We start from the raw sequence: 72,089 nt of genomic DNA, 5'->3' as shown, positions 1-72,089 counted from the left end.
CTCTGGCAAAATCTTGAACTTTGATGCAATAAAATAGGCTGATTGTTAGCATTATTTTTGTTGACCTAATAGACCCAGATTACCTTTTCTTTTTTCCATGCTGATATAATTGGTTGTTTCTGCAAATGGCTATAATTGGAACAAACTATGGCATTTTGGAAAATGCTAGATTTGTTGAAGGAAAATTATTGGTTTTTCGAATTGAATTTGAAATTAAAGGAATATACTTGACTTGAGTGGTTTGCATTTTGCTCTTAAGAAAATTTTGAAGAGCAATTTTTGAGGTAATTTTGGCAAAGAAAGAGAATGTAAAAGAAAAGGACCGTTTTAATGGAGAGGAAATGACAAAAATGGTTCCATATATTTTTAGCGTAGGTTCAAACTAGTCTTTTAAGTAAGCATTTGACAATTTTGGTCCTTTAAATCTCAGTCAAATATTTACAGTGCGATTTGTTAGATTTGATGAAAACAGGCGAAAAAAAAGAAGGTTTAACTAGTAAATTCTCACTAATTTTTTTTTCCGTGCTCGCTTGTTTGATGTAACGGACAAAGTTCAATAAATATTTGACTGGACTAAAAATGTTAGCTTTTGGCAAATGTAAGGGACCAAAACTGTCAAGTGCATACTTAAAGGACTATTTTGAACCTACCTTCAAACATAAATGACTAATTTTATCATTTTCTCGATTACAAAACGGGAGTGTCAATGAGTCTTTAAAAATTGATTAAACTAACTAGATCCGGCTACAAATGTAATGAGTGCTTAATTTGATATTCTCGTAAATTTCTTGAAGGAAAATCATTGGTTTTTCGAATTGAATTTGAAGTTAAGGAATATACTTGACTTGAGAGCTTTGCATTTCGCTCTTAAAAGAAAAGGGCCATTGATAGGTTAATAGAAGTAAAGAGAAAATGGTCCTTTGACTTATAAAGATGATGAAAATGGTCCTTAATATATAAGATTTGGCTCTATTTGGTCCTTTGACTTATAAAGATGATGAAAATGGTCCTTAATATATTTCAAAAAGGGTTCAACCGGTCTTAAGTCATTCAAGAATTTACTTGGTACTTTTCGGCTTTCAGATTCAAACTTTTTAATTTTGACTGTGTGTTGAAACGTAGAATCTTTAATTTTTCTGAAATAAAATTTTCATATTTGGAAACTACTTAAAAAGTACTACAAGTCACCATAATTAATAATTTCAAATACATAAAAGACATGTGAAAAAATTACGATCAAAGAAAAACATGTTTGACTCTCAAAAAATGAAAAAGTATCACATAAATTGAGATAGAAAGAGTATTAACAGCAAAATAAAGGTGCCTTCTTGTAATCATTTTATGCGACAGAGTTTGCTTTAAGGCATAACTAAAGTCTACCTTATACGGCAGAAGTTGCCTTCAAGCATAACTAAAAGTCTGTCTTATAAGGCAAAGTCTGCATTTAGCTATGCCTTAAGGCAAAGTTTGTCACATAAGGTAGACTTTTCCTTAAGGCATAACTAAAAGTCTGCCTTATGCCTTGCGATTTTTTTATTTTTTATTTTTTAATTGAGAGGGTTCGAACCCAGGACCTCGTAATATTTTCGGCCACCTTTTTAAGTGAAGCACAATAATTAAAGACCAGCAATTTGAGGGGCAAAAATTAAAGACCACCCCCCAAACAAAGGCAATTTTAGGGGGGGGGGGTGATTATATTGAGCACTCGACAAGCTGAAGAGGGGCATAGACATTTTTGAAAATTCTTATTAATGCTACTAATAATTTTTGTAAAATGACCTACTTATAACCAGTGTTTTAAAAGCCAGTTGCAAGACTCACCTAAGGGTGAGGCACTGGCAAAACGGCCCGAGACTCACGTGGGGGGCTTAGTTCCTGTGAGGCTTACGCCCTAAGGGCCCGACTGTGCACCCTAAACACGCCCAACGCTCGGGGCTCGCCTAACAGTTTTTTACAAAAATTATATGTTAAATTCTTTAATTAAAATCGTTGACCCTCGGAATTCTTTAACAAATGAATGATACCTAATAGTTTTTCATCTATAGAAATAAGAAGAAGTGTAACTTAAATAACAAGTCGTAGTATTGCATATTTACCATTTGGGAACATCGTGAGGGTGAATATCACTTAATAATTCTTTTAAAAATATATATCCGATTTGTACATTTTTACTTGTCATTGATATTTTGTCCTATATATCAAAATTATCATATTTTATTATTTCGCTATTTGAAAGTAATTTTCATTCTACTCATGAAGGAATTACGTTTTGATTATAATACTGATAAAGTTTATTGATATAAAATGAATAGTATGATAATAATATTATTTTAAGAAATTGTGATTTTTTCATTGTTTGAAAAGTTAAGATGTTAGAGTTGATTTGTATTCCATAATAGCTTTTATTTCATTGTATTGTTTAGACTTATAAAATTACGTTATATATAATTACAAGTTGTAAGCAGGGGTGGCTCAAGGGTGAGGCTAGGAAAGCTTTTGTTTTAGACCTTCAAACTTTTGAGGCCCCAAAATTTTTTACCGATGAATTTTATGGTTTAAGTTTCTCTTAAATAATATTGAAGATTGTAAAAAGAAGTACAAAATATATATAACAAAAGAAAGAAAAAACACTATCTACATTTTAAAACTTTGAACTAAACTACTCAAATCTTCAAATTATTAAATAAAGTTTTTATGATAACATCCTAGGTAATGTCTTTAAAACACATGGCTAATATCTTATTGACTTGAATTGATCCTCATTAATATAAATACTAATGTTACTATTATCATTTATTTACATTTTTTTTTTTTTTTTTATGTAATTTTACCTATTTAAAAATATTTATTGTAATTATAATATTTTACGAATACTAAAAATATATATCCGTGGGGCTTACGCCTCACCGGGCAAAAAATGTAAAATGCCCCGCCTACGTCCCGCCTTTTAAAACACTGCTTATAACATAAATTTTTGAAACAAGATCTAAATTCTAAACAGTTCAAAGTGATAAACTCAGCCCACTAAGCTACTTTATGAAAACCCTACCTACTCCCCAATTCAGTTTGCAGTGAATTTTTGCAGTTTCAACAGAAAAAATTGAACTTTGTAGAACTCATGCAATTTGAGTTTTGTGTTAGCTGCAAGTAAGTTATGAACAAATATTTTGATTTTTTATGATACAAAAACAGAGACAGAAGAACAAAAAGGGGAAAGGGAAGGCAGCCAAAAAGGGAGAGGCCAAAAAGGCAGGAGAGGAGAAGAAACAAATGACTTAGACGTTTCGATTTTTTAATAAATTTCTGTTTTGAAGACTATCTAATTTTGATATTGACTCTGTATTTGAGAAATTGACTATGTCGGGTTAAAAAATTGACTCTGTTTTGGAACAATTGACTATGTTTGTTTGAGAATTTAACTTTGTTTTTGAGAAATTGTTGTAACTTTGTATATGTATATGTGTGTGCCCAAAATTTAACATGTTCAACAAATGAAATACTATGAAAACTTAATCAAAGTAAAGTAACTAGGATTGACAAATAAAAAATCAAAACTTTATCGTTTTAAAACTTTAGCATTAATAAGAATTTTCAAAAATAATACTACACTATAATATACTTCATCTGTAAATAATAAGTGTCAACTTCATCGGAAGAATTTGTAAGTGTGGTCTTAGGAAATCGAGGCAAAAATTGACTAGTTTTTTGCAACTCTACCCTTAGTTAAAAACTGATAAGTTTCTGTATTCAAGACAAAATAGAAACTTGGTATTGTGGATTCTCAATGTCAAAAGGATTACTACTCATGCATGTTTTGCTCAATATGAAAAAGTAATTTATTTTATTAAACAAAGGTAGTTTAGTATACTTCACAATGCATTATTGATTTCTCAATATGTGTGTTTTTACTAAAGTGACACTTATTATGGAGTCCGCGACTTAAGTAGCACAAAAAATAAAAAGTTGAACCAAACTAGTGCAAAAAAAAAAAAAAAATTACATTACTAGTATTCACGCACGAATTTTGTGCGTGAATGGTGTCAACTGTTTTTTTTTTTTTTTTTTTTTTTGCGTTACCTTTCCAATCACATTTTTTTCCATACTTTGGGCAAATATTAGTCATGTTTAAAAAACCCAAAATATCAATATTTTATATAAAAATTAATATCTTTTTTTTTTTTGCGTACAATAATGTTGGCTCATTACATCAAGTCCACCTAAACGTTTAGATCGTCGTTTTAGAGGTTCTAAAGTGCCACAAAGCAAGTTTTGAAACTTGTAATATTTATAGTGGTTTTGATTTAAGTGTTTTAATAATAATTCATCCAATACGAGAGGTTTATACTAATTAAAAAATAATTCATTCCATTTAATTACAATACTAATTCAAAGCAATACAATAATAAATTACAATAACAATAAAATCTTCAAGTTCTAGAGGCTCTATTACTTCGAGACGTGCTTGTACTACCACGGCCTTGTTTCCCACACGAACGCTTGTCATGGCTATATTGCTTACATATAGAGCACTTGCGAGAGTAAGTTCTTTCACTAACATCCATTTGATTGGGTCTACGACTCCGTGAGTTAATGCCCAATTTTCTAATGTAATTCTTGTTAGCAACCATCGAAAACGGCTCGTTTGGCCAATAAGCCTTCATTACCAAGTGGGTGGAATTGGCCGGAATATGCTCTAAGGTAATCGTGGACCTTGTATTCCCCATACATAATTTGTTACCGTTTTTCTCATTCTCTCGAAGACACTTACGAGAACACGCATGTGATACGTTTGCCACTTACCACAAGCGCATGTTCTTGTTGCCTCATAAACAAGATATGCGCGTTTCCACCTCATCACAATAACCCGTCCTAACTTCATACACATGTTGAATTGGGTCATACTCGGCCATTTGGCGACGCCACATTTTTGTCTATAATGCTCCATAGTTTTGAAGGGCTTTGGCATCCATGTCCTTGAGTCGGCTATTATCGCTCCGGCTCGGCTTGTCCTAACAACAAATCGCTCTACCACCTCGCTTGAAAGTCATTTTCACCATATAAGGACAAGTAGTCTCAGCGGCATTTCGCGCAGCCATTGAAAGACTCTGAGCCGTTTGTTGTGAGCATGCCCCATCTTTTTCCTCCATCACATTTAAGCGTCCATTTTTCAACATCGAGCTTCATCAACCAAACGTATGCGGGTTCACTCACCGACTCGACGAGATCCATTTTTGCAAAACTTCATTTTCGTTGTTGATACTCCATCGCAATTTGACCCCACATCAATTTGTTTAGAGTGCCATTGTGAAACGTTGATTGCAAATTTGCCTTCAAGTGCCTTAAACAATAGCGATGGTAAACAAAGGGAGGCTCGCCACCCCGTAAATTATCCATATTGTGCAATATGCCTTTATGATGATCAAAAGACGCATACGCCAAGATGATCCTTAATAACATGAGTTTTCAAATGGGTCAAAAAGATCCCCCATGTGTCGTTGCTCGTTAGCGATAATTGCAAAGCAAAGAGGAAATATTGACCCATTGGCATCCATTCCTATTGCAATTAGGAGCTTGATGTCGTAGGCACCATATACATGCACCATCTATCTATGGATATCATCGTCACGATGAGCAAAACCATCAATGCATGGTTTGAATGTCCAAAATACGAAGTTGAAGATTTTACCTCTATAAGTCGCCACTCTACAACAAGACCATGATTAAAATGTTGTAGAGTTGCCATATACCTTAGCAAAATCGAAAAGAAGTATGCCAATTTCCAAAGACCATCTCAAAAGCGCGTCTACGCCGAGAAATCCCTTTCTCGTTGCTTATAGTTTTACTAAATACGGCTTGAACGTTTCGAATACAATCTTTAATGGGGAACTGCGCACAAGTTTAAACAAACAACATTTAGTAATGATCTTTCAATTGATATAAGACATATAATGTACTGTAGGATAAGTTACCTTGGCGTTTCGGCAATGTCTTTAAGTAACACTTGAGCAATCATGTTTGTATCTAAATTATAATGATCTGCTCGATTTTCTTCCATATCACAAGTGTGTCTTTCGCGGAATTTTGTGATAGCCCACATACCATCAGGCTTAACAATTCCCCGAAGCAACCACTCACAACCTTGATACCGTCGTCTACAAACTAGCCTCCATATCTTTGAGGTTGGTGATCAACCTTAAACTCTCTCATGTCCTTAAAACAATAAATTTTGACAGCCCGTTGCAAAGATTTTTTGGATGCGAACAACATTCCCTTTGCAAGGTAGCATCGATCTTTGTTGAGATCCTTAGGTTCAATCCAGGTTTTTAAGAGACTATTATAATCTTCTCTTGTGAAGACAAATGCATCATCACGACCGTGCAGGCTATCAAAATAACGGATATTGTTAGAATGCCACTGAATTGGGCTTTCAGAAGTTGCGTTTTCAGCCATCGATGGTGGTATGTGGTGGTGTATTGGTTCTTATTGGTTTTGGCTTTGAGGAATATTGTTGGTCATACCAACTTGAACATCATCATCGTCTTCTTCATCGGTTACCTCTGCATTATTAGCTATTTCATCGGCATCACTTGATGATGACTCATAATAATTAGGAAAATCTTCATTATTAAGTGCGTTCATCCTCCTACATGAAAAGTAACATATTTTAAATACCAACATCATACATATATATAGATAATTTAATATCAAGGTGATGAACTTACCGTTGTTCATAAGCACTGCATGGTGTGGAGAATGATCAACTCCACCGAACCGAGAGGATTGACCAACATCCATATTTGGTACCACCTTGGTGAGTTTTGAGAATAGTTCCTATAAAGATTTGAAAACTGTTATTTACCAATTCATACAACAAACACATGCTACTACACATAATAATAATATAAAAAATTCATATTTACCAATTTTCATTGTAAGCTTGATTAAATTGCTGGCTTAGATTTTCCAGCGGCACTTGACCACTCAAAATGTCTCCATAAGAACTAAAGTCCCCATATGTGTTACCATGAATAGGCTGGACGTGAGGGATTTCTTCCCGAGGTATCTTTTCAACATACATCTCAAGAACATTAATGAATACTAAATCACGATATTCTTCCTAGATCCCAAATAATCACTCAAAGATTCATCATCGTTGATATTGTGTGCATGCCATAATGCACTACACCGTTTGATATTGTTTGTGGATATACCGCCGCTTATTGAGATTCCAAACTCAAAAGGGTGTAGTTTTCATTCTTTCGTGCATGTAACTGACTAGTGTTTCATAATCTAAAGTTGTTGGAAATTTAACATGGGCTTTTGGTTTGATACTATAACGAATGGAGTAATTGTCCTCGACGATATCTCCATCCCAAAATAGTGAAACCTTAACACGCGAAGCATTTTGAGACATTTTTTCAATGAAGTTTGATTTTTTTTTATGACTTGTAAGACTTAGACTTATGCAATTGATGAGTTTTTCACTCGTCAAGCCTTCAAGTTAAATAGATTCCTGAAATCGTCATGCGTGGTGTGTTGTCAACTCAATGCTTATAGTGCGCATTAAATGGTGCGCGAATACAAAACGCGCAAATAATGCGGAAGAACGTATTGTCAAATCAAGCCTTTATGTGTTATAGATTCCTGAAATTGTCATGCGTGGTGTGTTGTCAAATCAATACTTATAGTGCGCATTAAAATGGTGCGCAATACAAAACGGTCAAATAATACAGCAATGTATTGTCAAATCAAGCCTTTATGTGTCATAGATTCCTGAAATTGTCATGCGTGGTGTGTTGTCAAATCAATACTTATAGTGCGCAATACAAAACGGTCAAATAATGCAGCAACGTATTGTCAAATCAAGCCTTTATGTGTCATAGATTCCTGAAATTGTCATGCGTGGTGTGTTGTCAAATCAATACTTATAGTGCGCATTAAAATGATGCCAATACAAAACGCGCAAATAATGCGAGCATGCTTTTAGGGTTTAGTTGTAAGTTGTTGCACTTTCACGCACAGATTTTGTGCGTGAAAGTGGAAAATCATATTTTACCCTTTCACGCACAGAATTTGTGCGTGAAAGGGTAAAAAATATTTTTCCACTTTCACGCACAAATTCTGTGCGTGAAAGGGTTAATATGTTTTTTCCACTTTCATGCACAAATTCTGTGCGTGAAAGTGGAAAAACTTACACCTAAACCGTAAAATCTGTGCGTGAAAGTGGAAAAATCGTATTTTACCTTTCACGCACAAATTCTGTGCGTGAAAGGGGCCACTTTCTTATTATCAATTTACGATGTGAAACAATAATAAAGACTAATTATGCAAAAAACATATATTATTTACGATAAATTTTATAAGACTAATGTATATACACTATCGAGGATGGGTCCCACATGTAGTATGCCGGAGACTATCCCTAGGCCTAAGGCTCATACCATCCCCACCACCCTCGTCATCGTCTCCATCGCCCTTTTTCCTCTTAATAACCGGGCGCTCCAAGTCATGATCATCATCTCTTCGCCTGGCCCGTGCTCCCTTGACTAGAACGTGCTTCTTCTTGGGATCTGATCCCGCTGGCACACTCAGAACCTCGGCCGAGTTAGGTCCGGTGTCTCGACCTCTACCTCGTCGGGAGTCACTACCTCGTGCCCCGAAGGATGAACTCGAAAAGTATATAATAATTAGTACCATTTATTATTTATATTGAATACATTAACGTTATTTATTTAATAGAACATGTGTGTCAACGGGCGCCCGAGTAGGCTCACGAGATGGGTGTGGTGGTGAATATGAGGTAGTCTCCGGATGGGTCGCTCCGTGGACCCACAGGCGTAGAACAATGAACCTAAAATAATATATAAATAATTTAGATTTGATTTATTCTAAAATGAACCTGAAATAAACAAATAATTAATAAATTATTTTACTTTATTGTAAAAGTCAAACCTGTGTGTCGACGGCCTCCTGAGATGCCTGGTGAGAGGGCTCCTGAGCGGCCCCTGGAGCAGGAGATGCAGATGGTGCCATATCAAACACGAAGTCCTCGAACATGGAGTCGTCGAACTGCAAATGTAGGCCACCCTGTAGATCACGAACCGGCCGCTCACCCTGTGGATCACGAACTGGTGGATGTGAAAGTGAAGGCCAGGGCACATAACCTGAAAAAAGGTCCGGCGTATACAGAGGTGTCTGTGAAGTCGACCGCCGAGAATGAGAAGTCGATGGGATATCTGTAGTCGACGGAGCCTCATCACCTCTCGCCTGCCCCTACCACCGCGACGGCCACCGCCTCCTACGACCACGGCCACCGTCGCCCCGGCGTGGGGCACCGGAACACGCTCACGGAGATGCTCAAAGTTACGTGCCCGTCTCATACCAGCCTCGGCAAGCTCAATCATCCGTGCCGCATACTCCGCCGTCTCGGGACTCGTACGGCAAGGCTCTCATAGCGCATCGTCCGAACGGTCCGTACCGCATATGTTTGCAAATATTAACAATTTAATAAATTTGTAAAGTAGTACATAAGACGATGGTTTAAGTTTAAGACTAATAAAACTTACCAGCGCCTCGTACGCTCCTGCGAGAGCTACATATCCCAAGCCATCTGGACGACGCCTAGAGGGTTACTAACAATGATGCGAGTGATCCGCATGTACCACTCCATGTACACACGTGGACGGGAGTGTCATGTCCGACCACCGCTAGGCTCGCCATCCTCACATCCCAACTCGGACCCGCCGCATATGGAGTCGCCACGCATCATCGACGCCCGCACGCTCGTCCCTCGCATAGGGTCATGCTCCCAAACCGTAGCCGTGGGTATATTCCCCGTACATACCCAAACCGCCGTAACACGCGGTCGGGCGCGTGATACTCAACGATATCCATATGTATCAATGGACACCGCGACATCCACATGTACCGACTCCGCCTACAAAACGCCGGCGACCATCCAAAATATGATCATACGCGTCCATATAAAAAGCTCGTAAAAAGAATTGAACTAGTTAACAACATAAGACTAAAATAGTAGTTATGTGGTCAGCGTGTGAATCCAAAATATGAACATACCGTCGCGCGCCGTCACGTGCGGTCTAGCCGATCCCTAAACGGGAAAAGGCCGTGGCGCGCGTCTCCACACGTCGGCGTACGCCTCGCGACCATCTCCGCGCGTGGCATCGGCCGAAGATAGTCGGCGGGAGGGTCACCGGTATGGGGGCCGAAAAGGTCTCAACCTAGTCCACACCCATATCTGATATAGTCAATTAAAAAAAAAATTATCAGTCGTCGTTTTAAAAAAATATATTTTGTGTATAATTACACACACTTAAATATATAACCTGAAGGAGCGAGCAAAATGCAGGGACCTCTACCCTCGTGCCCATAGAACATCGGCAGAATCCTCGATACATGTAGCCCAGCGACAAAATGCCGCCCAACTATAACATCCTATCTCGGCGAGATCGTCGATATACCGAAGATACCTCAAGCTCATATGCGATCCGAAGTGTTCGGGAATAGGATGACCCCGAATATGATGAGTAGGTATAGACGCGCACGTCGATCAACATCAGCCTGAGGCGTGTCCTCTCCAATCGGATGCTGCATGTCTGTAAGGCGCAAGTGAGCGTAAAGGGCCGACAACAAAAGCCGACTCGGCGAAATATGACCATCCGTAGCCGCGAAACCGGTGAGCCTAATTAACTCATCCCGTAAGGCGGCGGCAGAGGCTCCTCAATATACAATGGGCGTCCATCAACCCGTAGCCCATAAATGACCCTCCACATCCCGAAGGGTAATGGTAGCCTCACCCGTGCGGAGATGAAATGTGTGCGTCTCCTGGCGCCACCTCTCAATCAATGCCGTCACTAGCGACCTATCGTGCCGTGCACCCGACCAACTTCGACGCACCTAGATATCGCCCCGACGTAGTATATCCGGGACACGAGGATGTGGGGGGCAAGCAGCTAAGATCTCCCGTGCCGAGTCCCCTACCGGCACGGACTCCGAGACTCGGTCACAGTCGATGTCCATATATGTTGCGACCTATGCTCGGGGCCGAAGATACAAGAATCTCGGTCGAAGGGCCCCGATCAAGAGGATGGTGATCCATCTATTTTACGCATTTTAAATAAATCATTAACAAGTAGTATTAGTAATGTAATCTTTTATCGAAAATTTTATTAAAGATTGTGGTGACCCATCTGTTTTACGTATTTTAAATAAATCATTAACAAGTAATATTAGTTATGTAATCTTTTATAGAAAATTATATTAAGGGTTTTCAATCCTAAGCTACGGGTTATGAATCCTAAACTAAGGGTTTTCATTCCTAAAATATAAAGATAACTCAAATAATTAATAATTAGTTAGCATACAATTAGTATAAATAATTAATAAATAAACAAATAACTAATTAATCAAATAATTAACAAGTTATTATCATATATTTAATAAATAAACAATTAAGTAACTAATAAAAAAATTAATAAATTATTATCGTATATTTAACAAATAAACAATTAATTAACTAATGAAACAATTAAGAAATTATTAAGAAATAAACAATTGGCTTAACAAAAACAAAATAAATAATTAGCCAGTCTAACAATTGAAATAGCTAGTCTAACAATTAATAAATACTTAAGTCGCTAATCCAACAATTAACAAATACTAAATAAACAAGCAATAAATAATTAACTAATTAACAATAGATAAAAAAAAAAAAAAAAAAAAAATGGCAGTCCCAACGAAGCAGACGGACGCCAAAAACGCAAAAAAAAAAAAAAAAAGAAGCAAAACGAGTAATCCACCACGCTTATACAATGACCATGCTTAGGGTAATAATATATTTAACAATGTAATAGAAAATTCGTAGCGAAATACCTAGATTGAAGTTTTTTTGAGTTTTTGAAATGTGTTATACGCCGTTCTATTCCGAAATCCAACCTTAGAAACTTGTTCCTACACTTCAATATACCAAGAATATTGAGTTTTGGATTGAAAAATAACACGAAATTAGTGTTTTAAGGGGGTTGGGACCACTGAAAATGGGGTTTAATGGCGGGTGGGGGAGGGGGACGTCGCGATCTGTGGTGGGGAAGATGGAGGGACCGATTTATGGTCCTCCATTTCGTGCGTGAATACTACTTATGTATTTTTTTTTTTTTTGCACTAGTTTGGTTCAACTTGCTACTTAAGTCGCGGATTCCTTATTATGGGAAGGAGAAAGTACATAACAATAAAGCCTAACATTTAAACGTGTTTAATAATGTCCCCAATATTAGGGATTGATTTCTTTTTATTATTAATAATTATATATGCCCATATCGAAATTTCTAACCTTAACTTGACAGAGTGATGAACAGGCTTTGGATATAGAGTATTCGAAGAAAAAACAATTTTGTAGTGAACATATTCAACGAATTATGGAAGGAAGCATAAAATGTTTTCAATTGAATTTAGTAAGCTGAGTGTGGAGGAAAATGCCGAGGATTTTAGTTGATTTTGACAGTAAAAGTAGCAATTGTCTTTACTTATATGGCTAGGGTCAAATTAATCACATTTTAAAATACATTAAAGACTATCACCATCATATTTATACGTTGAGATTGAAACCAAAATTCATACATTAAAGGCCATTTTAGTAAATTTGCTCCTGGAAGTAACAATAGCCATAAATGTAACGTGTGCTCTGAAATTCTCGTAATTATTTGCTTCTTTTTCTGGCTCATAAATTTCCTTTTTCTTCTTTCTATAAACCAAAAAATATTACTTGAAAATTACGGCAACTAAACAAAGTTCGCCTAATAAATAAGCCTATGCCACAATTTGAGTTGGTAATATTATGATTATTCAATTTCAATTGTCTCGCTGTCATTATGGGACTGTTTGAATCTAAGATTGTTTCAACTTAATATTTCTTTTTAAATTTAAAATATTGTTTGTAGATTAATGTTTATTTTATAATTTGGTTCGTTATCTCACCTTAAATTGAAAATATAAAATTTGATGTTGAAATTTTATTTGAAGAATATTTCAAATGAAATAATGATCTGTACTCAATAAGCTCCAATTATTTTCTAAGAGAATTTTATGTCCAAACACAACAAGTACTTTCTTGAGTGCCTCTGGATACGGAGTTGTCGTTATTAAGGAGCGATACCCTTCAATATTAGACTTTCTGCGCGAATCCGATTTAGTCGGATCCCAATATAGATATAAGATACCGGTGAAAAATCATTAAAAAACGAAGAAGAAGAAGTACTTCAATATTCTTTTTCAATTTCAAATACTTTTTTCGTTGTTTCATGTTGAACCAAATATTATCCGAGCGCCCACTAGCTTGTGCGCATGATTTAGCATCATGACGTAAACTTGTTGCATGAATTTTGGATTTGTTCAAGAATATTTTAGTAACGGGAACAATTTATTTATGACATTTAGTTGATATTCATTCAAAAAAAAACTCCATTATGGTTTAATCCATACACAAAATATTGAGACAGAGTTGTTCTTATCTAAGGAGCAAGGTATTATACATTGGGAAATTCGTCCTTTTCATTATACCATAATATTCACCCTTTCGACTATCTATATATAATATAAAGCTAGAAATAGAAAAGATGATGTGACACCTTTTTTTTTGCCAATGATTCTATTTATCCTTTTTCTCCTTGAGCTTTTTCTTCCTAATTAGTCTATATAAAAATGTCTAAATATTAATTTCCCGTAAATTTTCAGTTACAATTCCTTCGTTATAAGCTTCAAATAACATTAAAATCTACCCAATAGTGTTTTGAGTCTCTTGAGTTTCCCATCTTTACTTTAGGAAGAGAATAAACATTTAATGACATAAGTAACCGAAACCTAAGTCGACTTAATATCCAAATCAAGTTTTAGTGCTTGGACATGGGAAAAGAGAATTGCTACTTCTGTTGGTTGCTACTACTCTCTCCATTCCATAATAAGTGGTGTTTTTAGCTTATGCACACCCCTTAAGAAATTACTCACTCCTAGAAAATTATGAGTATTTTTACTAACATACCCCTAATTAATGCCTAGAAAAAAGAAAGTTACTTAATGATTCTTGATTATAAATAAGGATATGTTTAGAAGAACAAGATCAATTTCTTTTTGAAATTCTAAAACACCACTTATTTTGAAACAAAATGAAAAGTCTAAAACACCACTTATTATGCAACGGAGGAAGTAATTTTTATTGTGTTCTCCGAGTTGCCTTTTGCCACGGTGACTCCCAATGAACAATGGGCTAATGCCGTTGATAGGTTAATAGAAGTAAGAGAAAATGATCAAAATGGTCCTTGATATATGAGCTTTGGTTCTATGTGGTCCTTATGGTATAAAGATTTTGCAAATGGTCCTTAATTTATTTCAAAAAATTATCAGTTTGGTCTTAAATCATACTCCTTCCGTTCATTTTCACTTCTTTGTTGACTTGACATATCCCTTAAGAAGTAATTGATAAAATGATAAGTTTAATATATCACCCGTTGAATATAATAAAGTTAATGTTTTGAGAAATGCATTGGAAAATGATTGTAGTTAATAATAAGGGTGAATTAGGAACTAAGTGATAAATTTTGTCTAGTTTTTTTCTCAAATTGGACAAGTAAAGCGGACATCTATTTTTGATATAGTAAAGTAAACAAGTAAAAATAGATGGAAGGAGTATAAATAAGGACAATCGCTTTTTTTGCTTTCAACATGTGCCATATGAACTATCAAAATAAAGGTGTTTTATTGTATCGTTCAATCCGATTTCACAACCACATTAAAAAAAATTATCTTTAACTTGAAAGAGCCCTGAGTAAACTTTCGATATAGGATAGTGTTTAAAGAAAATGCAATTTTATATTGAGTATATCCATTGAATTATGAAAGAAGCCTAGAATGTTTTCAATTGGACTAAGTAGGCTGACTGTCGAGGAAGATGCCGAGAGTTTTAGTTGATTTTGTCAGTAAATACTAAATATAGCAGTTGTCTTTATTTATATGGTTAGCATCAAATTACTCACATTTTGAAATACAAGACTATCACCAACATTTTTATACGTTGAGATTGAAACCAAAATTGATGCATTAAAGACCTTTTTAATTATTTTCTCGTGGAAGTAACAATCAGGGGCGGATCTAGTCATTGTCCAGGGGGTTCACCCGAACACCCTGAGCAAAAAATTACAGTATATATTTAGGTAAATTTTTTGTGTTCATGTACATATATTAACTTTTGAACACCCCGAACAAATGCAAAAAGCTAGCTCAAGTGGTTCAATTATTTTTCCGAACACCCTGAGTGAAAATCCTGGATCCGCCCCTGGTAACAATGGCCACAAATGTAACGAGTGCTCTGAAATTCTCGTAAATTCTTCTTCTTCTTTTTTCCTTTTCTGGCTCATAAATTTCCTTTTTCTTCTTTCTATAAACCAAAAAAAAAAGACTAGAAATTTGCGGCAACTATCGAAAGTTCGCCGAATGAATAAGCCTGTGCCACAATTTGAGTTGGTGATATTACGATTATTCAATTTCAATTGTCTGGTTGTCATTATGGGATTGTTTTAATCTAAGATTGTCTCAACTTAATATTTCTTTTTAAATTTAAAATATTGTTTGTAGATCAATGTTTATTTTATAATTTGGTATCGTTATCTCACCTTAATACAAAATTTGATGTTGAAAATTTATTTGAAGAATATTTCAAATGAAACAATGATCTGTCCTCAATAAACTCCAATTGTTTTCTAAGAGAATTTTATGTCCAAACACAACAAGTACTTTCTCGAGTGCCTCTGGCTATGGAGTTGCCGTTGTTAAGGAACGATACTCTTCAATATTAGATTTTCTGCGCAAATCCGATTTAATCGGATCCCAATACAGATATAAGACATTGGGTGAAAAATCATTAAAAAAAAAAAAGTACTTTAATATTCTTTTTCAATTTCAAATAATTTTTTTGTTGTTTCATTTTGAACCAAATATTATCCGAGCGCCCACTAGCTTGTGCGCATGATTTAGCATCATGAGGTAAACTTGTTACATGAATTTTGGATTTGTTCAAGAATATTTTAGTAACGGGAACAATTTATTTATGCTATTTAGTTGATATTCATTAAAAAAAAAAAAAAAAACTCCATTGTGGTTTAATCCATACACAAAATATTGAGACAAAGTTGTTCTTGTATAAGGAGCAAGCCATTATACATTTTGAAATTCGTCCTTTCCACTATAACATAATATTCACCCTTTCGACTATCTATAAATAATATAAAACTCGGCATATACAAGATGACGTGACACCTCTTTATGGTCAAGGATTCTATTTATCTTTTTTTCTCTTTTTTTGAGCCTTTTCTTCCATATTAGTCTATATAAAAAAGTCTAACTATTAATTTCCCATGAATTTTCAGTTATAATTCCTTCATTATAAGCTTCAAATAACATTAAAATCTACCCAATAGTGTTTTGAGTCTCTTGAGTTTCCCATCTTTACTTTAGAAAGAGAATGAAACATTTAATGACATAATTAACCGAAACATAAGTCTACTTAATATCCAAATCAAGTTTTAGTGCTTGGACATGGGAAAAGAGAATTGCTACTTCTGTTGGTTGCTACTACTCCCTCCATTCCATAATAAGTGGTGTTTTTAACTTATGCACACCCCTTAAGAAATTGCTCACTTCTAGAAAATTATGAATATTTTTACTAACATACCCCTAATTAATGCCTAGAAAAAGAAAAGTTGCTTAATGATTCTTGATTATAAATAAGGGTAAGTTTGGAAGAACAGATCAATTTCTTCTTGAAATTCTAAAACACCACTTATTTTGAAATAAAATGAAAAGCTTAAAATACCGCTTATTATGAAACAGAGGGAGTAGTTTTTATTGTGTTCTCCGGTGTTGCCTTTTGCCACAGTGACTTCCAATGAACAATGGGCTAATACCATTCTGTAAATATCACCTCAATTTTTTTTTCTTTCCTCTCATCCTACATATATGTTTATTTACACGGATAAGTGCTTGAAGTTTAATTTGCTTTTGTTTGGTGCATGTTTATATTGTTGATTAATTGCAGGTGATCGACTTTTCGTCTTGATATGATTGGAAAACATTGCCCCATTTTCGCGATTAATGAGAGGTAATTTTCATTTTCTTTGTTAGATTTAGGATCTTGATCTTTTCATTTTATTTTAGACAACTACTATACGGGGGAGGTTCTAGGCTAACAATCGTGTGTGTTTTTATTTTCCTTTTGTTTTTCTCTTTTTCACTATTTTTTTCCCTTTAGCATAATCTACAATTTTATGCATTTACATAAGAAATGACATGTCATAAACATTTATTTTATTTATGTACTATAAATTGTATACTCCTTTTTTTTTTTTTTTTCTCTGGCTACTCTATGGATTTTTATACTTATTACCATGTCATATCACTATAAAAGAATCCATTTAAATGGATGAGAAAAATACTGCTTATCGATCATTACTACTCTGGCATAAAAGAATACGTATTAGATGGTGCTAATTTAAGGAATCTTTTTCCTTTTTGGATAAATCTTACCCCAGGAACCGAGTAAAATATACAGTTTTAAGTGTTTAAATGAGCTGGAATTTAGAATCTCATTTATTTGGATTTGAAGATCGAAAAGAATCTTTAAAATATTTTGAATAGTATAAAAATATTTAATGAATCTAATAACTTTTTTCACATCGCGCAAAGCGCGGCCAAATTTACTAGTTCCATAATAATCTATTCTATTGCTCCTCTTTTTCTGTAAAGTAGTTTCCTTATATCTAAAACTCAATTGAATGCAATTATCTCCAAGAATAAAAAGCTAGTTATGCTTAATATCTTTTAGTTTGGTCGGTATTTGTCTTAATTCGACCCTTTATTCAATTAGTTTTTTCTACCTTTTATCCGAGTAATTTTTTCTTCGACAAGTTATTCGAGGCTTGAATCCAATAATAGATGACCCGCTAGTATGATGGTCCTAATGATGATTTTATATGTATTTCGTGCGTATCTCACCGAGGAATTTTAACAAAAAGAAAGAGAATAAAAGATAAGTTTTCGGAATAAACAATAATACCACTTCCAGATTTAAGGAATCACTGAGTTCAGTATCAGATTCTTTTGTTACTCAATGTTACATCAGTGTGAAATCAGAAATGAATAAGATACTCCTTTTAACTCCCAAATCCAATTCCTACAACAGTATGATTCCAACTTAACTGAGGAAATTAAGGGCACACACATCCATTCCCTTTTGTTATTTTATACTAAAAAGGGTCAAATATACCCTTGTTTATCAGAAATAGTTTAAATATATCCTCAGTTACATTATTGGTTCAAAAATAACATTATATAAATAGGCGTTTGGATATGCGATTTCATGTCATGAGATGAAATTAACGTTTGGACATGCGATTTCATCTCATGAGATGAAATCCCAAATCATTCAAAAATGCGTGGTTTGGGATTTCAAATAATGATTTCAAAATTTTTAAATGTAAAACTTGACCGATAAGTTTATATTTTGTAAAAAAAGACCCATAAGTTGGTAGATATTTTTAACAATTACTCGCACCAACCTTTTATCAATCTCATTAACTTCTACCAACCTTTATTTATGTGTATTCATGTTAAATTTTCCTTTTTATTGAATTAAAATTTGATCAATTGATGTTATATTTTCTAAAAAGGTCTTCTAGTAGCGTATTAATTTTGTTATGAACTATGACTTGCTCATTTGGTAAGATTGTATAAGAATTGAGAAATTTTTGATAGTATTTCACAAATTGTGAGGTTTTTATGTCTATAAGAAAAAATACAACTTAAGAAATCCAATTGCATGTCCAAACATAATTTCATCTCATGATTTCAAATCATGTCCAAACGGCTCCTAAGTGGTTCAAATATACCCTTCTATGTTAAGTTGGTAGACATCTACTCATACGTGACACTGACATTTTAGTGAAGTGGATGCCAAAAAGTGAAACGATGGGGAATTCTTGAGCTAAAAACAAAGGTTAAGAGTATATTTAGATCAAAAAGTGAAAGAAGGGTATTCCTTTTTCATTAAAATTATAATGACGAGGATATGAATAAGCTAATTCTTTTAATAGATAATAAATGTAGACCCGAAAACTATCAAGAAAATGAGATTTATTGCCCTTTTACGAAAATTATCGATCTTTTCCCTTCTATCAAATTCCAAACATATACTTCTAGCACTTTGTCAATTTCTCCCAACCAATAGTCACCTGCTACTCACATGACAGTTTCTAAGTAAATTTCCTTAATTCCAGGCCCTAAATTATCTCCTTCATTGCTCTTTATTTTCCACACTTTTAGCTATCTTGTTTCTTTTAGAACATGTATGAATGGGTTTATGACTTTTGGCTAATGTTTGTTATTTTTAAGCATTTATTATAGCCTGTTTGGTCAAGCTTCTAAAAATAGCGTATTTAAAAAAGTACTTTTCTCAAAAATACTTTTGGCTAAAAGCAGTTTGTGTTTGGCCAATTAATTTAAAAAGTACTTTTGAGCAAAGAATTAGTATTTGGCCAAGCTTTTAAAAAGTATTTTTATGTGTATTTTTTTCAAAAGTACTTTTCAAAAAAGTGTTTTTGGCCAAAAGCTATTTTTTTAGCTTCTGAAAAACTGCTTCTGCTACTCACCCAAAACACTTATTTTCTCTCAAAAGCTTGGCCAAACACCTCACTTTATTTAAAATAAGCACTTATTGAAAAAATAAGTACTTTTGGAGGAAAAATAAGCTTGGCCAAACAGGCTATTAGGCTTACTCAAACACTCCAAAAATGCTTAAAAGTTATTTTAGCTTAAAAGCACCTAAAATAAGCCAATTCACTCAGATCAATCCATTTCTCAAAACATTATCAATTAATCCATTCTGTACAACTCTCAATTCTTTGATTCCTCTCAACCCAATCTTCAAAATCCCAATTTTCTTCCAATAATCACCAAATTACCCCTCAAACTCTCTATTTCTACACAATCTCATGCTTTTTCTCTCTTGATCCAAGTAATTTTCGCTCAATCTTGTAACAATTCGATCAATGTGTTAATGTATTAGTTATACACCTTCTATCTAGCATAAGATAATAGATAAAAAAATTCATAACTGATACATATATTAGATGCGGGTTTTAGAATGCAAATCAAACACCGTATTAATTTTATACATGAACAACCTACCTTCTAACCATTTACAAACATGGTATTACTTATGCAAAATTTAATACATGCATAACTCACCTCCAAACCAACTACCAAACGATCTGTGTCATATAAATTTTTATGGCTTATTATAGATCACAAGTTCAAAAGTCTTTATTTTTTTTCCACACCATGTTCATTCAAACACAACAACAATAACATACCCAGTGTAATCCCACAAGTGGGTTCAAGAGAGGTAAAATACCTTGGGAGGTAGAGAGGCTGTTCTGAAAGATCCCTGGCTCAAGAAAAAACACGACAAAAAGGGTCAGATAAGAATTGAAAAAAGTAAAGAAGCTATGTCACAAAATACTATAGATAAGCATTATGAAGAAAAGTAACAGTAACTACAACAAACTAATATGATAAATGAAGTACAAGAGATCACAGATAGTAACAGATAACGAAAGGGCGGAAAATTACAAAAGATAATACTAAGCCTACTAGTACAAAAGGTTGTTAGTCAAACGCCTTCACGTGAATGGGAAGGAAGGGTGTACTTTTGTCAATTTCTTTGACCCAGAAGTCACGTGCGTTGACAATTCCTAGCTTGAACATTTCTGTAAATATCCATAACTCCAGGCCTTAATTATCCCCTTTGATTGCTCTTATTTTTCCACACTTTTGATCCATTTTCTCAAAACACTATCAATTGGTTCCTCTCAATTCAATCTTCAAAAATTCCCCAAATTTCTTCCAATAATCAACAAATTACCCCTCAAACTTTCCATTTCTACACAACCTCCTGTTTTTTTGTCTACCAATCGATGTAATTTTCACCCAAAATTGTTAACAATTTCAGTTCCCCAAAAGTTTTCATTTTTATCAGTTTTAGGGTTTAATTCTTTAGCTGTGATCAGTTCAGTCCTTTCCACTAAACTATAGTATTCACCCTTTCAACTATTCGATAATAATCTATTCTATTGCTTCTCCTTTCCTATAAAATAGTTTGTTTATATCTTTAATTCAATCAAATGCAATTATCTCCGAGAATAAAAAGTTTCTTATGCTTAATGTATTTAGTTTGGTCGATATCTGTCTTAATTCGATCTTTTATCTGTGTAGTTTTTTCTTTGACAATTTGTTCGAGGGCTATCCTTTTTTGAATCCAATCGTACATTATCAGCTAGTTTGATGGTCCTAATAATGATTTTACATGTATTTTGTACGTATCTTACTAACGATTTTTATTTTTTTATTTTTTAAAAAGGAAAGAACAAGAGATAAGTTTTCGGAACAAACATTAGTACCACTTCTAGATTTTTTAAGGAATCATTGAGTTTAGTATCAGACTAGTTAATTTGACCGCGCTTCGCGCGGACGATAAAGCAAATCAAAGACAGAATAGATAATGATATTTATTAATCTTTGTAACTTAAAAATTTAATCTTTACTTTTGTCAGGTACTCCCACCATAATACTATCAATTGTTCTAATAATATTCTCAAAACTAATATCAAATGGAAAAAGAAAATTCAGCCTAACACACTCAACACCGTTGCTTTTATCTACACTCGCCATTACCGATTGTTTTCATTTCATATATTCCATTGTGTATTATATTAGACATCTTAATACATAAACTAACATGAATTTGGAGTTAATTCATACATTAATACATATGTTTGGGATATAAAACCAATATTTTAATGTAAAGTATAATTATGTAGGTACTTTTACGTAGAATGTGTTATTATACACTACCGATAAAACTTATAAAGAATAAAAAGGATAAACTAAAATTAGATGTGAAACTGTTACACTACTAATTGCATACAAATAAGAAAATTAATTTTTTTATTAGCTGTGCTTTGAAAAAGAAAAAAAAAAGAAGATAAATTTTTATCATTTTCAGCCAATTCCAATACCACCTCTCACCATTTATCACAAATTAAGTTCAATAAAAACATTACGAAAATTATAATATTCAGATAGGAGTTTGCAAATACAAAATCTAATTAATATAACCTCTGATTAATCCAATAAGAGCCAACACCACATGTAATATGAAAAAAGAAATATTAAAGAAAATGTAGGATGGATAATTGGAGTCTGGTGCCAATAAGAAAATAATTCTCCAAGGCAAAAAGGAAAAATGTTTACTTTGGCAAAATGTCATGTCCACCACTTTGTTAAACATCTACGTTCCACAAACAATGCCATCTTGCTAATTTCATGCTTTAGCAGAGGGTAAGTTAAAAAATAAAGCCACCTCCCCCCAGGCCATGTTTCTATCACGCTGGGAAATACAATTCATTGAGAACGGCCAAAAAAAAAAAAAAAAAAAAAAAAAAAAAAAAAAGGAAAGATGCAATTTATAACACATAAACAATTGGGGGTTATGGATTTTAAAAGTCATAACCCCCCAATAAAGAGGTGTGTAACGAATGTAATTTTTTTTTACAAATAGGATAAATGAGAAAATGAAATGAAAAGTAAAAAAAAAAAATGGATAAATAGGATTTCTATCTTATGGGAGATGCCACGTCACTTTTTTTTTATTTTTATATTGCCAAGTAAAATACAAATTTAACACATAATATAATGAGTTTATTCGAATTAAAAAACAGCTATTTAAACTAAATTTCAATCAACTTTGGCTAGAAGAAAGTATAATAATATCAACATTATTTTCAAAAACTTAAATCAAGCCTTCTGCTATTTAAATGCTTTGAGAAATAATGTCAATGAATGCAATACTTTCAACTAATTCTACACGGTAAGAGAATTTTCTTTCCAACGTTACTATTCATGGACAATTTATATTCCCATGATCACCAAGGAAAAACAAACAAAGAGAAAAAAAATTCTTACATTATATAATGAAAAAAAGAATTTAAAAATAAAAAAATCAAAAAGAGCACATATGACACGTATTAAGTAAAATTAAGACTTGTAAATACCTAAATAATGATAACTACAAGCGTAACCAAAGAGATATATTTGACATACTCATAATGAGTGGTTTGATAATATATTCGGTTGGCAATTGCCTTTGAGATCAAGAAATCGGTTTTCTCATTTTGAATAGCTGAGATTGAGATGGATGAAGCTCAACTGGATGATGTCTTAACAATTAGCCTCAAAAATACACCATATATAACAAAACCAAAGATTTTTGTTGCTGAAGTATGCCTTCTCTGTTTAGTCCTTCATGAAGTATATTATAGAAAGAGTTTGCCTAGAAAAAGATATGGTACCAGAATGAATATAATATACAAAATCACACAACTGAATGCTAATACCTACCACTTGGAAAATCACCAAAATTTATAATCGGATTAAATGTGCCCATGCACCATGTCCATTCCATTATGTTTTTATTGTTTTCTATATAATGGTTGGAAAACAAAGAGGTATATAACCGAAAGATTAAATTAGAGTAATGATACTAAATGAAACATTCCATGCACTGATTAGCTCAGGATAAAAAAAGTAGATAACTGATGACTAAGCTAATTAACATAGCACATTTAACATAATTAAGAGAGTTTAATGAGTGACTTTTGAGTTTTTTTTAACATAGCACATAAATAAGATAAAAATTGAGAAAAGCCTCAAAAAATTGAGAAAAAAGATAAATAAGAATGCTAGTCGTAGAGAGGTGTCACATCACCTTATCTATGTCTAGCTTTATATTAGGCTTAATGCATATGCAGCCTCTTAAACTTGTCCCTATTTTTCATTTTAACACCTCAATTAAGTGTTGTTCCTATTGAACTCCTGAACTCGTCCTCAAGTGTGTCTATCAAACACAATTCGACTTACATAGTATTCCATTTTCAATGTAGCAACATGCTAATATATATTCTAATTTAATTATCCATATTTTAGCTAAGATTAACAGCAATTGAGAGGAGAAAAAAGAATAATTTTTAATTAAGCATAGCAAGAAAGAAGAAGCCAGTAAACCAATACATCTATGACCTAAAGAATAGCTTACCACATGTCTAAAATATTACTCCACCTTCATTTTCCCAATTTAATTTTTTCTTCTAATAAAAATCAGATTTAGGGGATTTGATAGACACACTTGAGGACGAGTTCTGGGGTTCAATAGGAACAACACTTAGTTGAGGTGCCAAAATTAAAAAAAATAAGTTTAGGGGGTCGCATATCCATTAAGCATTTATATTATATATAAATATAGATTCTTTGTTAATCAATGTTACATCAGTATCAAATCAGAAATGAATAAGATAAACTCCTTTTAACTCCCAAATCTAATACCTATATCCGTATGATTCCAAAGTCAATTAAGAGAATAACTGGACATACATAAACTGACAAAAAAAAATAAAAAAAAATTGATATGTTAGTGATTAAAGACTAGTGCGAATTAAAATTGTAACGACATGATACGAATGAGAGGGTGTTTGGATTGATTTTTTAAATTAGACTCGAAAATTACCGGTGTAAATCTGGACCGTTTCTCTTTTTTCAAATATCACATATTTATTTTTATCAAATACCAAACATATACTTCTTCAATCCAAATTAACGTGACACTTTTTTTTTATATGTTTTAAAGAGAATGATATCATTCATATATATATATATATATATACTAATAATTTGTTCAAATTCTCATCTTGCTCTTAATAAAATAATCTATAGGCATAAAAAAAAATTATAACTTATTTTGAATTATAAATTTCAAACGTATTTTTTTTTTAAGTTTTGTGCTCAGTCAAACAAACTTCACGTAAATTGGAGGAGGAATACTTTTCTCCGCGTACACAATAAACCCTTCTGATCCGGTTTCTCCGGACCCTGCACATAACAGGAGTTTAGTATACAGGTTGTTTTTAAAAAAAAAAAAAAAAAAAAAAATTCTTCCAACAAGCAATCACCTGCAACTCACGTGACATTTCCCAACTCTGACATTTCTATAAATATACTTAGCAGGCGTTTGGCCATAGAAACAAAAAAAAAATCACTTTTTTTGGAATTTTGAAGTTGAAGTTGTGTTTGACCATAATTTCTGAAATTATATTTTTTGTTGAAATGTAATTGTTTTGATTGTGAAAAAAGTGAAATTTTTTGTAATAAAGTTTTTTTTATTTTTAAAATTTCGGAATATAACTTTAAATCGTATTTGAAATTTTTATGACCAAATGCTAATTTCGAAAAAAAAAAGACAAAAAATTTCGGAATAAAGTGAATAATTCTTATGGCCAAACGGGACCTTAATTCCAGGCCTAAATTTATAACATTCATTGCTTTTTATTTACCTCACTTCTGACTATCTTTTTCTTTTGATCTATTTTCTCAAAACACTATCAATTATTATATTCCTCTCTATTCAATCTTCAAAATTCCCAAATTTCTTCCAATAATCACCAAATTACCCCCTCAAACTTTCCATTTCTACACAATCTCCTTCTTTTTCTCTCTCAATCAATCTAATTTTCACCCAAAATTGTTAACAATTTCAACTCCCAAAAAAAAAAAAAAAAATCAATTTTAGGGTTTCAATCTTTAGCTACAATCAGTTCAGTCTAGTAAGAATCTTGAAAAACATGAAGATCGCGTATGATTTTTGTACAGTTCAATTTTCATTTTAGACCCCCAAAGTTTTCGTTTTGATCAATTTCTAGTCCCCAAAAAAAATTCAATTTTATCAATTTTAGGGTTGCTTTCCATCAGTTCAGTTAAGTAAGAATCTTGGAAAATGAAGATCCTGTATGATTTTTGTACAGTTCAATGTTCATTATAGACCCCCAAAGTTTTCGTTTTTATCAATTTAGGGTTTGATCTTTAGCTCTGATCAGTTCAGTTGAGTAGCAAACTTGATTATGAAGATTGTGTATGTTTTTTGTACAGTTCAACGTTTGTTTTAGACCCCCCAAGTTTTCATTTTGATCAATTTAGGGTTCAATCTTTTAGCTGTGATCAGTTTGGCTAGTTTTGGAAATGAAGATGATGGTGTTCATCTAACATGCAATAGATTTATATGATTTTTTTGCTGTTCAGTGTTTGTTTAGAACCCCCCCCAAGTTTCCATTTTGATCAATAGAGGTTTTAATGTTTAGCTTTGATTTATCAGTTTAGTGGATTAGGAACAATTTAGGGTTGAATCTTTAGATTTTGATTGATTGTGTATGTTTTTTGTATAGTTCAGTTAATTGGAGAACCCCCCAAGTTTTCGTTTTGATCGATTTAAGGTTCAATCTTTAGCTTTCATCAGTTTTAGTGGAAATGAAGATAGTGGAATTGGATGATTTGTTGATGGAAAGTGATGGAAAGTGTGTGAATACTGAGAGACGGGTGATTGTTAGGGTTGATGCTAAAAGAGCTTTGGTTGGAGCCGGGGCTCGGATCCTGTTTTACCCGACCCTGTTGTACAATGTTTTTCGCAACAAAATTCAATCGGAGTTCAGATGGTGGGATCAAATTGATCAGGTATAATTCTTTAGTCTCCAAAAAAGAATGACTATCTGGAGTACAAAGGTCAACATAGTTAATATACCGTGATCTCTTGTTTTTTCGAAGTAAAATTGCATATTAAGAAATTATGTACAGAGTGATTTCTAAAGATACTTAAAAATGTTTGAGAAAACCATTGTAAAAGACTGGTTGACTTGAGGTGCGCGCTGGTGGGAGGTAGCAGGTATACTGTGGAATTAGTCGAGGTGCGCGCTAGCTGGGGCCGGACAGCATGGTAATCACAAAAATAAAAAAAGACTGGTCGACTTACAAAGAAGTACCTTTTGTTTGGGGGTTGGGGCTGGAGGACAGATGGAGTAATAGATGTGGATGGTATTGGTAACTATCTTTGTAATTTTTCCATTTGACTATGCAGAGAGCTTTGGCAATTTCATATGTTCTCATCCTCGTATCCATTGTGGAGTTGTTAGGTGCTTGTCTTTGCACATGGATGCCTGCTGGATAATGGTTTAACTAGTGGATTTTGACAGTTTTCATCTATGGAAATGCAGGGGAAAGAGTGAATTTTATTGGTCTACTGTAGTAATGTTCAATATATTATATGCTTTCGTATAGAGATGAGTGTGTTGATGCAATGATTTGGCAAGTCATGCTCAGTGGTCTGTTCCTATTTTTTAAACGCCCTGCTCCCCCTCCCCAACCCCTTCCAATCTAAAGAGAGGAAAAGAAACAGTTACTTCTCATTCATACTCCATTATACTTAATATTTTAAGGTCTATGCGTTTGTGACTTTGCTTTTCATTTATGCAGTTTCTCCTCCTTGGAGCAGTTCCATTTCCATCAGACGTCCCGCGGTTGAAGCAGCTCGGCGTTGGTGGTGTAATAACACTAAATGAACATTATGAAACTTTGGTACCATCGTCGTTGTACCATGTGAGTGATATCTAAATAGATTATCATCCATTCTGATTGATAAAAAAAATTGTAATCAGGTGCTTCTATAAATGACTTGTCATGGTACGAGTGGTATACTGACGCTTAAGTTGTTCTTCCTACAGTCACTATACCTGTGGTACACAGTCATTTAAGCTGTTTCTTCTGGGGAAGCTTTCAAGACTATGATGTCTGATTCTTCCATAGCTCACCTATGAATTACTATAGATCTCTGTTATAGTTTGTTAGTTGAAGTGTGCAAGTTGCAAGTTATTAGATTTTGTTTTTAGTCCCAATTTTGAGATTAGTAATTATGTGTTATTTAAAAAATAGAATAGTAGTCTTTGTTCCAGGTAACACGATAAATCTTCAGAGTGTTGCTCAGGACATCCACAGTAATACATTGACATGTCCTCTATCGGTAAGGTAGTAAGTATTTCCCACGATAAATCTTCAGAGTGTTGCTCAGTACATCCACAGTAATACGTTGACATGTCCTCTATTGGTATGGTAGCAAGTATTGCTGTTTTCTTGGGAATGATTAAGCAGTTTATAAGCCCCAAGCACTGCTGTATCCCAAGGCTTCTTAATTTTGATCTCATTCAATATCAATCAGTAAATAAGCATTTCTCTTTTTTTTTTTTTTTTGGTAAAGAGTAAATAAGCATTTCTCTACTATTTGGTATCCCAGTATTCCACTGCCCGTGGTGGACTAGGCTTCCACCGCCTTCTTCCTGTGTTATAAAGAGGCTGGAAAGCTTTTTCTCTCCCCCCCTTCTCAGAACTAGTCTATTCCGGAGGTTGTCGCCTTTGAGAATTTCATTGATATCTTCACAATTCTTGCTTTTTCTTTTTAAATTGATATTCATTGCTAATGGAACATCGAAACGGGTTCTCAGTTGAAGCACATAGATGACTTACTTTGTGGGAAAAAAGGTCTAAAGAGTTCATTATGAATACTTTACTTCTGCAAGTGTATTCACGTTTCTTTTACTGTGTGATTTCAGGCCCATGGGATAGATCATCTCGTCATTCCAACTAGAGATTATCTATTTGCACCCTCTTTCGTGGATATAAATCGAGCAGTAGATTTTATTCACAGTGAGTAATTATCTTTTATATGTCTTCTGTGTTATATTGTGGCCTTCCATCACTTCCTTGTATGCTTCTCCATTGCCAGGGAATGCATGCAGTGGCCGGACTACTTATGTGCATTGCAAAGCCGGAAGGGGAAGGAGCACAACCGTTGTGCTTTGCTATTTGGTAGCTGCTTTAACATAATATAAAGCCATTTTTCTGTGTGGATAATGTTTGTCGGGCACCGAATCTTTATGTTCAAAACTTTTAGCCAAATTTAGATTGAGTAAAGAGTTGTGATTCTTTCACTAATTTAGGTCGAATATAAGCACATGACTCCTACTGCTGCGCTGGAATTTGTCCGCTCCAGAAGACCTAGAGTTTTGTTGGCTCCTTCTCAATGGAAGGTAAACAAGAATGTTTGAGTTAAAATTGGTGCTCCATTTTGCAACATAGGAAGTTTATCTGTGAGTTAACATATCTATGTTAAACAGGCTGTTCAAGAATTCAAGCAGCAGCGAGTGGCATCTTCTCCACTCTCGAGTGATGCTGTGTTGATCACTAAAGCAGATCTTGAAGGGTATCATTGTTCTTCTGATTATAGTCGTGGTAAGGAGCTGGCCCTAGTGCCCCGAATGGCAAGAACACAGCCAATGATAGCTCGATTATCCTGCCTCTTTGCGTCACTGAAAGTATCAGGTGGTTGTGGACCTGTTACCAGGCAACTGACCGAGGCACGTGCGTGCTAATTGCACACTCATCGGCAGGGCTTCCTTGTACAGAAGACTGAAGAGAGAGCACTGCTTAAATAAGTTCAGATGAGTTTTATACCTTTGAATCTGTGCTTTAAGAGTTTAATTTCAAGGGATTATGAATAGAGAAAAAAAACGGTTGAAGTCTCCTTCGACATTGTATAAACATGTGCAGAGGGTATGACTTTTGGTTTCATCTGTAAATTATATTTGTTAATTACTACTCCGTCCGTTCCAAATTATGCAACATTAGTTTGAATTGGAGTTTGAGAAAGAAATGAAGCTTTTGCAACTTACACTTTTAAACATTATGTTATAGCATTTGAAGCCACAAAAGTTCTGAAACTTGTAGCTTTTTAACATGCTATAACAATGGCGTGCTTATAAAAGCTCCTTAGTAAGAGTTTGAATGAGAAGTGTAAAGCTAGTTGTTTTTAAACTTAGAAGTGTGTTATTCTTTTTTGTCATCTCTTTTGAACTTACAAAAAACGAAAGTGTCACATAAACCGAAACAAACGGAGCATCTTTATAACAATATGATCTCAGTTGACTTGTCCATGTCGCCAATAATATTTACATGACTATTATTTTTATGATTTGATGCCAGACTGCTGGATGTGTAAATGTTATCAGGGGTGTACTTCTACATTAAGTAAAGGAAGTTCGATTGAATAATGGAGTATAACTAAATAGTTTATCCTGACATTTAGCCGACAGAGACTTTTCGTATCTTATCTTATCTTACCTTAAATATGGAGTGCCATAACTTCAATCATTGTTATAATACTACAAAAGATATGCTTGTGATGTGACCTTTTAAGAGAGTGCTTTAATAGATAGACTTTTATATACGATAGTTTATAATTCTATATCTTAAAAAATGAGACAAGGTGAACCAGCCAAACAGGTGCAACCATATACTCCTTATGTTTCATAATAAGTGATTTTTTAGATTTTTTAATTTTTTTTTAAAATAAGAGATGCTTTAGAATTTCAAAAATGCTTCAAGCAGATTCTTTCAAAATTGCCCTTACTTAAATAATCAAGATTCATTAACTATCTTTTTTTTTTAGGCATTTAATTATGTAAGCACAATTTAATTAGGAATAAATTAATAAAAGCATTCTTAATTTTTAATTTTTTAAAAGTGAATAATTTCTTCAGAGGTATGCATGAGATAAAAGAATCACTTATTAATTATTATGGAACAGAGGGAGTATTAAGTCAGACATTTAATGCTTGCTACTTCTTTATTGGCTATCACCACATTCTCCAGAGAAATAATTAGCGTAAATAAGATCTTCAACAAATCTTCTGGCTAATGCTTGCTTTTTAGATGAGTTTGATATCAAATACAAACAACAAAAGCTGCTATTTGATTATACCAACTTCAAAGGCAAATTAATATCCATCAACTTTGGTATAAATTTCATTTTATTCAGAATCTCGCAGTAAAGATGAAAGTAATGACACTTGAAAGCAACAACCCGAATGTAGTATTTCTTGCAATTTTGGGTCAAGAGGATTTCTCAAAATTGCTAACTAGTGAAATCTGATGACTTCAGCTGCAAATCCTTGTTAATATTTTCAATCATGCAGCAGTATGTCAATGATATTATGTCATCAAATATCGAAGAAAGATGAATGAATTACAAACAAAAATCATGTGCCCAGATGCTGCTTATCAAAGCTTTGACAGAGCTGATTTAAGACCCCTTATTTTCCACAAATTACAGCCACGCGCAAAGATTTTCTAAAACCTACAAAATGACAGCATGAAAGCTCCCTCATACTTTGTAGTAGAAACTGTTTTATTTGGAACGGAACCTGCTGCTGACTGCATCGTATGATGGGAGGGAAATAACTGCAATTTTGAAGTCAAATGAGCAAAGCCACGGGAAGTCGAGAGAAAGAAATAATTACAAAGAAGGATTCACAATCTCGGTCGAGAAACAAATAATTATAAAGAAGGATTTACCATCTCCATAGGATGCCATGGTCAGAGGAGAAGAAATAAGCTTCTGCACAACGGAAGCAATATCTTTTGCTGAAACTGCATCAATGGCTTTCAAGAAATGCTCCACTGGTTTCCTGAGGACCCAAAAACAATAAATATTGAAAAAATTGAGCACTAACTCTCGTCAATTTCGCTAACCAATTTGGTATGAGAGGCGCAATGACCATACATGGTGTGGGGGTTATGGCTTTTAATAACACTGACTGGTCTTTTTCGTTATTTTTTTCATTTTACAGAGGAAGAGCTCATTAAATTTTATATTGGTTGAAGCACAGGCCCAATCTCCGACCTTGTAGCAAATAAAAATAAAATCTAGTAATCAGTTTGATCTCCTAGGGTCGAATACAATCTCCGAGGCAAAATGGGTCTATGTAATGACAATTTTTAAAACAGAGAGGACAAAGCCTGTTCCCAGATTTTCTTGAATGGGATATAATGGGAAAAGGAAATTTTGTGATTAGCTTTATTCAATGGAAGGTCAAAATGAACCACCTAATCTATTTATTAGGTGGCACCTAGTCTATTTATTAGGTGGCAACAGTTTCTCAGATTCAACAAATGTCATATTGGCAATCTGCAGAAGAATTCAAATAAATAATGTCGACTCAAAGCAGCAAATTTTTTAAAATAATTAAGTCAACTAGGTAAACATTAGAAACCAAGTGTATACCTCTCTCCATATGTCAAAAGTTGTCTGCCAATATCTTCTGATGCAACCATCTACAATCAGCAGTAAGCACATATATTACTACAATACATCCTCCTGCAAATCCAAGCCAATGCTACATAGCAGTTGAGTTAATATTACATACCCGAGATTCCAAGTTCATCAGAATGGCAGATCTTGTTGACTGTTTAGCACGGTCTAGCTGTACCTGGTCAACTGTGTGAAACGAGTAGAGACAAAGGCCACAAAATAACAATCAGTAACAGGATAATGGAGTTGGAAAACTGTATTGGCATATTGATGGACACTTGAAAGAAGTACAATCCTTCCTCTAGGGAAGTAACAAAATTAGGTACAAAACATAAATTCAGGAAAAGCAAAGTAACAGTTCAGAATTATATATCAAACCTTCACCAGGATTTGCTACTGCAATAAGCTCTTTAACTGCTACATCAACAGCTTGAGGCCCAAAATCAGAGGTCTGACAACACAAACACCCAAAGAGAGAGAGAGAGACTAAGCTTTGCAGTTCTAGAAGTCACTATTTCTTTGAGAAGTAACATGCAATGAATCCAAAAGTGCTTCTCAGATGGAACTCTGCTGGCATATGCAAGGGTAAGTCACCCACATAAATAACAAAAGAAATAGAGCGACAAGGTTTCAATCATTTGCCCACAATGGAGGAAATATAAGGAGACCAATTACCCATCACATATCCGATGTGGGACTCTTAACAGTAAATAAAGACAAATTTTATACATTCAGATGTTGAGAAAACATTCTAAATTATGTAGTATTCAGATCTTAATGGAACGTCTTAATATTCAGATTGAGACATCGATATGGAGGAAGGAGAAGACTAACGTACTCAGACAAGAGATATGTATCAGACATAGAATGAAGTTGCCAAGGTAAGGAGACAGCACCTAGCAACACAGAGATATGTACTTGGCATAGATTTTAGTTAAAGTCAATAAGATCTGGAAACTAAAACACCATGCCACCCATAATGACAAGATAATTCAAATGATATATACTAACCTATCCTGCAAGATAAGGGTTTGTGGGGGGGAGGGGGGGAAGCAAAAAGGTCTGAATGAAAAATGATGCGTAAGAGAGAAAAACAAACTCAAATTACCAGATACAAACATTTAGTATGAAAACAGTGATAGCATTGTATCTTTGCTAGAAATAAGGACAGGGATAGATAAGTGATAATGAAAGCATCAGAGGTGTTTACCGTAGTTGCTTGAATTCCAAATAATCCGGTGTTATTATAAATGCTGCTGAATGCAGAGAATGCGTGCATCTGCGGGTACTGATTTAAGACACGAAGATCTGCTCATCATTGTGGAAGAAAATCATGCAAGTGTGTGAATGGAAGAACTAGGAGAAAATCATAATTCCATAACTAAACGAGTAAATATACAAATTCTAAATTTGCGCAGACTAATAACCCAGCACATATCCATCTGATTATCGAAATATCACCAGACAATTGCACTTAGCTTACCAATTTGTGAGTGCCAAATGGATATGTTTCTTTTGTGTTTTAAGTAAATGGTAAGCACACCTGTCTATGTGAAACAGCGCAGACTATGTCGACAAGACTCCATAAGAAGAAGACAATGGAGTCCCAATCCATCTTTCTGAAAATTTTCAAGATGGGCAAACACAGTAGAGATAAACAAGAGATATGATGCCACCAGAAACTGAATTTAAGAGGAAAAAGGGATGGAAATCAGGAGAACGGGATCATCACTAAATCATGATTGCACCAGGGAAAGGTAGCCAGGAATGTCTGTCTAGTACAAAAAGTTCAATATGAAGCTGAAGATTGTATTGGAATTGAAAGTCTCTGAATGATCCCAATAAAAGAGCTATGATGAAATCAGCAGTGTCAAAAGGCAAGTCGTCAATTGTCTGCCTACAAAAGTCAAAGATGAGGTGAACATTATGATTGCACAAAGCTTATGGGGTTGTCTTTGGACAGAGTTTACATTTATTAGTTCCATAGAATCCACTAAAGGAATACAGCAGCATGTTAACTTCAATGTGATTGTCTTTGGACAAAGTAGAAAGAAAGCTACAAAGTGAATCTACTCTCTCTTGCCGTCTGATAGGAACAGAAAGAAATTGATGGGCATTTGAGAGCATCGAGAAATCAATCTGGAGGGTTAAGGAGCTCCTTTATCTGGGCAGAGCGAACTTTGGAAAGCTAAAACCTGAATAATACGCATTTCAAATTCTGAAGAACCTCTTTGGGGCTATCATTTCTGAAATAACTTTGAATTATACAAGAAAAGTTAAAAGTATGAGAAAAGCTTACATAATCTTGAGTACATCCCTTTTCCAGGACCGCCAGCTGAGAAAGATCCACCTCCTCCCATAAGCATCTGTTAAGTCCTCAAAATAGATAATTACATTCCAAAACCACATCCCACCAGAGACAAACAAGGAAAACCAAACTATAAAATCAGATGAATGTTCAAAACTATCAAAGCAACAAGAATTTCTAATTTTCTAATTCATGATACATCTTAACTAATTAAGTCCCAAAGTTCCTGATTAAATGTGCAATACGAAGTAATTTTCATCCAAGTAGAGACTAACATATGCACATTCATCTCTTTTCAGATTATCTTCTTGATTATTAACATCTGTCTTTTTCAGATTGGTGACGCATATTCATATGTTCCCTATAAGTTTGTTGAAACGTTGGGCTAATGGAGTTTTACAAATGGGTAATGACTTGACAAGATCTAAGCTTAAAAGAGGCCAAAAAACTCAATGGAGACCTTCTTTCCCCCTCCTCGTATCCTAATATAATAACGATCAAGACGAGTAGCTCCAGGTCCAGATATATCCCTTCAAGATTGCCAGCATAAGTTTAAGTAGCTTAAGTTTTTTAAGAAAAAGGTAGAGAAGGAAGGGTGGTTGAAGCAGGACCATAAGAAGTACTTTTTTTCTTAACTTAAGGAGAGGGAACAGGGCTTTCTAAGAAGGGCTTGGGACCTGTGAACAGAACAACACAACAAAATGATGAAATGAATAAGAATGAACGGGAGGCATCGGAGGAAGGACTGACGAACTTGTTACTAGTGTTAGGTTAACTACTTTATTGACTTGGGGTTCTTTCTTGTAAGTGGTATACCCACACCCCGCACACATACTCACTATATCTATATACGTCAAATTTTTTAGCCTTTCGGAAAAGCCCCTCTCCTTACAGTCAAAATTTAAATGATGAAAAAGCTAAATTTAGTAATCCCTTCTATGGCCACAATACAGATACGCTTTTCCTTCTCCTTCGTTAATTCATTTATATTACTATTTGCTTTTTAACATTTTCCAGGAAGCAGATCACAAGCTGTCCTGTGATTTTCTGAACATCCAAATGCACCTGATCAGGAAGCGCAGTCTAAACAGTTGAACAACTTAATTGAAACCTAAGTACCTGAAGAACTGTTAAAGTCATTGCTTCCTTTTCAGACATCCAACCACCGGGAACTTCAAAGGCAAGGGCAAAATGAGTCATCTGGTTTAAGAGGAGACAGAGAAACATGTTAGACACGGAACGCAACACACGTAAAGAGAGAGAGAGGTTTTTTTTTTTTTGTTTTTTTGGGGGGGGGGGGGGGGGTGTGTTTTTAAAAAAAAAAAAGACATTTCAGAGACACACCTCCGCATCAGCTTGACGTCGGTAATCTCCTCCCACATACACAGGTTTCGGCTCCTCAGTGATGGTCACCTTTGGTAAATCAGACAGAAGAGGTTCTGCAACTTTTAAGAATTCTTCATGGTCAACACCAGATGCAGCAAGAACCATCCGAGGAGCAGTATAATTCTCCTATAAGAAGGAAAACCAGTTTAAAAACAAAAGTTCCTCCGTAAAAGTAAGCAGTAAAAAGTTGATATACGATGACCAGTGGAAGGAGATCAGGGTTTTGACACTCACAGCTACAAACTCCTCCAGCACTGTGCTGTTCAACCTGTTTATTGTAGCTTCTGTGGCCATCAGAGAATTCCCATATGGACCAGCATAACCGGCAGAGTGAACTGCCTCCAACAGCAAGTGTTGAGGGTTTTTGGAGTACTCACTAATCTCAGCTTTCACTTTCTCAAGCTGCAAAGGCGAATATTATTCTCAGAAAAACAGTTTGATACCTGCTTCAAGGAAACACCAAGATGACCAAGAAGAGGGAAACCTGTTCGTTAACTTCCCAATCCAGGAATGCAGGATTTCTAACAGAGTCAACAAGCATCTCCACCATTTGTGGTACATAAGTTTTCAAAGCATCATAAGTATAGATCATATGCTCTCGTGAAGCTGAAGCTGTTACATTACCACCAATTGCTTCAATTTCACGTACAACACGCAAGTGGCTCCGGTTTAACGTGGTTTTGAAGGCCATGCGTTCCAAGAGGTGTGTGGCTCCATATGAAGCTGGTGTCTCGTAAATAGAGCCACAATCAACATATAGGCCAATCGACGCCGCAGGGTTCTGGACTCAATAAATTAAAACCATTAATAGAAATTGCAGTAAAGGTAATTCAACATGCATTTAATTGTATGAAAAAATATATACCAGAATAGACCATACCACTGATGCTTCAGAAGCGACTTTGACACCATTGGCGAGAGTTGTTATCTGGGTCTTTCCAGGTTCAACATAATCAGGTAATGGTGGTGAGAGTTTAACATCATTGAGGGGGAAGTCCAAGGGAGTCACTGAACTCGACGTTTCACCAGTTAGCCAACTAAAAAGGCCCCCAGATGGCTTGGTTGCAACAGCAGCTGAACTTGCCAATCTTGTCAAGACCCTGTTGCCTTGACGTGCCTACAATGCATTATACTTTCAGAAAATGTGTAATCTATTGATTATATTTTCATGGAGTTGATAACAAAACCTTTACATCAGAATGCAATCAAATAGAAAATATGAATTCTACTCCAAGTCTCCAATCTTAATTAATACTTAACAAATATGGTAACCCACATCTACCCTATGCCCAACCATGATCCTTCCATCTATACTCCCATGGTGAGTCGAACCCCCGACCTCAACATTGGATGTGGATGGTGATTTCCACTTCAACACCCATTCCTTATCCGCTTCGAATCAATCCTACCCTAGATAGAACCAGAACCATGTTCTGAAAATTAACTTTTCACAGTCTAATTCAACCTACTTGGAGCCGAACTTAGCATAAAAACTTGGTCTTTTTTCTCAATTTCCCTCTGTTACTACATAAATCCCCCCAAATTCTTTATAGAATTCTAATTTCACCCATAAAAATGAAATATTTTGTACATCCCAGAGCAACAACAACATCTTCCCAGCTGTAATACCAACGAAACAGAATTTGGGGATCCGTGATTAATGCAGAAATCAAAGAACTGATCAAATCACTACCTTACTCAGACAATTTGTTTACTAAATTAACACAGAGAAATGAACTCTAACCTGACATACATGACTAAAGTCAGTACATGCCAATTAACAAATTCATCCAAATACATTACATAGCGACAAAACACATATAAAAACTGGCCTAATATCACATCCAAATATCCAACAATACAAATAACAAGTATATGATATACAAAATCACTTGCAATAACTGAATCTAACAATCGCACAAGAAAAATCATTAACTTAAAAATAATTACACTTTTGTACTACAGTTTTTGTGTAGATTTTTTACATTAATCATTTATATGTGTGTGCAAAAAAGTACAGCTGAAGCTCAAAACTGAGAAACGAACTCTAATTCACGATTAAAGTCAATAGATTCCAATTAATAAATAAAATCAATGAACTGATCATATCACTAACTTTCTCAGGCAAATATTAACTAAATTAAAAAACAGAGAAATGAGCTCTAATTTATGATTAAAGTCAATATGTGCTAATTAATAAATTCATCATAATACATTACATAGCCACGAAACAAAGATAAAACTAACCTAAGATCAGATCCAAAAATCAATTGCAATATCTAACCCTAACAATTGCACATTGCCCTAAAAATGTAATTACCTTTGCTTATACTACAGTTTTTATGTAGAATTTTTACATTAATCATTTATATGTGTGTGTAAAAAAGTCAATATATACCAATTAAAATAAATGAAATCAAAGAACTGAACAAATCACTAATTTCTCAAACAATTTTTTTTACTAAATTTAAAAACAGAGAAACGAACTGTAACCTAACATACATGATTAAATTCAATATAATAAAGAAATTTTTCAAAAATTACAGCCTAGCATAAATTATTACACGATGTAGCCATAGTTTCAGTTTATACAATATTATACAACAATATACCTAACAAACTCAACCTGTAGGCAAAACGTGTAAATATTTTCTCCCAGTAGACATAGAGCGTAATTTTCCCATAAAACTAATCTAAGATCAGATCCAAAGATCAATTCATTTATTTATATTAAAAAAAAAATAGGGCTCACCTTAAGAGAACTGAGGCGAGAAGTAGCGTATCTATACATGATGATTTGTGAGAACTGAGAAAATGCAATTTTTGTGGAATTTGTTCTCAGTAATACAGCTGCGGAGAAGAAGAGCAAAGTTTGTTTGTTTTCTTGAGTATTGGAATGTGGAAAAGTGGAGAAACTTTCTTTGAAGGGCTCTTCAAGAATATGTAATAGCCCAATGGGCTTTTTCACCAATAAATCCCGGGCAATTCGCAGGAATGGCCTTATTTAGAGTGATTTTTAATTTTTGGATTTCGCCTAATAGGGTTTGGGGTTCGAACGCCGGCTCAATAAAAAAAAAAATATTCGCAAGATAGAGTTTTATAGCAAACTTAAGCCTATTCTGGTCAAAGTTAGGCCTGCAGGCAGAATTTTGCCTGCTTTATGAAGAGTTTCAATAAAGCAGAGTTTTGGACAAAATTCTGCCTGTAAAATTCTGATAAAACTCTGTCTTGTGAATCCAAGTTCTGCCTTGAATCTTTTTTAAAAAAAAATTGACTGAGCAAGGGGTTCGAACCCGAAACCTAGGAGTTTAAGGCGAAGGATAAAAACTAAAGACCAACAATTTGAGAGCCAAAAAATTAAAGACCAGTGCATTTGAAGGACACTCCGCACAAATAAATGATAAATCCCTAAATATTGTGTGGGTTGACCACTTTTTGGAACGCTTGCAATTTTGGCATACGTCATTTGCGCTTTTGTTCCTATTTTGTGTTTGTCTTTATTTTTTGGCCTTCAAATTGGCTGGTCTTCAATTTTTTCATAATATATTCGCAAGTTCTATAAAGAACCTATGCCCCTATATGACAAATACTAGTTATGTGAGGCGTCATGCTCGTGAGTTTAGCATATAAAAGTAGATATTTTAACTAAAGAAATATAATTTGTGTTACTAAAAGTGTACAACAACAACAACCATTTATACCCAGTAGTCAAAAAAGTTAAAGACCAGTTTTCATTTGAAGGAATATTTTAACTTCCATTTTGATGAAATTATTTAATTCAAATCAAATGATACATTATAACTTATGTATCCTAATTTTACGATTGTTTAGTTCTAAATAAATAATCTATACATAGTTAATGAACTTTTAAGACAAATACATAATTTAACTTATGCGGAACGCTTGCAATTTTAGACATACGTCATTTTGCGCTTTTGTTCCTATTTTGTTAATTGAGCTTGTCTATCGAGCACCAATCGAAAAATCAAAGAATGTGAAAAATGAGGTAGGAGGTTCGATAGCTTTTGAAAAGTAGATCTTAAAAACAAAAAACAAAAAAATAAAAATTGACTTAAATAAATAAGATTAGGACCTAAAAGTAATTCATTAAAAAGTTTTAAAAAAAAATTGAAAATTCCTGTGAGGACTACAAAAGTACCTATATGACAAATATTTAAAAACAAAAAACAAAAAAATCCATTAAATAAATAAGATTAGGGGATAAAAGTAATTAATTAAAAAGTTTTAAAAAATTGTTTTGACATACAAAAGTCCTCACATTTGCTCTTATGTATAATAGTAATTAAAGACCGATCCATTTGAAGGGGAAAACGTGCAATTACTTGTTTTGACATGTCGTCGATTTATGGGCCAATTATTTAATAAAGGTAAATCGAGGTAAGTCGGTTGACCAAAATATTTATAACGGTTAACAAATATACATTGATTATACATTTGTCGGCTATTTTTTTGGGTGGACTAATATTTATTTTAAGTTTTCTTTTTAACAAATGATCCTCTTTTTATTTGTTTTATAACATATGGACCTTTTAAACCACAAAGAAGATTTCTTTTGAACAAACTAAAAACCTTATGAGAAAACGTTATACAGTCTAAAATTTAAAAGTTATTGCAAACGCTAGAGCACAGTATAAAGTTTTATCCCCAAATCTAATGTTAACAGGAAGAGTAATTTCCTAAAGGTTATATTTAAACTGCTTTTTAAAATAGGGACAACATTTAAATGGAAACCTATTATAAGGAATTTGCGTAAATCGGAGTTAATTTGGGGTGAGGGAGTGACAGAAAGTTGAGGTTACTCCACAAATGCCTTCTAATATATGATATCAAGGATAACGGATTTATAAAAGAACAACTGCTGGATTATCTCTCTTATTTGATTTAGTCAAGAACTTATCTTACATTAGCTTTTGTTCTCTGTGGTTTGTTTTTTCATCATTTATCACATCCTCCATATGGCATACTTAGCTTGATATTTTGTAATGGATCCTCATTTTGGTGTTGTTGTAACTTGTAAGTTCAATACCAAGCTGAATATCTTGTCACAACTTCCTCCAGTCTTCTCATTCGGTGAATGGTTGTATTGTTGAGACAAGCAAGACAAACATTCCGACTCCAATCCAACTCGTCGATAGAGCATCATATTTTATACACCTAGACTGTTTCACCGAGTCTTCCACCAAAGACAAGTATCAGGTAACTCTGTTTATCAAGGTTTAGGCTGATGGAAAGAATTTACCAAGCTGAAACTTCTTATAGGAACTCCATAGAGAAAATAAAAGAAGATGATGTACTTGGGAGCTTTTCTTCCAACCCATCCACCTTGTAGAAAGATTGGAAGAAACTACCCCAATATTTCCTTCCTAGCAAAGGAGAGAAACAGTATGTTTCCTTATAAACTAGGCATTTTAGCTAATGACTTAACTTCATATCAACACAAATTACTAGAGAGGGTAGTTTGTTATCATATTGCACACAGAAGACAATATTTGCCCGAATCGTGAATTTCCCTTTCTTTCTATATTTCACCAGAAACTGAGGCTTTTAGCCAGTTTTCAAACAATATGTACAAATAATAGACTTATTCATACCCATAAATCAAGCAGGATGAGTCCATCATATGGCTGCAGGTTCTCCGTCTTTCCTAGGATCACTCACAGCCACAAGCATCCCTCGAAAAACCCCGTCTTTATATTCTTTTCCACTCCTTCTGCCTAACTGTAAGGGCGGATTCGGAAGGTTTTGAACGATTAGCTGGCACATGGCTCCTCCGTTTTTCGCCTTGAGTTGGTGACCCCTCTCAGCCAAGAAATGTTTTTTTTCATCCGAGAGTTCAATGTGATCGCCATCGATGCAAGTCCAGTTCTCATACAGAACTACATTCGGAATTAGCTGCAAATGAAAGGAATACGAATCAGTACTCGGAGTTTCTGAAATGACCGTTATGACTAGTGTACATTGCTTATCATGCAAAGGGACCGACCTCGTGGTAGACTCTCGGACTCTGCACTGCCGCTAAAGGATCCATCCCCAGGACGAAATGGTTGATGAAAACTTGAACGACTGCGAGGATTATTTTTAGGCCTCCACTACCACCAATTACACCAGCCAACTGATTATCCTATAAGATTTACAGGAAGAAGATGCATTGATGGATTATAAACATATTTACATGGATTATACATATATTATACATTCTCCGGTTATTTTTAGTTTTCCTACATAGGTTAGTTCTTCAGGAAACAACCAATATAGGACCATACAACAACAACATACCCAGTGCGATCACACGAGTGGGGTCTGGGAGGGTGGAGTGTACGTAGACTTTACCCTACCTTTGCGGGGTAGAAAGGTTGTTTCTGATAGACCCTCAGCTCAAGAAAAGCATTTTTCAAAATAGGTTTGAGAAATATAAGAGTAGAAAGCTATGGTGAAAATATCGAAGAAAAGAAAAGTATTGACAGCAAAATTAATGAAGATAGCCAAAGTAAAAGAAACAACAGTAATAATAACATTGAAGAATAAGATTCAACATGGTACTTCATTCACAGATCATATTATGCATACCTTGAGAACGATAATCGGAGTCATTGATGACAATGGTCGCTTTTTTGGTTGAATAAAATTAGCAGGAGACGGAGGGAGTTCATCAGGGGATATTTCATTAGGTGTTGAGAAATCTCCCATTTCATTGTTGAGTACAATACCGGTTGATGGAGAGAGCACGCCGCCTCCGAATGGATAATTTACTGTTGTAGTCATCGATACAGCATTTCGATCTGCATCCACAATGCAAAAGTGACTCGTTCCATGATCTAGTAGCTGACTCCACCTAAGAATCACGGACCAAAATCGTTAGAGCCATTTGGTAGGCAACCAAAAGGCTTGTCCAAAACAGAATTAATCTGACCTGGGCATATAGTATTCAGGAGGAAAGGTGGTATTGTCAAAAATCTTTCGTTGAATTTCTTTGGCGAAAGACGGGGAAAGCATTTCAGATACAGTACTACTGATATTTACAAAGTCAGGATCGCCCAGGTTCATTCGAACTCCAAGCATATGTTTCATCGCCTCAATCAGTCGATGCAATCCTAAAGAGCCTTCTGCAGCAGCATTTAAGCTCGAATAGCTTTCGAGGATTTTAAGAATCTGTTTTCCCAAGTCAAAAAAGTTTAGTCAGACGATTGGTGTTGTATTAAGTTTAGAAATGTTTGAGGCTGGATTAAGGCCAACTATTAGCCTGTTTAGCCAAGCTTCTTCAAAGCCAAAAGTGCTTTTTTTTCAAAAAAAAAAAAAAACAATAAAGTTGAAGTGTTTGGCCAAGCTTTTAGGAGAAAAAAGTGTTTTTGAAAAAAGTGACCAAACACTGAAAAAGTAGCTTCTCCTCAAAAGTATATTTTTGAAAAACACTCTTGAGAAAATACACTTAGAAGCACTACTTAAAATCCTGGCCAAACACTAATTGCTACTCAAAAGTTCTTTTTAAATTGATTTGTCAAACACAAACTGCTTCTCACAAAAAGTACTTTTTTGAAAAGCACTCTCCAAAATAAGTTGATTTTAGAAGCTTGACCAAGCTAAGTTGATTTATATACATACGAGAGAAATCCCGAGTGTTCCACTGGATGGAGGTGGCATTCCGACGATGGTGTAGCCCATAGCATTAAAAGAAACTGCCTCTGGAATTTCCACTCTGTAATTCCTCAAATCATCCATTGTCAAAATTCCACCTGCTCTCTTCACATCTTCGACAAGCTTTTCACCAACCTCTCCATTATAAAAAGCTTCCGGACCTTGTTCAGCAATTAGCTCTAAGCTGTGGCTAAGTTCTACGTTATGGCAAATTTCACCTGCCCGTAACAGCTTTCCCTCAGGTGCAAATACTTTCCGCAAGCCGGGATCTTTAAGTATCAATTTTGCTTTTTCAACCATTTTGTTTGCGAGATAAGGTCTAACCATGAAACCGTCTCTTGCGAGTTTAATGGCTGGTTGAAATAGGGTCTTCCATGGTAACCTCCCATTTTTTGCCCAAGCTGCGTGAAGACCGGCTAGCTCACCAGGAACTCCCATAGACAATGCTCCCTCTAACTTGGAGTTCCCATTATTATCATACATGTTCTGTTTGAGGATACTTTCATTGTCAATGTAATCAGAGAGGACAAACAGATTAAATTCAGAACTTGCATTTTTTGTGTTTTCTATGTTTTAGATACTAAATACAACAACAACTATTACTACGCCTCAGTCCAAAACAAGTTGGAGTCGGCTATATGAATCCTCACTGACCATGTAACTTCATATAAACTCATCTCAGGCCAATATTATTCACTATTATCATGATATTTTCTACTGACCTGTAAATCTTTGAAAGTCTAAACAACTCCTAGTAAATACTAATCCAAATTCCCAGTAAGAACAAAACTACAGTCATATCCTGCAGACAACAACAACTACTACTACTACTGCTACTATGCCTCAATCACAAACAGCAACAACAAACTTCTACTACCCAATCACAAGAAAGTAAGGGTCGGCTAAATGAATCCTCACTGTCCATGTCACTTCATTTAAACTACAGTTTTCTCATCCAGACAACAACAACTACTACTACTCTGCTATTACGCCTCAATCACAAGCAAGTCAAGTTGGCTATATGAATCCTCACTGTCCATGTCAGTTCCTGTTAAATAGTAATGCGAAAAGAATGAATTATGAACCTGTGAAGCAGCTAAAGGAGCAGTTTCCCTCATATCAATTGCTTGAACTTCTGATGTAGATGAAGATCTAACAACCATAAAACCTCCACCACCAATTCCACTAGCCACTGGACTAACTACTCCAAGGCAAAGGGCTGTGGCAACTGCAGCATCAACTGCATGTCCACCAATTTTAAGCATGGATATACCGATTTCTGAGCATCGACCATCATCAGCAGCAACAACTGCTTGTTCTGATTCAACAATATCAGCATTATGTTGTAGTCTTCCATTATATCTACTATTTACATCTCCAATTAGCCATACACCAATGCCTCCATGGTGTGTAAGGCCTATAACTACATAAAGATGCAAAAAAGAATAAGACACTCCAAAATCAAATGGCAAAGAAGTGAATAAATTTGTATAGGCTCAAGCAACTTCTTGAATTTTTATTTCAGAAGCCAATTAAACAATCCATGTTAATTTTGGTAAAAACCAGAATTTAATGAACATATAGAAAATGGTCGAATTTACCCTTATTTAACTTCCATTATATTTTTCGAACAAATTTGCCCTCTTTGTTATCCTTTGGTTCAAAAATACCCCTATCCTAGCGGAGCGAAAGGGTACGGGTAACAAAGTATAGGGGTAAATTTGGCCCTCTTCTCGAAGTACAGGGATAAATTTTCTCTCTTATCATTTTTTTGTCTTTCGGTCACATATTTCTTCGCGTAAAATCTTCGAGATGACTTACTTTTACTGTTGTCTAAAGTAGTTTAGCTTTCAACTCTAAGGGCCCGTTTGTCCATGAGAATTATTCACTTTTTTCCCAAATATTTTTTCATTTTATGGTGTTTGGCCATAAAAATTCTTTGAAAAACAATAAAAACTTATTTTTCACTTTTTTTCTCCACTTTTTTCACTTTCAATACATTCAAACAACCAAATATTCTTTTTAAAAACTATAACCAAACACAACTCCATCTTCAACTCCAACTCCAAAATAATAAATATAGTGAAAACTTTTTGGTTTTCATGGCCAAACGCCTACTAAAATGGCACCAAATTAAGTATTGATCTAAACTTCTTAAAGTATATACTAAAAATAAAATGACAAAGAAGTGAATAAATTTGTGTAGGCTCAAGCCAAAAAAAAAAAAAAGTTCAAGAAGTTGCTGAACAGTGAAATTCAATCTCGTGGATACTTTAATCTTCATACTCCCTCTGTCTCAATTTACGTGATAAAGTCTGAATTTCGAAAGTCAATCGGATATACAATCTTTAAATTTTTAAAAAATAATTTATATATTTAGAAATTCCTCGAGAACTCAACTGAATATTCTATCAAAGAAGAACAAAGACAGAAAAAGTGAGAAACTCACATGTTATGGCAGTGAATGCAAATAAAAAGCAAAGAGGAAAACTCCATTTTTTTCTATTGAAACCAGAAGTTGAAGGGTCCAAGAATGGAGCTTCCAATATCTGCTTCTCCATTTTTTTCTCTATGATGACTAACAGTATAACAGAGATAGCATGTCAGTTTTTCACCTTTTTATTTGCACTGAGAGCAAAGTCAAATAACTCTTCCGTCTCAATTTATACAACACTCTTTATTTTTTAGTCGATCCCAAAATCTAAAAAGATTGATAACTTTCTAGTTAGTAATAATCAGTTTGTCTCGTTTTACACGACAATCTTTTTTTTTATTAATCAGTCAGTCCCAAAATCTAAAAAGATTCATATCTTTCTATTTAGTTATAATCAGTTGGTTTCGATTTACACGACATCCTTTTTTTTTTAAATCAATCTTAAAAATAAATAATATCATTCTATATTTAGTAACAATTTAACTTAATCAAATTATTTATAAGTATGTAAAATTTATTTTAGACCATAAAATTTAAAAAAAAAAAATTATTTTTTAAATTTTACGTCAAGTCATTTTGCTTATGGTGTAATAAAAAGTGGGTGTTTTATTAGTTGATGTGACTTGACGTTACAGGTACCCCATTGGTAAAGACTGAAGATGACATGGGGAATCTTTATTTTAGTTTTTTTTTTATATTCTAATTTTAGTTTTTTTTTAGTATATTCTAATCTCTTTTTTTTTTTCTTTTATTTGTGCAATTAAAATAGTTATAATATTTTATCAAATTTAGTTTTAAATTACCATTTCAAATGTTGGTGAGAATTAATATAGCTCAATTTAATTTGACAATATAAAAATTTATAGGGACGCCAAATGTCCTGATAGTGTCATTACTTTAACTACGGTCAACAATACAATATCATGGATTATTCAAAATCTATTCCATCCGTCTCAAATTATCTATTATTTTTTTTTTTTTACAATTTCAAGAATTAAAAATATTAATGAAGGATCTCCGTATTTATTTGTGACTAACTTTAACCTTATTTAAGTTTAAGTTATAATTTCTTTCCATTAAATGTCCACTTTATTTACGTGTCATCTTCATTAGTGACAAAATTCTACTAAGGGTAAAATGGAGAAAAAATAATTAACGATAAATAATTTGAAAAAACTATGTTTAGTAACTACGATAAATAATTTGATACTAGAGGAGTATAATATTTTATCAAATTTAGTTTTAAACTACCAATTCAAGTGTTAGGGAGAACTAATATAGCTTAATTTAATTCGTCAATATAAAAATTTATAGGGACGTCAAATTTCCCGTTAGGTCAAACTAGTTCTTTTCCAAGAATCCAAATAGCTCGGAATTTAATATGGAATTGTGTTCTTCTCAATTTATCTTCTTTCATTCACCTCCCACCCCACTCTAATTTTGTGTTCATGTCATTAAAATATTCGAATCAAAGTTGTCCACCTACCTATTATAACGGAAATCTCAAAAAAAAAAAAGACATCTTGGAGCAGTGGACCTCCACTCTGCAAGGTTAATAAATTACATCTTTTATCTTTTTTTTTTTTCTTTTTCTTTTAATTTTTAGCTCCAAGTATTAATTTCTCATTCATGCTGGGTAGTATCATCTGATAGAGATAAAACATTTTCACGATTTTTTTTTTTTTTTTTTTTTGAGAAAGTGACAAAAGAAAATGTACAAATTCTATTGAATTTGGTGATGGGCATGTGTGATTCTTGTAGAAGCACACACATATAGTTTCCCCTAGAGTTTTCTCCACACACTCTATAGTGATATAACGTTGTCCAAATTTTTCTGGCATTGGGAGCTGCAAAATGGTAAAGTTTCCACATTACAAGAAAGACCTTGATCAATTTCTAATTCACACACGGTCAGAGCGCTGGCAGAACCTGAGTCATAAAAAACATGGCACAAATGTAAGCAATGAGAAAAATGAAGTAACGGAAAGATACACCAAAGTTTTCCATTGAAGAATTTATTTAGTTACATCTTTTATCATACTTATTATACAAATATATATTTTTCTACAAATAGCACGATGGAAATGACGTTGGATACGCAAAATAAAGGTCACATTGGTAGTTGAAAAGAAAAAGAAGTTATGTATGAGGTATTTTAATACTCTAACTTGAGGATGTTTACGAAAAAGCCGTGTGAGTTTGTTCAAAATGGATAATATCACACCATGATAAGATTATTTTAGATCTGCCAAAGGTTCGATAAGGCGAGTACGGAATTACATAGTGATTACAGGGAGCCTGTCATAGTGCTTTTGCCCGTCTACGTATTGGTTTACTACATTCACTCGTAGTTTCGGAGACGGATACATAGGAAAGAAGTCAGTGGGCTTTGAGAGCCATAAATACTCAGACGAACTTTCTTTTCTTCTTCTCTTTAAAGACCTCACCTGCTTCACACCTTCTACGATAGGGAATTACTTCTGCACGAGCACTAATTTGATTAGCATAAATGAGCCGATGATGTGGTGGTACACAACTAACCTCCCCCAAGCACATATAGTGATGAGTCATGTGAAAGTTAGTTCGAGGAGAGATTGTTTTGTATGCGAATAAAATTGCATATCGGTAGCTGGAAAAATAAGAATTTACATATATAAGGTGTAGAAATATTTAGTAGGTAGTCGAGTATTCTCCTATCAATAGTATTAGTTAGTAACCGTGAAGATTCTTTTCTTCAAGGTGTATTACTAACTGTTGCTTCATTTGCTTTTTATCTTGTTACTTTGTTGTCATATTTTTCTTGATATCATGCTTTTCTTTTGAGTCGAGGGTCTATCATAAACATCCCTCTACCCCACAAAGCTAAGTGTAAGCTATGCGTACATCCTGCTCTCTCCAGACCCCGCTCGTGGAGCTACACTAGGTATATTGTTCTTGTTGTTGTGTAGAAATATTTTTAATGGTGAACATACAATAGGAATAATCGTGCGAATTTGACTCAAAGCGTACAATATCATATCAACATAAAAGTATTTTTAAATTTTTTTAGCCCAACAAATAATTGGCGTGCACTATATTTAATTCTCCAAGTACTCATTGACATACTCTAAATTATTTTATATTGTCCATTTATCGGAACAAGCTTTATTGAATAACTTGATGTTGTATTAAACACTTCATATTTTTATTTAACAAGTTCCTTTTTCCATTAACTATTTATTTTGAGATAGTGTATATTTATCATCATCAATAAAAGTAGCCCGTAACCACAAGGAAAGGGTTCAATCTTTATAAATATATAAATATAAGATAAAAGAAAACTTTATAATTCTATTTGTAAGAGTACTGATTACGGAAGACAAACTGATAAGTCTTCCTTGTAACAGCTTACCCGATTTCTTTCACATCTCTAGGATTTATTCTAAAGAAAAAAAAAAAAAAAAAATGAGTGAACTCGTAATAAGAAATAGGTGAACTCGTAATAAAAAATAGGTTCATATAAATTTATAAAGCGGAATTAATATTTCAAGTTGTTGTAATTAAACAGACAGCAAAAATTGTTTTTATTTGGAGTGGTGACTTCCATAGTTCCACTACGCAAGGCTGACAAAGCATGTATTAAATAAAATTGTATTTAAGCCCAAGTTAGTTATTATGTTATGAATCTAATTTTCTATAACTAATACTATGATAAAACTGATTGGTCTGTCCTAAAATGATCCTCTAACATTGTTAGCTGTCATAATCTAATTTATTTTAGATAATCCAATCGAAATAGGTTGTCTTAGAAAAACTTTATAAAGGACTTGCACTCATGATCAGAAATTACAACTTTATATCTTATTCGACATGTTTTTTTTTACATTACCTACTTAGTTGTAGTCATTCACAACCAGAAGAAGAGGAACTGATCAAAATTTAATTGTATTATCAAGATAGGACAGATTAAATTTTGGAATTCTTTTTGAAAGAGTGAGTGATCAAGGAAGACAAACGGACAAGTCTTCCATGTAAAACAGCTAACCAAATTTCTTGGACATCATCGAGATTTAGTTAATCTGAAAGAAAAAAGATTGAAATTCATTATCGTTTATTTCAGATAAAAAAAAAACAAACTTGATCATGGGTACTTTCATCTCTTTATATTTATAGCCAATCAATAAAGTTACTCCAGAACTCAACTGAACATTTTATAATTATAATAGAAAGATCGATGTTTCGTTTAAAGAAATGAAGGATTCCGAAAAATTATTCTTTCATACATATACACGAAAATAAAACGAAAAAGCAAAAAAAAGAAGAAAATATATAGAAAGAGAGAAAAACTGATCACATGTTATGGCTATGAGTGCAGATAGAAAGCAAATTAGAACCACCAAAGGATGTGGTATAGCGGATTGGGCAACTTCCTTAATCGTGAAGTCTCGACCCGGCTGCAGGTATGGAAAAATGTGGAGAGTGCTTCCCCTCGAATAGGGCCCTGCATGGCGCGAATCCAGATATAGTCGTTTACAATGCAGGTACCGAACACCATTTGAAAAGCCAAAAAAACATAAAGCAAATTATAAAAATCCATTTCCTTATGTTGAAACCATGACGAGGATCCACGAGTGGAGCTTATAAAACATTCTCTTGTAAATAGGGACGGATCCAACTATGAATTTGTAGTCTACAAAAATCAATAGTTCGAATCCAACTCTATTTATGTACGTGTACGTACGAATTATAAATATGGTGGATCGATTTAAATATATATTTAAAATTAATTATTTCAACTAAAAATGCAAAACCTCTCTCAATCACAAGCTTTCTTTGGAGGAGGAGAGGAGGAAAAAGTCATTGCTTTATGCTTAAAGTTTTTGTTGAGTTGAGGTTATTTATTTATGGGAAAAGGGTCAAATATACCTTCTATTTTAATTTATTGGCTAATTTTACCCTCCGTTAGCCAAAGTAGTCAAATATACCTCTCTGCTAGCCAAAGCATACACATATACGTAGGGGTGTTCATGGTCCAGTTTGACTCGGTTTTTGGTTAAAACCAAACCAAACCAATTAAGTCGGTTTTTTCTAATATTCAAACCAAACCAAACCATCATAGTATAAATTCTATCAGTTTCGATTTTGTCGGTTTTATAGGTTTGGTTCAGTTTTTGCAGTTTTTTTTTTGAATTTTAAGAATGTATTAATACAAAGAACCTTTGAATCAAATGGTAACTAAATACGGCTTTTATCGTGATCCATTCAAACCTAAGAATCTTCTTAATTAATTCATTAACTTTATTTAGGTATAGGCCTATGGCTTGGGTATAGGAATTACAAAAACATAACATCTACGTTTCATGATTCTAGTTACTTCCCTACATATAGCCTTTTAATATTACGCAGCCCCTCAGGAATTTTTGTTATCTAGACTCATCGTGTTTATGAAACATTGAGAAGAAAACACAGAAGTTAAAACGGAAAATGATAAACAGAAACACAAAGTCATCTACCAAATCTTTTTAAATTCCAATTGCCAATTTCTTCCCTTTAATTTGTTACGGATAAAATGCTAGCTGATCAGTAGTAATTCAGATGGCATGTAAATGAAGGAACTGTAAAACTGAATAAGGCGAAAATTCTAGTTTACCTTTAGCAAATTTCTTTTTATTTTACCTTAAACTTAAATGGGCTACATTTTCTTTCTAATTATTTGAATTTGTATTGGACTTGGAATGAGCCAAATTATATATATATAGAGAGAGAGAGAGAAAGAGAGAGAGAGAGAGAGAGAGAGAGAGAGAAATATAATATTTTAAATAGGGAAAAGGGTCAAAAATACCCCTCTACTTTGGAAAAAGGGCTAAAAATATCCTCCGAACTTATTTTGGGTCAAAAATATCCCTCCCATCCTTAAAGTTTTCAAATATACCCGTCTTGACGGAAATTATCCCCAAAATAACCCGAAATCATTTTTTAAACCCGCTCCATCATTTAAACCCGACCCAACTAAAGAATTATCCATAAGATCCCCTTATTCCTCGAATTCCCTCAAACTTCAAACCTACGTATTGGGGGAATAAGGGGATCTTATGGATAATTATTTAGTTGGGTCGGGTTTAAATGATGGAAATGGCTTTAAAAATGATTTGGTTATTTGGGGGATAATTTCCGTCAAGACAGGGTATATTTGAAAACTTTAAGGACGAAAGAGGGGTTTTTTGACCCAAAATAAGTTCAGAGGATATTTTTAACCCTTTTTCCAAAGTAAAGGGGTATTTTGACCCTTTTCCCTTTTAAATATGTATGTATGTATCGGTTCGGTTCGGTTCGGTTCGGTTTTGGTTCGGGTTTTTTTGGTTTAACACCAAACCAAATGTTATCGGTTTTTTAAAACTTAAAACCAAATCAAGTCAAACCCTGATTTTTGGTTTATTAAGTCGGTTTGACTCGGTTTACCGGTTCGGATCGGTTTTTCGGTCTCATTTGAACACCCCTACATAGACCCCTTGAATGGAGGGAAATCTCAAATCAGCAAAAATTACCCATTTAACTTAAATTACCGCCCCATAAGTTAGACCCAACCCGACCAAAAATATAATTTCCCCCACCCTAAAATACCCCTGTGCGCTTCTATTCTTCGATCAAAACACAAATCTGTCCAATGATTGGAAGTACTACTGTTAATTTCCACAAATCTGTCCAATGAATGGATTGTCAGGATTGGAAGTACTACTGTTAATTTCCACTAGGAAGCTGAAACTATTGCACCACCACGATAATAATTAGTTGCTTCTTTTTTGGTCAAGTTTAACAAGATGAACACTAGCTACGGTTAAAAGGACTGCCAAATGGGAAAATGATAGTTCTATTTCAAGATTTTTTATTACTTATCTTTTAGGCAGAGCATTCAATGACATGAAGAGAATGAGACATGGTGGAAAATTATCATGTTTGATCATCTGGTGTGTGCTCTATTACAAACTTAAAGAGGAACAAATATATTCAAAGGAATTATGATCTCCTCCATTTCCATCCCACTACATTATACTGTTGCATTTTTTTTTCTCACCCATAGAGGTTAAAGACAAAGCATTTAAAAAGTAATAGACAGATTTGCATTATTGTTTTCTCACTTTATCAGCTATATTTGACAAGTAAAAATGGAAGAGAGAGTCGAGTTAGACTTGAAAAGTTTTTGGAAGACAACAAGGCCATAAGAGGAGAAGGAGGTTACGGAACTATGTTTAGACTGAAAAATAGAAGCGTAGAGGGTATATTAGGGTGGGACAAAATTATATTTTTGGATCGGGTCGGGTTTAACTTATGGGGCATGGGTAATTTAAGTTAAATGAGTAATTTTGGCTGATTTGGGATTTTCATCTATTCAAGGGGTATATGTGTATACTTTAGCTAACGGAAGGGTATATTTGATTACTTCGGCTAATGGAAGACAAAGTTAGCCAATAAACTAAAGTAGAAGGGTATATTTGACCCTTTTCCCTTTATTTATTTTAGTTGAGAATGACTTGAGATTTCGTATACATTTTGGTGAAAACGACAAGGAGGAATCTATAATCCAACGATGAGATTGTTAGGACGCAAATATATGTGATTTGCCAGTCTTAATCATTTTTCAAAAATATCTTTCACATATGTACATGATTCTACTATACTATTGGAATCTTATATGTACGAAATTGCGGCTAAAGTTCGACAAAATCAATATTTTGAATTAAACTCTATATATATGTAGATACAAGAAATTAGTGTTATCGATCGATTTGAATATATATTTCGCAACTAACTTTCTTAACTCAAAATTCCATACCTTTCAATTTCCAACTTTCTTTGGATGAGAGACATCACAATAAGAAATGGAAGGGAATAAAAAATAAAAATAAAAACTAATTAGTGCTCTATGTTTAAATAAAATTTAGTGGAGCGGGTTTTATTTGTTATCTTTTGTTAGTTGAGGATGACTTGATGGCATTTCATGTACATTTTGGTGAAAACGACAAAGGAAGAATCTATATATAATCTAACAATGAAATTGTAGGACGCAAATATACATGATTAGCCAATCTTATTCCCTTTTTTTGCAAAAAAATATCTCCACATGTATGTATATGATGAATCCACTATGCTATTGGAATCTAATAGGGTATTAATTGCAGCTATGTCCATTTATTACTTATCCTGAAGTTGTCTTTTAGGGAGATCAATATTTTTATGTGGGAGTTTAACATATTGATCAATTGTGTCAATCAAAATATAATATAGGTAATATTCCATAAATGCGTAATATGTAATCCCAAAAATGAGATAGATTATCTACCATAACAAAATAACGTGAATTGATATTGTAAAAAGTCTTTACAGCTTACACTATTTGTGGATATTGTTTAAATTTTTTACATAAATACTTATCGATGTTTAGACTAAGCCAACTCAAGTTACCATAATTAAGTGATTTAAAATGGTGAATATGTCTTAATTAATCATAATTAAGTAATAAAAATGTGTGCACACATATCATGCATTTATTAATTTGGTTTAAACACACGATACATATAATTTTTACCAATTTTTTACGTGATTACCCTCAAAGAAAAAATAAAAACATATTTTCCTTAGTGTTAGTGTTTGTGTCAAACGAATAAATGCAAAGACACATGAAATCATTGTTTAGTCATATTGAATTTTTGGTACTTCTAATGAGAATTAGTTTTCTAGAAAAAATACATCAATGTGACCTTGCTTTTAACCAATCCTTTAATAAATTCTTTAATTGGTTGTTTGCATGACCTCAAATTAAATTAATCCAATGGACACAGGCTCATTGACAATAATTCAATTATGGATGTTAAACTTGACGAGTTAACGTGTGAGAAATAACATCTTCAGATTTTATTTGATATTCTTTGCTTTACCCATTTTTTTTCTCAACCACGACATTGTTTAATAGTTAACTTTAATTTTATATAAAAGAGAAAGACAAGAAAAGAAAGTAGCATAGTTGGTATTTCGTCATCACAAACGTTTTATCGTTTGGAAAAGGTCACCATCAATGAAGTTACACACAATCACAAGAAAAAGAAACCCAAAACGTAATCACCACGGCGTCAAATGGACGGGTTAATCTACATGTTTAGCTTAAATCAGTCCAATATTTAGATGGACTGAATTGAACGGATTAAATGAATTGAACTAATAAAATAAAAAGGTTGTTAACCTGCCCAAACTTGAACGAATTAGACAAGTCATATTTTATAGACTAATTTTGTCACTCTTAATATCTACAATCAACAAAATTTTATATGATAGCATGCTGCAGATTATCATAATCCCAAGGTTCAGTACGTATATTTTTTTCGATAAAATTTGTACTTGCACTAGATGTTTACACTAAATCAATGTATATAAGATATGTACTTTTTGTACGCATATTTTCAATGTAACCATGACGAAGTGAAATACATTCTAAGCTTAACTTATAATTGTTAAAATTAAACTATTTTATTTAGTATAAACACCGAATATGAATACGTAGTAAAAAAAAAAATCTGCGTGGAACCATGATATCAACTGCACATATTAATTTTCTCATTTTTCTCTCTTCAACTCTGTTACATTCCCAATTATTCACTTTAATTCTTTCAGATTCTCTAAAATCACAAATATGACAATTGGGCCTGACTCGCAAGGAACCCGCCCGATTAATCTGGGTTCAGTTGGGCTTAGTCTGGTTCGGATATGGGCTTCCACTTAACTGGACTGATTACTGAGTGGTAGATTGGGCCTATAGGACTACTAATCGGATCTCCATAAGGGTAGTCCTGAATTTTTTTAGGGGGAAAAACGCTGCTGCCCTCGAAAACAAAATAGCTTCCCGCCCATACCTCTCTTTCTTTCATGCCCCTAAAACTATTTGTCCGAAATGCCCCTAAAATTATGATACCAACATGATATATAAATATACTGAGATATATCATGTTCATTTATTCAAAGATACACTTTTCTCAGAAAACCCTCCATGATACCATCATCTTATTATATACATATACCGTGATGGTATCATGGACGACTGCTTTAGTCCTTCAATAAGACACTTCTCAGTCCTCCGTGATACCATCATGGTACATAAATATACTGAGATGGTATCATGGAGGACTGCTTCAGTCCTTCTCTTTGTCCTCCATGATACCATCATGATATATAAATATACTGCGATCATATCATGGAGGAAGGGTTTGGGCGAAAGGGTACTTGGGTAAATCGATCAATTTGGTAAGATGCGAAGTTAGTTTAGGAGGGAGCATGAGCGGATAAATATTTTACATTTTAGGGGTATTTGTGTTGTTTTCCCAATTTTGTATCCCACTTAGCAAATTTTTTTTAACAATAGCTTCCACTTCAGAAAATTTGCTAGGCAAAACTTTTATTGCCCATCAGGCATAAGTTGTGGACATAAATTAGTTTAATACACCTACTCAATTAACCACAAGTCATGCCTTAACGCAAAAGTTATAACTTATGCCTCATGGGCAACATAAGTTCTTCCCAAACGATCTTTTTCAAGTTAAGGTCATTTTTAAAGATTTTATTAGGCGGGACAAAAATCAAGACCGGACGCTTTTGGGAACAACACACGTCATGCCCTATAATCAGATAGGTCCATTTTCTGGTGGGTCGAGCCTGGCTGGAAAACATCTTTGTTGTACACGGGCAATTTGCACGATTGCTCTTATTCGGGGGTGGTCTTTAATTTTTGCCCCTCAAATTAGTGCTCTTTAATTTTTGCCCTTCGCTAAAAACCTCTTAGTTCCGAGTTCGAACTCTCACTCAGTCAAAAAAAAAAAAAAATCGCAACATAGAATACAATCACCTTGAAGTGCCCAACCTCCACCCCCCTTATATATGCTTTTAAAAAAAAAAAAAAAGTGTCAGTAGTAGACATGCTTTTACTAGAGAATCATAATAGACCCATACAACCTCAACGTGCACATTCTAGTGTACAACTCATCTAATGCATTCACAAATGACTTAAGCAAAACTACAGCAAAACTCTCCTTGCGAAAACTCTCCCGATCGACGAGTTTGGCTAAAACTCTTAAGGCGGAGAGTTTTGCCTTTAGGCATAAAATAATTTTTTTTTCTTACTCAGTTGGAATTTTGCAAAACTCTGCCTTAAGGCCTAACCTTTGCCCGAATAGGCCTAATTTTGCTACGAAACTCTGTCTTGCGTATTTTTTTTACTGAGCCGGGATTCGAACCCCAAACCTCATGGCTTTAGGCAAAGGGAAAAATTAAAGACCAGCAATTTGAGGGGCAAAAATTAAAGACCAGTGCCTTTGAAGGGCAGTCTGCACAAAAAAATGTTGCACAGTACCGTAGGGGGAAGAAATTGCACAGTTTGGCCTTCAAATTGACCGGTCTTTAATTTTGCTCTTAACAATCGAGTTTATGCTTAGCGGAGTATAAATTCTTTAAGGCGCGCTGCATAACTTATGAATATTATGATGCGAAAATATAAATGTATGCCTAACGAAAAAATTATTTTTCTTGAAGGCCATCACAAAATGGGGACAAAAGTGCAAATGACCAGCCGTGGGGCCCTGAATCTAATAATGTGCTACAAAATACAGGACAAATCCACCAACTGAATGCTACTACTACTAAAGGAGCGAAGTGCACATATAGCCGATTTCAAGACCCTATGCTTTTCATAAGTATTTGTTTAATTTTAGATAAGCGAGTCGGAAGTTCAGATATACGCGTCTTATAGTTTAGGTTGCCAAAGCCTGACTTCAAAGAATGTGGACGAAAGCAAACTTCAGGCACTTTTACATGAATTTTAGAATTTAGATATATATGACTAAACTTCAAGCATTTGTGCGTGAAGATCTAGCATCTAATGTATCTCAAATACCCTTCTTTTTCTAGCATTTATATACTTCTTTATATTTTAAATTTTCTTTATAAAATACTGAGTCCATCACTGTTTACACCTTTTATCTCCTTGGCCTACTGAATACTCCATATTTATTCATATTGAAAAGGTTTCGGAACTGTCAATGGAATTTATTCATGAATGAAAGAGACAAATACATTTTTTAAATGAAAAAATAGAAAATGACATTTCGAAAGTAAAATATTACATCAATAATCAACAAAGGGATGTGAAATACAGCTGTAAATAGCTTTATTTCTTAAACCAATTATATATGTATCTACTCTACCACCGTGGACCCAGTCATCACCATAATGCTTCTTATGCCTTTCTCCTTGCCATTGTTTTTCCAAAATGCTAAACATTCACCATCTGAGCTTTGTTGGGAAATACTGCATTGCATTAAAAAAAAAAAAAACTCATTTGATTTAGTAACAATTTAATCTATTTAATAGATAACTTGTCAGGTTACTACTTCCATGTTTACAGAAATTATTTTTTTAAATGACCTAATACGTGTCAGAATTAAAATCCACTCATATATAGCTAAAAGCACTAACCTTTTCAATGAGAGAGTGATAGTATGGCTTGACTTTTTCCACATCAATTCGAACTTTGCTCTTGCTATATAAATCATATTTGCTGCATTAAAATTTGCAAATTATAAGTAACCTATTTGAAATAAAAATTTAATCAGAAGGAAGCAGTAAAAGTGGAAAAGGAAAATAATTACTTAAAAATCTTGAGCCACTTCATGTTCTCTCTGTCCTCCTCATTCATCAAATGTGTGTAAGCTCCTGACCTATGTAATGCTGTAGAATATTATCAAAAACCAAAAACACAAAAAAAATTAGTTCACATAAATTAATCAGAATATCGAGCATACGGTGAGTTTAAATTCAATGCAGTATTAGTGGTGTAAAAATTATTTACATAGTTAGGTCACTCAAAAAGTAATTACAAGTGAGTACTCTTTTTAAAGTTCAACATATTTTTAATCTTAAACGGCGTGAGACTTGTATTTATTGGATTGACGAGTGGCGCTACCAGATAGTTACAAAATGATCTATTTAACTAGAATTCATTTTTAAAAAATAGGAAGAATGATAATGGATGACGAATAAAGCATGGTCTTTTTTAAGTTCAGTGCATTTCCCCCTTTAATGAATTCCAAGTGATACAAATCTGTATTATTTGAACTAGTGGATACTCAACACAGATAATTATACAAAGAAAAGATAATTATAAGTATTCTTACCATAGAAAGAATGGTAACGGATGACAAACAAAGCAGCTGAAGGAAGAGTAGTTCCATTTTCCTTGGAGACCAAATACATATAATCATCATGTCCCCATGACATAACAACCTTGTCAAGTCCACAACCTTCTTGATATACTCCATTCTTTGTGTTGTAAATAGGATTTTTGATGTCTGGATTTTCCTTAAAATACTGCATAAGAGAATCAATATTTGTTAGGGCATAGTATTTAATATTCAACACCAACTATTCCTATGTTTAGTTCTTTATATTTTGAATCTTAGTGAAAATTCTAGCTCTGACATTAATAAAAACAAAGCATTAATATACCTTGTGGTGAACAATTGATTCATCAAAAGCACAACCAAGAGGAAATGTATCTCCAACAACAGCCCATTGAGGAAGCCCTCCAAAACTTGGAAGAAGAAGCACTTTCCCTAGATCTATGGTCCATACAAAAAAAGAGTTTAAGTTATATGCACGATGACGATATAAGAAACTTGAAGATTTTAAATTTGAATTCATAAGAAAAAATAAGTAATGTAGTTCGTATTCTGAACCTCGTCACATAAACTAAAATAAAGGGAATACTATTCAATTTTGTTACATACCATGAATGAGGGCAGTCAAATGAAGCCAATCTTCATTTGGATAATCTTTCCTAATAGCTTCAGCAGTTTGTAGTAAGTGCTCAATTTGTGGTTCATCCAAATCAGGATCACTATCATCAACCACGTCATTTAGAAGTTCACAACAATCCCAAATACTCATTTCAATTTTGTTCAATTTGCCATATTCTTCTCTCATTCTTTTCACCTGCATTTGCAAAAAAGGTAATCAAGATCAAGCATTAATACCATGCATTAAAAAGGAGCTTGATGAAAAGATGGATTTGAGTGATTACTTCCGAATCGGGAATAAGTAAAATTTAAACAAGACGAATTTTGGCACTATAAAAGTATCGATCAATGAAGTGAGGTAAAGATGTTAGAAAAACAAGGTTCGAATTCCAGTAAAGATTATAAAAAAAAAATAAAAAAAATAAAAAGTAATAATACGTAGGATACTGTTATAAAAAGGAGAGTTACTTGATATTTGTGTTGGTACAACTTTTATAAATAGATTTTTTAAGAAAAGAAAAAGAAGAGGAATTTTGAGAGTTTGTTTATAATTGTTTTGTTGACAAGGCATTGAACTTACATAGTCATAGGTTTGGTTAATGTGTTGAACCCTGTAAAATTCCTCCACTGTCTTTTGTCTCTCACTTTCTGCATTATAATCCCTGTAAAATAAATTCAACTTAAATTAGTTTCATATAAACACATTATGGAGTCATGAACGGATTCTAGTATCGAGAATTATTGACTCGACTAATTGATCTATCAGAAAATTATAAAATTAAATCCAAAATACCTAAATGATTGACCAAATGCGTTTATGTCTGGCACTTCAAATCCATCATCAGAAGGCATTAATGTCTTTGGTTCCACAAATCCACCGTCCAAAATAAGTTCATTGGGGTTGAATGGGACTTTTTTCTCCTCCACTTGTAAACCTATCAACAATTATAAAATTTAAATTTCTATATATAATGTTAATAAAAGCTTATATATGTTGCTGACGGATGCGTGTCAAAAGTTTCAAAAATAATTTATTTTGCAAGGATCATATACGAGTGCGATAACATTTTAGGAGAACTTCATATCATTTCATTCATAACACAAACTAATATAATTGAAAATGAAATTAACAAGAAGGATTATGACATACCGTACTCAGGCTGCTCAATGAGAATAGTCATCTTCCCACAAAAAAATCAACAAAATATAATTAAATCAGGAGATATCTAGCAAATAATGCAAATGGGATTTTGTGTTTTGTGATGTGAAGGCTATTGAAAAATGTGGCTATTTATAGTAGTCAGAGTAAAATGTCCTTGCATGAAATTTGGAATATTTTAGAGTCCTGAAAAGAAACATGTTGTTCAGTGGAGTCCTCAAAAGAAAATCTAGTGACTCCTTAAAGTTTGCAAAATAGGATATTTGGAAATATTCGAGTCCTTAACTGAAAAAAAACTTTTCAACTACTTATAAATTTAACATATCCCTTAAGACCCGTTCAAATGATAAATATCCACGTCACCGACATTTCATCCAATCTATCTACTCACAAGTGCGTGTTGAAACAACCAAATATAATATACTTTCTTTTCTAATTTGTATATCAATATCTTAGATGATGTGTTTAAGATCACTAATTCAAATGATATTTCGTTAAATTAAACGTATGTTTAGCTTAAGATCATAAGATTACAAAAAAAAAAAAAAAAGAATTTCGTATCAAATCAAACTAAAATACATAAAATAAACAAATAGAGTAGGTAGTTGGATTCAATTGGAACTGAAAAAGTTTAAATTTCCTGATGTATGATTAGAAATCGAGTAACTTTATCATTCTTAGATTTTTGGTCTAATTATACTCTTAATGTTAGGAAAAAGTTCTATTTTTACTCTTCCTCCGACCATAGGGTAGCTTTTCGTTATAGTCAAGATTTGAGTGGTGAATGTGAATTTTTAAAAAGAATTAGACACGTGAAATTCAGTCATTTTACGCTGAAGCTTTGTCTGTAGTAAAAGCAAATACGAGACGATTAACCTTACGAAAAAGGTATGAAGGTACCAAAAATGTGACGGATGACAAATATTGCGCAATTTCGATTAGTACACGACCATATTTGAAATTAGTACATCCCATTTTATTGAACACGCGCTGATGTGAGAGTGGGGAAGGTTGACTATACGTGTGATGACTCAGCTTTACGTGTATGATAGATCTAGGTTATTGAAAAACATGAGCAACCACTGACTAGGAACCAAGTCAGTTCCTACAACATTTTGGATGAAATTCTACGTATGAGCTGTGAAGCGTACATTTTTTTTTTTTCTTTTAATCCTTTATCCAGACAAAAGTATGTCAAACTAACGTCCAAGTTGTACAAATAAAATTAAAAATAATGTGACGTCCAGGCTGTTGAAACGTCACACTTCGGACCCAAAAAAAAAAACGTGTATGGGAAGTAGAGACAATTGAACAAGGCTGAATGCCTGAATATGTGACCAGGGGGAGCTAGTATCGGCATATCGGTTCGCCTGAATTTAATAACTTTTATTTAAAATAAGGTGTTTTGTATTAAGAAATTCTATATATATATATAAAATTTAAAATTCACTTATTATCACTTGAAATCGGGTAATTTGCACTTGCTCCGCTATTTTGTGGTGGTCTTTAATTTTTTTCCTCATAACAAATAATTTTTTCGCTGGGAATAAGTGTTTATTTTTGCACCATAATATTCCATATGTTACGTCTCACATGACTTTTGCCCTTTGTCTCGTTAGACATAAATCTGATTGCTAAAGGACAAAAATTAAATATCGCCCCATTTGAAGAACAAAACATGCAATTTCTTCTTTGAAATCATTATTCTAAAATTCAAAATTTATAAATTTGAAATCCTGACTTCGTCTCAGTATCTTTCTTACATCCTCGGAAGATGCAAGTGTTTTTTATTTAGACACTTTAACTAATTATCTAATTATTATTTAAACGTTTTTGACCTATTGAACATTTGAAATTTTGGAAAATGTAATTATTAGACGCACATCTAAAAACGTCAAAATGGATCGCATTTGCTATGCAGCTCCAACCTTCCTTCTGGTCGACATGCATGGTCAACTCTGTTGTTACATGCTCTTCCTTCTGCTTCACTTTATAAGTTTTAGTCTGACTGTGATAGGGTGAAGTGACTTTTTTTAAGAAAGAAACAAAGATTATTGAAATTTAAAGTTTTAAACAAAATATAATGTTTTGATTGTAAACCTTTTGAAATTTGTAGCTTTAAATATGTTATAATATTTTGGTTAGAAAATTTCAGGGAGCAACTTGTAGAAGTTTGACATCATCATTTAACCTGTGTATTCACCTTTTTATAACTTTTGCACCTACACATGAAGCGAAGTTTACTGAAATAGTGTACTTGATAAATCTGCGAATCTAGAAATTCATTTCGGCCAATTGAACCTTCTCGAACTGTTAGACAAAAAAAGAAGTGGTAAGCAAATCTTGATTTTTGTTTTCCTTGTGATTAGTCTTTTTATTAGTTTATTACTTACCCACTTCGGACATGGTCTAAAGTTATGTTTGTCAAAATCAAACTTCGGACAAAATATAAGTGAAGTTCAAAAAAATGGTTGGACTTCAGGTAACTTCTGTCATACATGACTAAAGTTAGAAAAAAATAACTACAGCAAAAAATGGTTGTAGTCAGATAAATAAAACTAAAATTCAGGCATATGTGTCTGAAGTAAGGCAAAAACGGCTAAACTTCAATTATATATGATTGAGGTTCAAGCAAAAAATAACTGAAGCGAGGCAAAAATGACTAATCTTCAGCCATACGAAAGTGTCTGAAGTTTAAACTTTGTCAAAACAAACTTCAAACATGGTATGTCTAAAGTTGTTCAATATGGGTATATTGTTAACTTTTTTTAAAAAAGTAGATACAAGTTAAATGGCAGTGTCAAAACATATTTTCATACATTAAGGATAAATCGTGAAGTGTGACGTTAATTATTTTTGAATTTAAAAGTATAATTCATTTTTAAATGAACAAAAAAAAAATATGTTGCAAAAGAAATCCTTCAATTATAAACAAAAGCTCCAAAACTATTGACACAAGAACTTGGAGAGAAGTAGAAAGCTTTTATTTTTTCTATGTGCTATCTATCAAGAGATGAACGTCTCTTTTATAGGTGAAAGAACCACCCAAGAGTCACAAGAATTACTTACAAACTTTAATTGGTACATGTTATACAAAAGGTTCATGGAACTTGGTGAATGTGTATGGACATCCATACATGAATATGTATTTCATAACACTCCCCCTTGGATGTCCGTGGATAATGTGCCTCATTAAAACCTTACTAGGAAAAACCCAGTGGGAATAATCCTTAGTGAAGGAAAAAGAGTACACACATCTCGTAATATGAATTGAGTGCTGCCTCGTTAAAAACCTTACCAGGAAAACCCAATTGGGACAAAACCTTGGTTAAGAGAAAAAGAATACAACGCGTATTTTACTCCCCTTGATAAGAACATCATTTGATATCTCGGAGACAACACATTCCAATCTTGTATCTAAGCTTCTTAAAGGTTGATGTTGGTAATGCCTTAGTGAACATATCTGCAAGACTATCACTTGAATGGATCTGTTGAACATCTATCTCACCATTTTGTTGAAGATCATGTGTGAAAAAGAATTTTGGTGAAGTATGCTTTGTTCTGTCTCCTTTGATGTAACCTCCCTTTAACTGAGCTATGCAAGCAATATTATCTTCATACAATATCGTTGAAATCTTCGTTTTCAAAGAAAGACCACATAATTACAAAACTTGTTGAGTCATTGATATCAACCCTACACACTCTCGACTGGCTTCATGAATGACTATTATCTCAACATGATTGGAAGATGTAGCTGATATAGTAAAGCCATGGTATAGTTTTATCCCCACAAGTAAATAGGTAGCCTGTTTGAGACCAGACTTTATGTGGATCAGCCAAATAACCTGCATCTGCATAACCGATTATCTTTGGCTTGGATTCATTAGAATAAAATAATCCCATATCAGTTGTTCTCTGAAGATATCTGAATATACACTTAACACCATTCCAATGTCTTCTTGTCGGGGAGGAGTTGAATTATTCAAATAAACTCACTGCAAAATATATATCTGATCGGTATTATTGGCAAGATACTGTTAATGCCCCAGTTGCATTGAGATATGGAGTTTCATCACAAATGATCTCTTCATCTTGAGGTCAGAATGGATCTTTATTTATATCGAGAGACATCACAACCATTGGGATACTCAATGGAATCGCTTTAACCATATAAAAATTTGTTGAAGCTTAATTTTCGTAAACCTTTATATGCTTCAAAACAATTTAAATTCCTCGTGAATTTCTTTCATTGTCTATATAGCCATAGCATATCAAAATTTTCATGTATTTTCAGACTAATTAGAAACCTCTTTGCATCCACCACATGAGAACCTATCTACATACAATAATGCCAGTAATTTTGTGAAAAACTTCTATGCCATAAGGCATAAGCCATACTTTATATCTTAAGGATTTCATTTTACTTTTCGCACAAGAACCCGTTTGTACTCCACTGGCATTATACCTTGAGTTCCTTGGACTGTAGGTCCAAAACATCACTTTCCAAGTGAAATAAAATATACTTGAATTGCATATTTTTATTTGGCCAATCATTTATCTGTCCACTCTTTGATAAATTTGAATTCAAGATCCTCATCTCCATTTATAATGTGGAGCGCTACATTATATCAAAGATACCGTCGACGGGCATTTGACACATGTTCCAATGCGACATAACTTACTGATATCTCTTCATTTTTCATTATTTTCAGGTACCTGAACCTTTTCCAAGGTTTTATAAAGTGTTATGTCGCGGTGCTCTTTTAAAGCACTTGCTCATTATTATGACCATCTTTATCATCTGCTCTTCTCCTTCTTTAAGGAGTTTACCTTGGAACTGATTAGTCTATCGCCATAGACTCCGTCCTTAAAGGACTTTAATTCAAATAGGAGCATTTGCAACTGGATTATGATAGTTAACTTTTTGGTGAGCAAATGCAGGTGGCAATTGACTTGAATTATTTTTTTAACGAGGATCATACAGTGATAATTAACTAAATATACCTTATTTTTTAGCTGCTTATCACCTCTCCCCCTAATGTTAGAAAATCTAACATTTACCCCCAATCTTATTTGAGGTCCCATCTTTGTGCTTTGTGTTGAAGCAATTGAATCATATACCGCACAATCAAATATCTAGATAGGAATTATTTGGTTCCTGACCTTGAAACCATATAGGGAAACCTTGTTGGCTTGATGCGTACAAGTGCTACTACATATTAAACAACCATTGCATACCAAATTTTTATGTGGGAGCTTTGTTCTCATAACCAATGGTTTAACTATAATTGGAGGCATACAATTTCTGTTAAACCGACTTGGATATAAACCAACATTATCAACATAATTTCATAGTTTAAAACTGTGCTCTTAATTTAAAAATTTGAGCAAACAACCTTTCAAAAACCAATTCCAAGTAGATACCAAAGCATATGTGACCATACTATAGATGCATCTATTAATACCATATGATAATAAGTGGTTCACATGGCAAGTGGACTGGTCCATATTCACCTTTTATATGTTCCAAAAACCAGGGAATACAATCCCAACCTTTGCTGGTACAATGATGAATTCACCATGAGAACAAGCAGCACAGGAGAATTCTTGAAGAATCTTTTATTTCTTCAATATTTAACCACGTGAATTCTCAATTATTTTCGCATCACGTTTGAATTGGGATGGCCAACCTATCCTGCCAACTGATATTTGGTTCAGTAAACTTTTCGTTTATTATCGCATGTGATTCCATCATCATGCCCATATTTCTGTAGTTCAATCAGGAGGAAAAGTTGGGTAACCTTTCACATAATTATTTATGACCCGCTTTGATTGTAATTAAATGAAGATTAAATCTTCCCATAATTTATAGTCTCAATATAATTCATTGACTTTGATACTTAATAAGTATCTTTTGAGACTTACTACAACCCCAATATTCTGAACAATTTCCTTCCTCCGGATAGGAATAAATTAGCCCTTTCATAACTCCTAATTAATTATGTAGTACCACATATTTTATAACACCATTCGTATGGTGAACATCTCCTTTTAGGGAGAAAATTATTGTCATATGTTCATGGTTAAAACTTTTATAGGCAAGATTAATTTCATGCTTTTACCCTACGATAGTTCATGATAAGACATACCATAATATTTGTGACGTACTAAAAGTACGTGACCGATGACCGTTTATGCCAAAATATTTCTTTATTTCTCTCAAACCTCCCGTAGAGGTGAGTTGTGGTATTTATTCAACCATACATGAGCACGTACTTATCCATAATTTTTATCACCTCTTGACACATTCACCTTCAAGAATGGTCGCGCATTCACAATGCTTACCACAAGTCACATTCTCTTCAAAGAATTGACTATAACCATTTATTCGTGTTTCATAAATTTTCCTTATAAATTGATTGTCATGCCCTGACATTTATCATATTTATATGACCCACGTCAACATCACTTCGAAAGCTCAAGTGTGCCTCCACTTTGTATTCCTTTCTTTTGATGGAGGATTTATAAAACTTATCAATTTAGGTCGCACGATTACCGCGGGCCCAATGACCTTTTCATACCACATTGAGGTAAAAATAACCTTCACCCGTTGAAGGACCATTTTGAGAACACATGGTGTTCTTCCTTTTACAATTACCGCCATAGTGACGATTATTATATCGTCATTTGCCACGCCCATGTTTATTCATACGGCCCTGATAATTATTTAGTCTTCTTTCAGACTTTTGATCTATCGCTCCCACATTATGGAGAAAATCTCGTGGGACGGGCTTCATAATTTTTCATAAATAGACATATTTTGTCTTAATCATCATTATATCATCAATATGGTGCATTAGGTCGCGACCCCAATGTCTTATCCATATAAGGCGTTTTAGGCCATGCATTGGGACTAGAACCCAACGTCTTATCATCATGGTGCATAAGGACTTGAATCCGACGTCTTACCCTTATAAAGCCATGTTAGGCCATAATGTGTTGAGAACTAACCCAACATCTTATCATCAAGATGCATCAGGTTTTGAACCCGATGTCTTACCCTCATGGTGCGTTGGGACTTGAACCCACCGTCTCACCCTTATATAATGTTTATCACAATTTGTCTCATTCAGTCCAAGGAATGTAACATAATTTTGTTTAGTCACAACTAGGCATAAAACAATCTCACAATATATTTTAAAACTCTTTTCCCCTGTAAATACTGCATCAGGAGCACATTAAGATCATAAAAATAGAGTTTATTTTCTAAAACGTTTTTATAATTGATCTCAAGTCTATTAGATCAATATTCATGTATTTTCAATCTTGTGGAATAATCGAATGTCATAAAATATTGAAAACACAATTTGCCACTTACCTGATGAGGGTTTTCAAAGTTTACTCGTTCACGTACAGCTGTGAGCTACAACTTTTTCACATTATTAAAAAACTTACAAAGAATAACTTTTTATTAATAGTAGAGCAGTTCATCAATAATAAACATAGCAAGCATTTGAAAATATTTTCAATTTAAGTGATCATATTAACCAAACCATAATTAATAATACTTTGAACGTATTATCACTTAATTTTACAGTTATAAAGATAAATGCCAACTCATAGTAAGAATTTATGAAATATTTATTATCGGTCTAATGGTCATATATTTCTTACAATTTTGTAAGTAACATTTACTAAGGAAACGGATATTTATCTCATATTATAACCTTAAAATTTAATGAAGATACATCTAATGTTGATATCCAAATAAATATGATGATCATCACTCCCTTAATATGTGTTACGGTCCGCTTTTACGCTCGTGCATAAAAGGTTCTCATAACTTTGGCTCTTTGTCGTGAACAAACAGAGTCGCCACCTAATTTATTGAATGGGGATTAGGAAACCAATTTAAAGGTTAATTCAGAAGAAAAAACCTTTAAAAAATCCAGAGAAATGGGTAAGGGTTTTGGTGATCCCCCGAGGAAGGTTTTAAGCACCTCGGTATTAAGGATCCGCCCAATGCGGTTTACCTACGAATCTAACATTTTATGGCTAAAAATTTGTATAACTTGTTTGTAAAATGTGCTTAAGATTCATATGTATAAAGTTTGAAAGATGCATATTCATGATTATTTAATTAGAAAAGAAATATATTTTATTTAGAAAATGAGCTTTAGAGGTGTTTTACTGTTGAAAATCATTTTTAGCGTTTCAATCATATCTTTAATTCAATTAATGAATTAATTCTATAATTGAGCTAATTATGAAGGAATGAATCTCTTCAAAATGTATACGATTTATTAAGACTTTGAATTATAAGTATAACTCAACTTCTTAATCCGTTAATGTATTCACTTGTTCACAACTCTAAAGATATGAACAACCTTTGAGTTATTTCAACAAGTTCTAGATTTTGAAATAAGTTTGGGCCTTAATACAGCCCAAATCGTTTTGACTCATTTGACCATAAAGTTGATTTTTCCTTTTTTGAAATTCATTTTTTCTATCCTTAAAATCTGTAGACAAAGAAAATGCTAAAATCTGTAGACAAAGAAAATGCCAAAGTGTTTAAGAAAAAGATTTTCCTTAACATATGACAAACCCGTGGTTCTGCTGTTTGGGACTCTTTGATCTTTTGAACTCCACTTGGACCTTGTCTTTTTTTTTTTTTTTTAAATTAAAAATGAAAACACTTTGCCTTGAACTTAGTTCTGGAAAATTGTTTTAAAAGTGGAGGCTCAAACATGTTGCATTGCACTACATTAATTCCAAAAGATGTTGCCTTTTGATGATTTCTGGAAAAAAGACCACTGAAACGCTAATCTCATTTACTCTTGAAAATCTCTAGCTCATTTTTTATTTATATATCATCTATTGGCAATGGTAAGTAATCACACTCTGCTTTGAGATTCATCTGAGTCAAGAAAAAAGTAAAACAAAGTAAATCAGTTAGTCAATTAATACAACACAAATACACAACAAAAAATGAAATAAAGTAGGAGAAACTTAGTTAATTGGGCTTAGCCCGTTTCCCGGCTTCTCTGATCTACTCCTACCTCCGTTCCTTAATGAGAATTACATTGGGCCTGGCCCAATGCTTAATGCGGAAGAAAAGTCCATCGGACTCGAGTGATGGTTCATGCATAGAAAAGGAGGGAAAGGATTAGTGCCTAACTATAGCAACATTACTATTTGAAATATTAAGAATCCGGCTGACTAACACAAGAAACTCAATCACTTCAAGGAGGATTGTGACATAATAAAACAAACTACTAAGGTCCCCAAATACATGAGATCTCAAACATACAAGCATCAATGACTCACTGTTAAGTCTGTCAGTCATGTAGTGTAGTAATTAATTCACAAAATGAACACTTTTATTAGAGACACTTAAGTTGGAGATCATAGGAAACAGATGTTAAACTCCACTACAAATAGGCAGATTCCGACAATTCATTTGTTTAAATTGTTAAAATTCAGAAACAGGCATGCTTTCAGATAGAAACTTGGACAAGCATGACGAGGGAACGAACTATTTGTATGCTTCATCTAGCTGAAGAAAAGGAAAGCCTAAAAACGCGCAAACATAGAAAATAATGTAGCATAATGATGTTAAATTAACACATTGTTGCTAATAACCAACAAAACCTCTAACACTTCCTTAAGCACAACTAAACAGAAGGAAAACCAATAAAATGTAGAAAGGAAGAGATAGACAAAATAAGTTGTAAGTTGAACCGTATACACTTGCACTTTTATAAAAATGATCAGCTCTTTCAAGTTAATAATGGACAGCAAACAACACGTTAATTTCTATAGCAAATAAAAACATTCCCAGAACCTCATGATAAGGGGTAAAGAATTCGGAAAATCATAATCACATTTTACTTAAACAATATAATGAAGAAAAAACTGGGAAGGAAACATTGTCGAACTTAGCTAGCTGATTTAAATTAGTGAGTAAAACCTCAACAGAAAAATCCTTCTAAACTTAGCAAATTGAAACTTAGTCATTACTTCGGAAAAAGAAACATTTGAGCAGCATCTAGACTCTCCTCGTTATTACTTAATCAGTTTATCAAAAATCAAAATACTAAAGAAAACAACTTAGCCGAAAGCAAATTCATTCTCATATTCCGTTTGTTAAAACACTCAATGAAGCATGAATTCGAAGTGAAGAAAGCTGGATTTCATAGTCGGTTTAGAGGGAAAAAGAAGAGAGAGAAATTTTATTAACTTGGGAATGAAAAAGAATCAATCCAATCCCTAAACGACTTGGGCTCACTCTTATATAGTGACCCGAAATATTAAATTACATGTGGGCTGAGCCCAGTACAAAGTAAAACAAAAGAATGAGATATCCGGGTATTTTCAAGTGATGCCTTCAAGTGATGTATATTGTGTATATCCTCCAACAGCCCCCCTCAAGTTGGAGGGTGATAACACACCCAACTTGCGGAGATGAACATGCTGAGTGGATCCAGTCAGGATCTTAGTGAACATGTCAGCTAATTGAGTGGCACTAGAAGTGTGAGATAAGTCAATCAGCCCATCAGCAAGTTTGCTCCGGACAAAGTGGCAATCGAGCTCTATGTGTTTGGTGCGTTCATGAAAAACTGGGTTCTTGGCAATGTGAATAGCCGACTGATTGTCACAAAACAAAGGAAATGAGGTGAGAGCAGGTAGACCAAAATCAACAAGAAGTCTGGATAACCAAGTAGGTTCATCCACTGCCTTACTCATGGTTCTGTATTTAGCCTCAGCTGAAGAAAGCGAAACTACTAGCTATTTCTTGGACTTCCAACCAATCAGACTGCCACCTAATAAGAAGCAAAAACTAGAGACAGATCTCCTGCTATCTGGACACGAGCCCCAGTCACTGTCACAATATACACTAAAAGAAAAATCAGCAGATCGGTTGTAAAAAATACCAAAATCTAAGATGCCTTTAAGATATCAAAGAAGGTGCAAGGCAGCCTTCATATGAGGAACACAAGGCCGTTGCATGAACTGGCTTAAGTGTTGTACAGCAAAACAAATGTCAGGCCTTGTATGGGTTAGAAAATACAACTTGCCCACTAAGGATACGTGATGGCTTCAGTTTGGGAAATATATCACCCACGTCACCTTGATTTGTCATCGTTTCTAGAGGACAAATCATGGGAGAAGAGTCGATAAAGATTGAAATCAACAAGTAAATC

At 33.8% G+C, this 72,089-nt stretch overlaps 4 protein-coding genes across 5 annotated transcripts; 1 reads left to right on the top strand and 3 right to left on the bottom strand.

Annotated features, from left to right (window-relative positions):
* The first annotated feature begins 25,780 nt into the window (after nucleotides 1-25,780).
* LOC132030948 (phosphatidylglycerophosphate phosphatase PTPMT2-like) lies at nucleotides 25,781-29,726 on the top strand. Of its 2 annotated transcripts, XM_059420754.1 has the most exons (7): nucleotides 25,781-26,019; nucleotides 26,143-26,673; nucleotides 27,469-27,591; nucleotides 28,599-28,692; nucleotides 28,772-28,854; nucleotides 28,986-29,075; nucleotides 29,163-29,726. In XM_059420754.1, exons 2-7 carry the CDS (start codon nucleotides 26,470-26,472, stop codon nucleotides 29,415-29,417), a joined length of 849 nt encoding a protein of 282 aa, XP_059276737.1. In that variant the 5' UTR covers nucleotides 25,781-26,019; nucleotides 26,143-26,469; the 3' UTR covers nucleotides 29,418-29,726. The 2 variants fall into 2 exon arrangements, with proteins under 2 accessions (XP_059276737.1, XP_059276736.1); XM_059420753.1 differs by lacking the exon at nucleotides 25,781-26,019 and having other exon boundaries at nucleotides 26,027-26,673.
* Nucleotides 29,727-30,893: 1,167 nt separating this feature from the next.
* LOC132030949 (mitochondrial-processing peptidase subunit alpha) lies at nucleotides 30,894-38,734 on the bottom strand. Its single transcript, XM_059420755.1, has 13 exons — nucleotides 38,581-38,734; nucleotides 36,709-36,945; nucleotides 36,313-36,609; nucleotides 36,063-36,230; nucleotides 35,787-35,954; nucleotides 35,562-35,642; nucleotides 34,434-34,500; nucleotides 33,345-33,442; nucleotides 32,513-32,585; nucleotides 32,250-32,320; nucleotides 32,108-32,157; nucleotides 31,399-31,511; nucleotides 30,894-31,284 (listed from the first exon to the last, which is right to left on the bottom strand). Exons 1-13 carry the CDS (start codon nucleotides 38,617-38,619, stop codon nucleotides 31,232-31,234), a joined length of 1,515 nt encoding a protein of 504 aa, XP_059276738.1. The 5' UTR covers nucleotides 38,620-38,734; the 3' UTR covers nucleotides 30,894-31,231.
* Nucleotides 38,735-41,255: 2,521 nt separating this feature from the next.
* On the bottom strand, nucleotides 41,256-46,124 carry LOC132030947 (glutathione hydrolase 3). The gene is made up of 7 exons (XM_059420752.1): nucleotides 45,931-46,124; nucleotides 44,567-44,904; nucleotides 43,449-43,967; nucleotides 42,760-42,998; nucleotides 42,417-42,681; nucleotides 41,833-41,970; nucleotides 41,256-41,741 (listed from the first exon to the last, which is right to left on the bottom strand). Exons 1-7 carry the CDS (start codon nucleotides 46,040-46,042, stop codon nucleotides 41,466-41,468), a joined length of 1,887 nt encoding a protein of 628 aa, XP_059276735.1. The 5' UTR covers nucleotides 46,043-46,124; the 3' UTR covers nucleotides 41,256-41,465.
* An 11,833-nt stretch (nucleotides 46,125-57,957) lies between these two features.
* Nucleotides 57,958-61,149, bottom strand: LOC132030946 (inositol oxygenase 2-like). The gene is made up of 10 exons (XM_059420751.1): nucleotides 60,877-61,149; nucleotides 60,520-60,661; nucleotides 60,307-60,388; nucleotides 59,718-59,922; nucleotides 59,437-59,549; nucleotides 59,106-59,298; nucleotides 58,581-58,659; nucleotides 58,408-58,489; nucleotides 58,217-58,239; nucleotides 57,958-58,181 (listed from the first exon to the last, which is right to left on the bottom strand). The coding sequence occupies exons 1-10, from the start codon at nucleotides 60,905-60,907 to the stop codon at nucleotides 58,169-58,171; spliced, it is 963 nt and encodes a 320-aa protein (XP_059276734.1). The 5' UTR covers nucleotides 60,908-61,149; the 3' UTR covers nucleotides 57,958-58,168.
* Between the last annotated feature and the right edge of the window lie 10,940 nt (nucleotides 61,150-72,089).

Source organism: Lycium ferocissimum, chromosome 9, assembly GCF_029784015.1.
Source record: "Lycium ferocissimum isolate CSIRO_LF1 chromosome 9, AGI_CSIRO_Lferr_CH_V1, whole genome shotgun sequence".
Classification (NCBI taxonomy): domain Eukaryota; kingdom Viridiplantae; phylum Streptophyta; class Magnoliopsida; order Solanales; family Solanaceae; genus Lycium; species Lycium ferocissimum.
This window is presented reverse-complemented; position numbering and strand designations above follow the sequence as displayed.

Bases quoted from the DNA above. Each gene is read 5' to 3' on its own strand.
- LOC132030948 (XM_059420754.1), top strand. From the start codon at position 26,470: ATGAAGATAGTGGAATTGGATGATTTGTTGATGGAAAGTGATGGAAAG. The intron at 27,592-28,598 runs GTGAGTGATATC...GTGTGATTTCAG, and splicing joins TACCATCGTCGTTGTACCAT to GCCCATGGGATAGATCATCT. The intron at 28,855-28,985 runs GTAGCTGCTTTA...TCACTAATTTAG, and splicing joins CCGTTGTGCTTTGCTATTTG to GTCGAATATAAGCACATGAC.
- LOC132030949 (XM_059420755.1), bottom strand. From the start codon at position 38,619: ATGTATAGATACGCTACTTCTCGCCTCAGTTCTCTTAAG. The intron at 36,946-38,580 runs GTGAGCCCTATT...AATGCATTGTAG, and splicing joins CTCGCCTCAGTTCTCTTAAG to GCACGTCAAGGCAACAGGGT. The intron at 35,643-35,786 runs GTGTGTCTCTGA...CTCTTAAACCAG, and splicing joins GACGTCAAGCTGATGCGGAG to ATGACTCATTTTGCCCTTGC.
- LOC132030947 (XM_059420752.1), bottom strand. From the start codon at position 46,042: ATGGAGAAGCAGATATTGGAAGCTCCATTCTTGGACCCTTCAACTTCT. The intron at 42,682-42,759 runs GTCAGATTAATT...CGTGATTCTTAG, and splicing joins CCTGAATACTATATGCCCAG to GTGGAGTCAGCTACTAGATC. The intron at 41,971-42,416 runs GTATGCATAATA...TAAATCTTATAG, and splicing joins CTCCGATTATCGTTCTCAAG to GATAATCAGTTGGCTGGTGT.
- LOC132030946 (XM_059420751.1), bottom strand. From the start codon at position 60,907: ATGACTATTCTCATTGAGCAGCCTGAGTACG. The intron at 60,389-60,519 runs GTATTTTGGATT...TTTATTTTACAG, and splicing joins GCATTTGGTCAATCATTTAG to GGATTATAATGCAGAAAGTG. The intron at 59,299-59,436 runs GTATATTAATGC...TCTCTTATGCAG, and splicing joins AATCAATTGTTCACCACAAG to TATTTTAAGGAAAATCCAGA.